The sequence below is a fragment of the Hyaena hyaena genome, unplaced genomic scaffold, assembly GCF_003009895.1.
Source record: "Hyaena hyaena isolate Hyena2069 unplaced genomic scaffold, ASM300989v1 scaffold_763, whole genome shotgun sequence".
Lineage (NCBI taxonomy): Eukaryota > Metazoa > Chordata > Mammalia > Carnivora > Hyaenidae > Hyaena > Hyaena hyaena.
In genome coordinates, this window is record NW_024081394.1 from 470,243 (window position 1) to 542,331 (window position 72,089).

At 34.4% G+C, this 72,089-nt stretch overlaps 1 long non-coding RNA gene and 1 pseudogene across 1 annotated transcript; one reads left to right on the forward strand and one right to left on the reverse strand.

The window, feature by feature from the left end:
• The first annotated feature begins 6,240 nt into the window (after window positions 1-6,240).
• LOC120221170 lies at window positions 6,241-59,514 on the forward strand. The gene is made up of 6 exons (XR_005525749.1): window positions 6,241-6,399; window positions 11,298-11,427; window positions 47,241-47,322; window positions 50,683-50,874; window positions 54,337-54,520; window positions 59,300-59,514. It is a non-coding gene; the product is annotated as an uncharacterized LOC120221170 (long non-coding RNA).
• On the reverse strand, window positions 30,429-30,618 carry LOC120221169 (annotated as a pseudogene).
• Window positions 59,515-72,089: the final 12,575 nt, after the last annotated feature.

A 72,089-nucleotide genomic window follows, 5' to 3' on the forward strand; every position in this document is an offset into this window, starting at 1 on the left:
CTCTGTGTTTGAGAAAGAAAAGTCTGCCACTTCATGGGTAATAATAATTGGGAAGCAAAAGTGGAGTTGTTTGGCTGAGTCTGCCCTGCAGATGAGTCATATAAATACAGATCTTTGTTGGTAGAATGACCATGGTTTGACTGGTTAGAAAGCATTCAAGTTAGCAAGTTCTCAAATCAAACTCAAATGCATCATCTTTTCCAATTTAACAATTTGGTTACCCAAATCTGAGGCAGAGTTAAATCAACCATATTTCATAATTCTTAGCAAAGCACTTGTCACCTTTTAATTTTTTTTTTAGTTGCAGCAGATGAAATGATTATTTATCTCATTCAAATAAATGCATTATGCCTATTTTCAGTGAGGTTTCTAGTAGCCCTTACGGAAGGATATTATCTTTGATTGATACTCCTATGGGTATTCTCACATACATCTTCTTCCTAGAAGACCCAGACATGAATTTGCCCTTATCCAGTAGATTAATATGCAACTACTTTGTCAAATAGCTTTACAAATATGGCTATTCTCAGGTGCTAATACTATTTTTTCTAATGATCTACAAGTAATCACATTAAAACAGATATTGAAGATTTTGCTTATTTTGTTGCCTTCAATGTTTAGTGACTGTATCATCTAATTTATACATGTCACTTAACTTTCCTAAATGGTTTCTCTCACCTCAAAAAGCCTTTGAAATACTTCTTCTAAAACCAAGCCTACTTAATGCCCGTGCCTTCAAATTGGATCCACAAACCAGGCTTTTAAAAGAAAAGCAGCTTTAAAAAATTATTTGGCTTTATATACTGAAGAAAATCCTCAAAAGGAGCTGTTATGATCCAAGCAATAGTATTTAGTCCCCAAGAACACATGTACACTATTTGATGATGTGCTATTTTGCAAAGAAATAGAACACTTTAGTTGTCTGGAAAAAAATAACTTCGTGTGTTATTTGAAGTGATGGAAGTCATCTGAATGAGAACTTACATTTAAAGGAAAAATTTGCTAAATCGTGCAGCTGAAGAGGAGAATAATTTGGAATGAAACAGAAAACTATTAGGGGAGGCACAGGAATTTAAGAGCTAGTTATTGCTAGAAAGAATGGTAATAGACAGGGTTACTAGCACAAGAAAGAGGGGGGTTGAAATATTATGGCCTAGAAAACATGAACCTCCCATGTAAAACAAAATAAAACAAACAAAAAAAATGTTTGAGATTATGCCAATTGTGGCGCTAATCTGTGAGAAAGTGGATGATACATACATGACAAAGTCATTTCCCAAGTTTCCCTAATATATACCCAACTACCCATTTATTTTGTGAATATTGCAATCTTCCTCGAGGAAGTTGATAGCCTTGTTGAGAACATATACTGGGACTCCACGAAGCTGCTGGAGGACCCTTTAGAAGACCATACAAAGAGTGTGAATCAAAATTTTACAAACTCTGCATGGGGGGCGGGGGGTATAACAAAGAAATGATCAGAGTGCTTCCTTGAATAAAAGCTTCATAAGAGGCAAAATGAGTCAACAGAGGTGCTCAGATATTGGCGATCAAATACTGGGGGCTAATAAAATGAGACTGTTAGAAATGTCTATTTTCCAAAGTATTTCTTTCCGGGAAAATATTTCCACTGGAGTTAAAATTTGTGGACTGTGCTAGCGGGAGGATTCTTAAGCATTGGCAGTCAAGTGAACAGACGGGACACAACTTTAATCAGGTTATGTAGAAGAAATGTTTTAAAGATGCAGCGAAGCACAAATTCAAATGACACAGCACAACTGTGTGCTATAGGGCAGCAACAGCTGCAGCCAGACCTCCTGGCAGTTACTTATGGTTCCTGTCAAGCAGTTGCTATCAGACAAATTTGATTTGTTGCAGTTAAATGATGGTGTCAAAAAGAAAGCAAAGGTGGCTGGGGAGCTAACAAGGCTAAAGGCAAAGTTCATTCAGAAGCAAAGCTGTTTTTTTTTTCCCTTTACATACGCATACCCTTTATATAAACTTCCTTAAATTTTTGACCTGTGTTACACCTACATCTTTTCTCTACTGAGATTTCTTTCGTGAAGTAAAATGACTTAATTTATTATTAATGAGCAGCACTAATTATTGCTGCCTCACTTTTTCAACTGATCTACCTTGAACATTGTTTTTGAAATGGCTCATCTACTGTTTCAATTCTCCTGTGCTCTCATTAGTCCACCACATTTTTGGAGGTAAGAATTGAAGTGTCCTCTCTCATAGTGAAATCAAATATTCCCTTTTACACTTTAAGAAATCTATAATAGCCACTGATATTTTTTCTAAATAAACATTTGGAAATACATTATCTTAAGGATTCCACAAGCAACATGTTAAAATATAAAGAGATGTAATATCTACACATTTATAGTGCATAATTTACACAAATCATATTTATTCCAGTGAAAGAGATGCATTTGTGGGTGACGTCTTAACAGTTCACATTCTTACATAAGCCAAGGATTTATTTCTGATAGTCTAGGCCAGTGTTTGACCATTAAAAACTCTCAAGATGTTGCTATGTTTGATTTATGGTTGCTCTGTCTCTAAAAAGGTCTTAATAAATTCTAGACAAAGCACTCAGAGTGATCATTTCAATACTTAAGTCAAAAGATTCTATTCCTCTACTCAGAATCTCAGAACCAATGGCTTCCATCTCATTCCATTATGAGGCTTCATCCAATCTTGTCTCCAGTTAATTGCCTAAGTCCAACTCTTGCCATTCTTTCCTTCCATTGTAGCTATACTGGCTTTCTCAGTGTTATGGCAGTGTACTACATATATCCCTGCCATGGGACATTTGAGTTCTTCTCCCCTCCACTAGCATACTTCATTACAGACATTTTGCATGCCTTGCTTCCTTCCTTTAACTTCAAGTTTGTCCTCAAGTGGCACCTTCACAGTTCAGCCTTCTCTAACTACACTGTTTAAAATTACAGCCTTCACCCCCACCCCACACTTCTTCATTCTATCTTCATATTATTTTCCCCCATTAATTTTAACAACTTCTGGTATATGATAATTCATAGTTAATGCTCTTCATGTATATTGGCTATCAATATTGGATAGGTATGGCTACGGGAATGTCTATAGAGATTTTGTTGGCATTTTTAGCCACAGGCTAGACAATTACATGATTAGAGAGATTTATGTTGCTAAATTCTAAAATCTTTCAAAAGAAAGAAACCTGGTAAAGTATCCAATTTAATCCCTTTATTTGACATCTAAACCTAAACCGAATAGGTGAAATGACTAGCCAAGGTAGCTATAGATGGATCTATTAGAAATAGCACCAAAAGTTGAGAGAGTTTTGGTTATAATATTGCTGATAAAGAAATTCTAACCAGTATAATTATGTCATAATGGTACTTCCTCTGAGGATATGCAGTCACGAGAATAAAACTCAGTATTAAAGCAAGGATAATTCTTTATATAAGTTTTGTCTAAAAGACCAATAATACTGCAGACGTATGTTTTATCATCTCTACAAATAAAAAAAAGTAAAGCTTTCAACAACATAATTTTATTCCAAGGACAATGAGACATGCAATTTCTTCTCAGGTTATATAGCTAAATGTGACATGATTGGAAACATAATTTTTATTATTAGACAGTATTTTAAAAGTTTTAAGAATTTGGAGAGATTGTTATTTATTCACCTTTTAGTATAACAAACATGTCAGATAAATATGAGACTTGCAGATTAAGTTTCCAAAATTAACTGATACCAGGGGAAGTTAATGAGTATTTTACAAGTCATGTTCACTGTACTACTTGGTTGATAAAGGATGTTCCTTAGAAGCCAAACTAGAATCCGAGAGATTGGCTATTTTACGACTTATACATCTAACTATAGATTTTCAGCTCAGTGCTTCAGTGCCCTTGATGGAGGGGCAAAGTACTACCACATGTACAGTTCTATTTAAATGGACCTTGAAAGGTAACCCCCACTGACATTAGCTCTTTTAATCTTCTTTGACCTAGGCAAATGTTGCACAAAGCAGCAATTCTATAAACAGGGATTCCCATCATGATTCCAGTGAATACTACTTTGATCAGAACATGTGGCTTAAGAGATATATGCCCTCAAGTCAGAATTCATACTGTCAGCAAGAAACACACCACATGGGGTTTCAATTACTCTATTACCTTATTGAGCTCAACTAGTTGTTGTTGAATATAACATGGAAATGTCTTGAATCAACTATGGGTAAAATTCTGGAAGAAAATCTTAAGTTTAAAGACATAGAAATATTCTAAAGATTTTCTATTAGAGTCAGCTGAAGTGCAACTGATATACTTTCTGTTACACACAGTATATCAGATAACAGACATTCCAGCTCTTTCAGCAACTATAAAAGACCCAATGACACATAAAATCCTAGATTGCAATGCCACTGATTCCTACTATTTACAAAGTGCAGCTTAGATGTTGAGAATCAACAAGAATGATGTGTCTCATCTCTAGGACACACAGATTTACTGTATTTTATATTCCATAGTAGGAAGCACATATTCTTAAGCTACAACATATATTTGACTTTTATGTACATATATTTAATATATAATACAGGAGACCATTTGTAATCCCATGTTTCAATGTCAAATAGTTTGCTTTTTATATTGCAAAAATATTAAAGTAAACTTATTTATGAGGGCACATTGAAATGATAGGGCTCTAAAGATGGTATGAAGTAGACACATAAATCGTTCAGTCCCTATAAAATACCTACTTTGCTCTGTAAAGTATAGATATAAGAGGAAATGTGGTAAAAAAAAAAAAAAAAAGAATGTCTTGGACATTGAATCAGACAAGTATGGGATCATAATCTCCATTTGGATCTTTGTGACCTTAGGTGAGTTCCTTAACTTGTCCATATGTGTCATCAATCAGTCATTGTTTGTGGGTTCCAAAGTGGGTATACTTGCAGATGAGGCAGCTCCCTTCAGATATGGGCAATTTCTGAGGAAGGAGGTGACACTAGTCTGTAGCAGGCAGCACTCAGTGTGGACAGTAGAGTGAGTACCTATATTCTGAAACAAGATCTAAGCAAAGCACCACAGCATCAGGATTGTCAATGAATTCTCTCTTTCAAATATTTTAGCTTAATTCAAATATTTTTGCCCAAAATTATCAGCTTTCTTCTCTAAATCTTACAGATCACATCTGCACAAAAATTGTCCTCCTTTATTGTGATTATTTTACACTGCTTTCTAATCATTGTCTTCTTGCAGAGGACAATATAGTAAAATAGAAAAACAATGGCTGAGCAGTTAAGAGTGTGGGATTTGGGTCTAAACCATCTGGATTCATGCCTTAGTTCCCCCAATTACCAGCCATAAGAAATTAGTGACAGTGTATCCCTCTGGCCTTGGTTTCCTAATCCACAAAGTGGTGATAATACTAGCACTTCATAGGTGGTGAGGTTCAGATGAGTTGAATAACATGTGGAAAGCTCTTATCAGCACTTGGCATAAAATAACCATTATGTGTAAGCTTTTATTACTATTTTATTTATTTATATGTCTCAGTATTTATCACCAAAGTTTGCATGTTTTATTGTAATAGAAGAAAATGAATTCAAACTTCACTATTGTCACTGAGTTTTATAACTTTCTTTGTTTCTTTTTTTAATTCCTTTTTTTTAAATGTTTTCATTTATTTCTGAGAGAGAGAGGCAGCGTGAGTAGGGGAGGGTCAGAGAGAGAGGGAGACAGAATCTGAAGCAGGCTCCAGGCTCTAAGTGGTCATCACAGAGCCCGACGTGGGGCTCAAACCCATGAACCATGAGATCATGAACTGAGCCGAAGTCAGATGCTTAACCGACTTAGCCACCCAGGCACCCCTATAACTTTCAAATCCCTCCCGGAGTTATTTTATTACATGAAAAATGTGGGAAGTGGAGAACACCTGTGAGACCTAAATCTAACTGACTCCATTTTAGGAAAAGCCTCCACCTTGAGGGCGAACCAGGCTCGAACCCAGTCCCAGTAAAAACAGCAGGAAGTACTTAGGTAGCCTGCCCTTAGTTACTTCCCTAGCAACAGCAACAGCCAATCAGTTTAAAAGAGGCACCTATGTCCCAAGATGTTCCTGTTGGCAGTTTGCGGTCAGGCCATATGGGACGAGCCAATCGGGTACTGACAAGACAGCCTATACTAAAAATCAACCTATCCGGGACTGCCACGCTGGAAAGCCCCCGAATCCCACCGTAACCGCAGTAAGAAGCCCTGCAACCCTGAGTTCAGGGCTCCATCGCTGGGGTGCATTAGAGTGCCTGCTGGAGCTTGAAAAAAGACCCTCCTGTGTTTGCATCGGAATTGGTTCCTTGGTGTTCTTTGGGGTCTCGCGACCCGGGCATAACACACTCTTTCTGCCTGGTGAGTTTATTTTGAAAAACACATAAGATGATATATGTGAAAACATCCCAACCTGCAGCCAAGAAATTTAAATGTTCCTAATATGCCCTGCTTTCTCATGTCACAGATCTTTGGCATGAAAGCCAGTCTGCCTAGAGTTTTACCTTGTCTCTCTTTTTGACATGTACTTGCCCATCAGGTTTCTGGTTCCTCCTTTCCTATCAAAGTTTTTTATGGCTCCTGATAAACACCCACCCACCCCCGCGTTCCCCTGACACAGGTAGCTAACAACAGCATCGCTTTCATCCCACTTTTTTTGTAATGTTCTGCTTTGTTAGGAGCTTTTATTGTTTTTTAGCTGCCTTGGCAAGATCGTTCTTCTAAATGAAGATTTTATTCATTGTTCTGGTATTTCCAAGCATAGCCCAGCATTTGGATCACTTATTAATGAGTAGAGCAGGACAGGGTGGGACAGAATGGAATGGGAGGGGCTTATGGACTGAACTGAATCTTCCACAAACAGTTGGATCTCAGGAAAAGATTTTAGGTAACTAGCAAAATATTCATTTCAACTTTACAAGTAGAAATTGATCTCACTTTTCCGCCAAAATTACCACAACTAATTTTTCCTAGATTGAATTTTTCAACCCTACTTCAAAATTATTTCTATTGTTTGGCTCGGTAGCTCAACACAGATTGAGGCAAATTCCCCTTTGTATCTCTAACGATCTTCTTTCAAAATATCTTCACGGTGCAGGTGATTTTTTGAATGTTTCTTATTAAACATGACAAGAAAATACTTAAAGGTAAGAAGAAGACCACCTGAAGTGACTTAGTGTTTTCTATAATTTACGTCTTCTTAGCTGGAAATGCACACAGACATATCTCACAGGTGATAATATCAATGGTGATTAAAGTTCTTATTTTTATGTGTTGTTGTGAGAGTGACTGAAAAATTCTGGCAGATCTGTTCTTTCTTACATTGTATTCATGTTTATAGATGAAACTGTGGAATTTGGTTCACCTCATTTCCTGAGGACGGCACCAGAGTGAAAATCGGAGAGTAGGACACAAAAGTGTTAAAGATGATAGATGTCTCAGCATTAAGGAACCAGAGTCATACTTAGAAATAACTATATTAGTCAATCAGTATTTGTTTGCAGTGGGGGGAAAAAAAGACTGTTTTGGAAGTAGGCTCTGCTTGTATTATAATAGCTATGTCTCATCCTTTCAGGGTTTCCCTCCTAACTTTATGGTGATCATTTTTGGGTTATATGGCTACTACAGTAATTTTTAATTAATAATGCCTTTGACATTACATCTATTGTAAAAAAGATTGAAATATGATAATATGAAGTGCAAGAAAAAATAAAACCCACTAATGGACCAATTAATGGATAGTAATGCATTCTTTCCCTTCCTTTTACCTTTCCTGGACTTCGCAGAATGTAGAACAGTGCTTCTGGGTCAAGTAAAGTTTCACATGCAAGGTTGGGCAAGTTTCATTCCCATTTAAACCTTCATTAAACCCCCAAAGTTAGCTATGCTCTTCTAGATTCCAGTGGTCTATGCTTTAATAAGTAAGGGTAGCAATACTGCTTAGTGACCCACACATGTTTTCACAGAAATATAGGGATAATGATGTTGCCCCTTACTTTCAGTGATACGGAGTTCACTGTCAATTATCTAGGACTGATTGTCCATTTTGCTCATTATTTCTAACCTTTACTTCTTCTTTTTCCCCTGCTCTAATATTTTTGGACTTTGCATTGTGCCAGCAGAAAATGAAGAGAAAAAAGGATGAAATCCAGAATACAAATGAATATTGTGTTGTCATTAAAAAAAAAAAAGTAATTACATCAATTTTTGATCAGTTGGCTTGCTTTTGTGGACTTTTCCTTGCATTGTCACCAAAAGAAATATCTGAGTAAATTAACAGGAAGAAGATTCCAAAGGAAACAATTAAACATACGTAGTAGGAGAAACATAATAATTTTAGCACATCAATTATTTATATTATTTTTATGAAACAATAGATTTCTAATAATTACAAATTAGATATGTATCAATTAAATCATTCCCTACAGAGTGTCTTTGTGAAATCATTTATTAGACAAATTTAAGTTACTACATAAAGCTAGAATCAATTAAATTTATGTAACTTACAATTATGAAATTTCCTATTTTATATTTGAATTCATCTCCAATTATTTTGAATTTATGATTTTTTCCAATGCAGTTTAAGCATATTAACCATTCAGTTACTATCCTTTATCCATATGCAGCATAATGACAATTTCTTTGTCCCTCCTACACCAAAATAAATTGCATACTGATGCAAAGCCAAATTCCCTCAAAAGTGTTCTTTCAAAGAAAAGTCATACGTAGTCACTATGTTTTATGACTGAAACTAATTTAACATTGTGCATCCATTTTACTCAAAAAATAATGGAAAAAATGTCATATGCATTTCAATCTCAGATCAGTAGAATGTGGTCCTGACATCTCTGTCAAACCATGCTTCCCACTCTTGTCCGATCTCTATATCCTGTACTATTTAAAAAAAATAATGTTTGTTTATTTTTGAGAAACAGACCACAGGCAGGGGAGGAATAGAGAGACACAGAATCTGACATAGGCCCCAACCTCTAAGCTGTCAGCACAGAGCCTGACATGGGGTTTGAACTCACAAACCATGAGATCATGACCTGAGCTAAAGACACTTAACCAACTGAGCCACTCAGGTACCCTTATATTCTGTACTATTTAGACCACTTTCCTCACTTTCTTACAAATATACCATGAAGTTTTAAAATCCATATTCTGACATAGTTTTCATCATCAGTAATAGACTTGCTTCAGTTCTGTGTCTTTCTTCCAAAAGTACATAATTATGAAGCCAGATAGACATGGTTGCCTATAATAAAAAGTCATTGTGATAAAAAACTATGATATCAATAGAAAGTAAACACATATAGTAATTACAGCAAATAGTGTTTTTTGTACATTGTCTCATTTAGCTCCTCACCACAACCCTATTGTGAAGTACATATTACTATTATTATATAGATTTAATTCCCAGGATGTTAATTAAGGTCTAGTGGTTGACAGCCTTGCCCAAGGTCACAAATCTAGTAGCTGAAGGATGTTGGAATCTTTTTTTAATTTTTTGTAATGTTTATTTATTTTTGAGAGAGAGGAGAGAAAGAGCATCATTGTTGGAGGGGCAGAGAGAAAGGGAGACACAGAATCCAAAACATTTCCAGGGTCTAGCTACTAGCACAGAGCCAGACACAGGGCTTGAACTACAGACTGCAAGATTATGACCTGAATTGAAGTTGGACACTTAACTGACTGACCCATCCAGGTGCCCCAAGATATTGGGATCTTAACCCAAACAGCCTGATGTAATGTTTCTCTTTGAACCAGAAATCTGTGCTCTTGACACTTATTTGCTTGTGACTTTGTGTAAGTAATAAAACCTCTCTGATCCTTTATTTTTTCCTTTTAAAAATGAATCTGTATTTGTGTGCATATTTCATATCAATCATTCTCCAAGGAACACTAGAAAACGGTATATTAGAAAACAAGATTTGTGGGCTAGGTAGGTTCAATGTATCAGTATTTCTTCACTTCCAAGTGCTCTAGGCAGATAGAGCTAGAAAACGTACACACAAACATCTAATCTGCTTCTATATCTATATCTAGCAATTCTATTACAGCCTACAAGTTTGTGCAGATCCCTTCAATGTGTATCACACACTGGACTATATTCTAGTTCTCTCCCTTTCCATATTTGTAACTACTTTCTCCAATGTTTGTGAATTCCAATTTAAGTGTATGTCAGCCTATTATTAGTTGTGAAGACTGATATATAATTAACTTCTATTCAAGTAGCAATGAGATTACTATCTGTTTTGACCTGGTATGATTAACGTCACATTTTGGGAAAGGTATTTTGAATATTTTGAATATTCAATATTTTTAACTTTTTCAAATATATTCAGCTTTTGAATATTTACTGTTGAATTTTAGATTTGTGCTTGTTTTTGGTCAACATGACCACATGAGAATTTCATTATTATTAGATTTAAATTAAAGTTGAGAATGCAAGAATAATCTACACAAAGCAACAAGTTGAGTGCATGTTAAATATTTGAGCTTAATTCTGGAATTTTACTTGGGTAGTGGAAGAAGAGATTCAGCATTTTAGACAAATGTATTTTCCATCTTATTTTAAAATTTAAATTCCAGTTAGTTAACAAACAGTGTAATATTACTTTCAGATATAACATTTAGGGATTCAAATTTTTTTTTTTTCCATTATGTGTTTAAAAACATTATTCCTAATCCTAAGACTTACTTAGGATCATATAAATATCTGGTAGGTTTATCAGATCTAGGGCCTACATATTGCATTTTAGAGTCACCATAGAGCACACATGTGTGATTCATGTTTAAGAAATGAGAAAATACCAATTAGGCCCATCAAATAGACAAGCACTATTCCCATGTCTATGTACCTTTGTTAACAGTGTGACCCAAGGTTTTTCAAATTCAGTCTAGTATTCAAAGGTCTTAAATGCAGAGGTTATTAAATTTACACAACCTCAGATACAGCCCAACCTTAACTAATGGGATTTAACAAATATTTTCAGGGCTGGGGACACAAGAAGAGCAGATTTATAGCTGGAATGGTAAAGGTCTATCTTTATATCTAGAGATGCCTAGCTTTTTGACCCTTGTCTCAGATAAAGGGAATAGGTTTTATGATGTGCTGTATAAAGCCCAAAATTGTCCTAGTGATCTTGTCCTATACATGATTAGCTTCTTTACAGAGCGCTCAACTGGTTCAAACAGTTTGAGGAGGCTGGCTCCACCATGTGAGGAACTACCTAAAATTTTTTTTTTTTCCCTAGGCTGCTCCTTTGAAGCTAAGATGCCTCATACAAACTTGGCAGTGTAGCCAGAGACTCTGAATCTCAAGTGCACAAAGACTGTCTCTCAGAACTCTGATGGTTGCCTGAATTCTACTTCTATTGATGTTCCGTATGTTTTACATTTAAATGAAATCTATGCATGAATATACTCTAGAGGGTCTGTTAGGACTATTAAATATCCAAAGGGGGTAATACAACACAGCACCACACTTGACTTCTCCAAATAATATTGGAATATTATTTCAGGCAATCCTAATATGGATTGAAGCTGTGAAAAAGTTGGTAAGCAGCTCCAACCTGGTTGAATGAAACTCCAAAAAGTAAGATCCAACATTGGATAAGTAACTCAGAACAAACCAAACACATGGCTCTTTTCCTCCCTGAAGGTAAAAGTCTTTGCAAGATTCAGAGAGCTTTTCTGATTCAGCTGAAGGAAAACCTGGTGTGATCCTCATTCTGTTTTAGTTGGGAAAAGTTATATGGTCCCCATGATGCCTGATGCTGCTTCTTTTCCTGAAGGAAAGTTAATCCCTGTAGGGAATATTTGTTTCAAAACTGATTCTGGTAACTGGAATAATAATGTGATCTCTGTATTTTCACTTACTTGTTGCTTCTCACCAATGTGCTAATTGTAGTAGGTCCAGGAACATTTGTAGAGAGGGGATGATTCAGGGCTCAACTTCCATCTCTAACAGTAGCTAAATGATCTTTTGTTATATTATAGTCCTTACCTATAAAATGTAAGGCATTAATACAGTGATGGCTTATAGTACTGGCTTACAGTGCTGGTGTTAATAATTGTAAGCTTATTCAATATATCTAGTCACACACCTCGACAATCTAAATCTTCCCCACAAAGTTTGGCTAAACAGACAAAAGTTAGCACTAAGTTAATGTTAAGAATACCTAGTCCATGTGCTCAGACTATCTAGTCCATAAGTCATAGTTAATGAACTAAATTTAACATATGTAGTACCATCAAATTCCAGGTAGGTCTAAAACGACTGATGCTTGCATTAAACATCAGTAGGACCCAGGCCAACTGTGTACCTGGTGTCAGAAAATGTCTTTATGACCATCCAGCTTCCTTTTTTTTTTTTTTTTTTTTAAGAAGGAATTCTCCAGCAAAATGGTATTCCCAGTCCCATGCAGACATTACTGGCTGCTCTTTCTGAACTGTAGAATGTAGTGTTTGTGTATGTACTCTTTGCAATATTTGAGCTAAAATTATTGTAATTCAAATTTTAAAGGGATTCTTTTCTCCTAAGGTGAACACTTGAATAATGCTTTGCATTTTATATGTTGTCACTCCATACCTCTTGAAGATTTCTGGGGAAAGGAAATAAAAATAAAACTACTTATAGAATTAATAACAAATATAGAGGTTCTAATCTGAAATGTTCACTAAGTTTCCATTTGACTTTGAAATCAGACATCAGAACACTACAAATACTCAGTTGCTATAACAAAATAAATAAAATGGCTACATTTGCTTTAGAGTTAGAAAACATAACTGTACAGCAAAAGATTTAAGTATGCCTGACCTGTGTTGTTCATTTTAAAATACTTCTTTGTGTTAAAAAAGGAGGGCATTCCACATGATTATTAGCTTCAGAGCCATTTAAAGTACTTGAAAAGAATTGCATTATTTGAGAATAGGACATAAAAAAAGACTGTCAGGACGGTGAAATTTTATTAATGAATCAGGTGATTTAATAAAACATTCTACCTACTGAAAGCTCAGATGTTTGGTAAGAATGATATTTTAAATTGACAATTAAATATTTCTCAGGTGATTTTGCCTTTTGAAAGAAATAGTGAGTAGAAGAAACTCTACCTCCTTTTCAACATTAAATTAATGTCACCAAAGTCACTAGTACCTTCAGTTTCTTTGCAGAAAATCCAAATAATTGGAATTGTAAGAACTTTGTAAATTAAAATAAATAAATAAATAATGGAATTTATGTGTGAGATATAAAATTTGAGAGAAATCTGACAATCACAAAAATGTAGTAGGGCAGGCATAATTTAAAATGAATAGCTATTTTTTTAAACCTAAGTGGAATAAAAACTTGGTTTCATCTCCTATATAATCTATAATAATGATAAAGTTTTATGAAAAGTGAGGTAGGAAGGATTCTAAAATTATTTTTTAATGTTTATTTTTGAGAGACAGAAAGACAAAGCATGAGTGGGATGGGGGCAGGGGGACAGAGAGAGAGGGAGGCCCAGAATCCGAAGAAGGATCCAGGCTCAGAGCTGTCAGCACAGAGCCCGATGCGGGACTTGAACTCATGAGCTCTGAGAGCATGACCTGAGCAGAAGTTGGTCACTTAACCAACTGAGCCACCCTCCCCCCCACAAGGAAAGATTCTAACATGGTTGCCACGATTCCCACCCTCCTGGTGAATGGATCCCATATAATCCCTTCCTGTTGAATATGGGCAGAGCAGTAATCTTGATAAGATATAACTCTTATGATTTTGTTCCAATCATTTGCTCATAAGACATGCCGGTTTTTTTCTCTCTTACTTCTCTTCTTTAAAATATGGACATTGTAGTGATCCATTCTTGACTAAGACTGCTGACTAAATGAAGGATTAACATAGGACAAATTTTATTCCTTTCAATATCTTGCAATCTGCTGCTAAGAACAAAACAAACAATTCAAGCCAGCATGTAATCAAAGTTGTGTAGACATGAATATACTGAATGACAGAACATTACCAATAAATTCATCAGAAAGGTACTATTAGCTCCATAATACATGTACACTAGAATATCCAAATGAACTGTATGTATTTTAGAAATATTCTATTAAGAATACCAAAGCAATGAGTTGTTTAGTTAACTTCAGTTTACCAGACAATTAGTAGAACATTTTGATTAATTATGGGTTTGTAACAGTATTTTTATTTCGTCCACATGTTCAAAGGCATTAGTTGACTGATGTCTCACAACCAGTCAATTCATTTCAATTCGGAGTCATGTATTAGGTAGCCACTCAGTGTAGGATTATACCAGAATAAATAAGGAATCATCCCCATCTACATGAAGTCTATATATTAGAGACACTTAGGATGAATTTAACATAATGTGGCAAAGGAGAATAGAGAAAAGACACTTGACTCAGGCTAAGCAGTGAAGTAAAGATCCTGGATGTGACATCTGACAATTGAGGCAGAAAATTAACTGAAAAGCAAAAGACATTCCAGTGGGATCAAAATGGATCAGCAAACAGGAAATATGATGGAAATCTTGGGAAAACATATGCAGTTTAGTCATATTTAGATTCTAATAAAAGGCAGAAGTTGGCAAAGATAAGAGAGAAAGGAAGATAAAGTCCAGACAATGAATGGCTTTATATGTCACATGACAAGGTAAGATTTTTATGCTGCAATAAACGGGAATCATCACAAGAACATAAAAGTCAAATGTGGGGAGGGGGGCGGAGTAGTGATTAATCTTCCTTAACTGTGGTCTTGTTTACACTTTATATTAACAAATATGAGAGCAGTGTACACTTTGATACTAAAATGTAGTTTTGGTAAACTGTGAGCCTTGTGATAAGAATGAGAATCAATAGACACTGTATTAGAAGAGAAGAAATTCTGAAAATTTAGGCTATGCTATTTAAATGCATATTCACGATCATAAAAATGAAGTTAATAGCATCAGTGAAAAATACATATAAGTATTAAATCATAAGTTACTTTAATCTTGCAAATCTAGAAGATTTAGGCTATAAAATGTTCAGATAGTATCTAAAGCATCCACAAAAGCAGATCCTTAACAGAGCTGTGAATGTTCCAGCAAACACAAGTTATGAGCTGCCCTAGATTATCCAACGAACAAGAATGACAAATCCAGGATGAAGGGCAGAGCAGCTTCAAATTTAATACACGATTCTGTATAGTGAATCATGCACTTTCGCAGAAGCTCACTAATTCTGTGGGAGCTTCTGTTATGTGAACTTATGTAATTGCATAAAAGACAAAAATACTGATGGCTCAGCACTCTACAGATCTGTGGCCATTGTATCCCCCTGGATAATTGCATGAGCAAAGAAAAAAAGACATAGCTAAGACATAGCTTCCTCCTCAGGCTCTCCTTAAACACCAAAAACAAAGAAAAAAAAGAACACACAAAAGAATTACAATCTTTTGACAAATAAAACTAAAGGCCAGCATTTTTCAAGTATACTTTTATACATTAATCTTATAACTGGAGTTACACGTTAAAACAAACACATCATTAAATTATTGCACTTAAAAACTTGCAAGCTAATTCCGTTTAAGTTATTAAATATATTCAGCTCCTAGAAGAAAACACCCAGATACACACACACAAACTTTGGAACTTATTTTATATGTTTTTATTGTGATTTGCATTCAAGTGCTTCTGACCCCTAAAGTATACTAAGCATAGTGTTTGGAAGCAAAATGTTGATAGATACCATATCTGTTTATATTTGTACATACAGTATTTGTGTAATGCGCTCCAGTTTAAGGAGTTAAAGATATTTATAAGCAGAGATGGAAATCTGAAATTTGTGATATGTATAAAAAGGTACATTAAAAAGTATGGAATTGTAGATGAAATGCATGTAACTAAAAATAATTTATGGATTTTTAGAAAACAAATGTAAATGATCCTGAGACTCAACAGAACTAGAAATGTCAAAAGGAATCATTACTACATAAAATCACATCAAATTTACAGAAGGCTGAGATTCATTATCTATCACACAATCATTTATAGGGAAATAAGAAAACCAAAGGGCAGAGTAGGAATTTCATCTGTCTCAGAATTTTACAAGCAAAGAACCCAATGATTCACTTAAACAATTTGATTTCCAAAAATATTAGTCATAATAATTAATCAACATGGCTCCTTACTAAACAAAAGTTGTGCTTGTCAATGTGAGTAGGCAATATATATATTTTTTCCAGTAGTTATATTTAGTGGATCATTTACAATAGCTATTTTGAGAAAAAAATTTCAAGAAACCTGAGATTCCTACTTAGCGCTGAAACATCAGTTGTTTTATGGAGGTAGACACATAAAACTAGTTATTTTGAAATTACAGCTTCATGACATATGTTTTTCAAATTATGTTTGTAAAGTGTCTTCAAGTGCTGCAGACTAATTGTACATAAGTTTAGATACTCCAAAAGAGTCTCTGGAATACTGTCAGGATTCAGATAGGTATATATTTAGCAATTCTTTGTAAATTTACATTGAATCATTCAGTAGGATTTAAAATTTTGAAGTACCATAACCAGTGTATTTTTAAGTAAGATTTTTTTTAGATTAATGATTTTTTGTGCCTGTGATGGACTACAGTTTCTTTTCTTTTTTTTTTTAATATTTTTATTTATTTTTTTTTATTTCTAGGAGAGAGAGAGACAGCACGAGCAGGGGAGGGTCAGAGAGAGAAGGAGTCACAGACTGAAACAGGCTCCAGGCTCTGAGCAGGCAGTCAGCACAGAGCCCGACGCGGGGCTCGAACCCAAGAACAGCGAGATCATGACCTAAGCAAAAGTCGGATGCTTAACCGACTAAGCCACCCAGGCGCCCCTACTATTTCTTTTCTAAGATAAGATCACCAAAGAGGATCTATACTCACCACAAGAATGTTCAAAACTCCAAGGAAAACAAAACAAAACAAAATAAAACAAAACTCCCAACCCACATTCCATTTGTCTTGGGCACAGGAGCCATCAAACATTCCAAGAATTTTCTTGCCTTGAGGCCTTCATACATATACTTTTGCCTGGTTAACACTACAGTCTAATCACCCAGGTCTTAATTTAGTCATTTACCCCAAATGAAGACCAGTGTAAATATCACATATGCTACACCCTATACTGTAACTTTACAGCAATTACTATTCTATTGTAATTATGTAATTTGATGGCATTATTTAATAATTTTCTCCCCATTATCGAGAAGATCCATAAAGGCAGTAATCTTGCCCATTTGCTCTTCATTGATTGTCTCAGAGTAAACCGTAAGTTTAGTAAACAGTAATCTACTAAATAATTATTTGTTACATGAATAAATAAATGTGGAAATTGTTCCAAATATAATTGTGTCAGAGTAAACTGCAGTTTAGTAAATAGTAATCTACAAAATAATTGTTACGTGAATAAATAAATGTGGAAATTCTTCCACATAAAATCAAATAAATCTACTTAACACAATGGGAACAGAAAACAAAATTTCTATTCTTACCTCCTATCTTATTAAAAATGCCTTATTTGTCTTTGTGCCCATATAACTACATCACATGTAGTAGGGTTTCATTGGGTAGAATTCATGAAGGCATCAGCGTGATGAGGGTGGAAAATAAGGTCAGAGATGATTTTTCAAAGTCTCTGTAACAGAGTCAGGGTTAGCACTGAGATTTTGATCAATGGTCATGTTTTCTGTCAATGGAAAGAAAAACCCACAGGATGAGCAAAAGACTCAAGAATGTTTTAAAATGAATTTCATGTTAGATTTCTTGGAAAAGATTGTGTCAAGTTCATAAGGCATCCTGTGAAAAAATTCTAACCTATAATCTGAAATGTGAAACTATAATTCATGGAATGAAAGAGTGAAAGTGAGAGGGAGGGAAAGAGAAGAGAGAGAGAGTGCGCTGATTTGCAAGAATTTGGTCAAAAGCAGAAAATAGTAGCATATATTCCTGTTGTGTTAGAATCATTCTCCCTGGTTACAAGAGCAGAAAGCTGTGGAGCCACTGTTTTCCTTTGCAAAGTCCCTGGAAGGTTGAATGGTTGGGCATTTTCAGAATAACAAAGTAATTCTAGTTTATCAACATTATATAAAATTGAAAACCCTGGTGGGGGAGGCAAACTTCTTGTGACTTGTCACCTGAATCTAGATCATAAGAACACATAAAGTCAGATGTTAAGAATGAAATTGAGCAGTTGAGAGACATGGATCAAGAAACTCTACCAAATAAGTGTCTTTTGTAAATACTGAAATGATAAAAAAGGAGAGAATGAATAAAATAAAAGCAGCATGAAGGCTTTAATAAAAGTCTAGTTTGATTTAGCATGCCATAAATGTCAAAAGGGACATCAGCCAAAGACATTTTATTACTAAGGCCCTAGAGCTCAAATAAAATCTGCTAACTATTGGCCTTTGAATAAGAGTAAAGAGAGAAAAGAATAATAAATACAATCCCAGCTATCCCAGAGCCATAGATTATAACACAACAGTTTTCCTTATCTATTATTTTGCAAGTGGAAGTATGGAAACAGAAAAGGTCTTTGTTATTTCTCTATGCTCTGAAGAAAGCCACCATCTGCAATATGTTATAGCTTTTTGTTTGTATGTATAGTTCAATACCTATTGGGTGTAAACAATATATAATCATGAAAACAGCAAGGGAAAAAAGTCCTTTATCTATAAGGAAAGACAGATCAGGTTTGCAGCAGACCAATCCACAGAAACTTGGAAGGTCAGAAAGGAATGGCAGATTATATTCAGTTTGCTGAACTGGAAAAATATGCAGCCAGGAATTCTTTATCCAGCAATGCTGTCATTCAAAATAGAAAGAGAGAGAAACAGTTTCCTAGACAAACAAAAGTTAAAGGACTTCATGACCACTAAACCAGCCCTGCAAGAAATTTTAAGGAAGATTCTCTGAGGGGAGAAAAGTAAAAAAAAAAAAAGAAAAAAGAAAAAAAAAAAAGACAAAAAGCAACAAAGACTAGAAAGGTCCAGAGAACACACTCAAAAACTCCAACTCTATAGACAACATAATAGCAATATCGTATCTTTCAGTACTCAGTATAAATGTCAATGGACTAAACATTCCAATCAAAAGTCATAAAGTAACAGAATGAATAAGAAAACAAGATCCATCTATATGCTATTTAAAAAAGACCCATTTTAAACCTAAAGACGCCTTCAGATTGAAAATAAGGAGATGGAGGGGCTCCTGGGTGGCTTAGTCGGTTAAGCGTCCGACTTTCGCTTAGGTCATGATCTCGCGGTTCATGGGTTAGAGCCCCGCGTCGGGCTCTGTGCTGACTGCCAGCTCAGAGCCTGGAGCCTATTTCAGAGTCTGTGTCTCCCTCTCTCTCTGACCCTCCCCTGCTCACGCTGTCTCTCTCTCTCCTAGAAATAAATAAAAATATTAAAAAAAAAAAAGAAAATAAGGAGATGGAGAACTATCTATCATGCTAATGGTCACCAAAAGAAAGGCAGAGTAGCCATACTTATACCAGCCAATCTAGATTTTAAAATGTAGACTATAATAAGAGATGAAGAATGCATTATATCATAATTAAACGTCTATCCATGAAGAAGATTTACCAATTGAAAGCATTTATGCTCCATACTTGGAACACCCAAATGTATAAATCAATCACAAACATAAGGAAACTCATTGATAATAATACCATAATAGTGGAGGGACTTCAACATCCCACTTAGAGTAACGGACAGATCATCTAAAGAGAAAATCAATAAGGAAACAATGGCTTTGAATGACACACTGGACTGGATGGACTTAATAGATATATTCAGAACATTCAGCAGAATACACATGCTTCTCAAGTGCACATGGAAGATTCTCTAGAATAGACCAGATACTGGGACACAAATCAGCCCTCAGCAAATACAAAAGATTGAGCTCATACTGTGCATATTTTCAGACCACAACGTTATGTAACTTGAAATCAACCACAAGAAAAACTTTGTAAAGATAACAAATACTTGGAGACTAAAGAAGATCTGTTAAAGAATGAATGGGCTAACCAAGAAGTTAAAGAAGAAGTTAAAAAGTACATGGAAGCTCATGAAAATGATAACACACAGCCCAAAACCTCTGAGATGCAGCAAAGGCAGTCATAAGAAGGAAACACATAGCAATCCAGGCCTTCCTAAAGAAGGAAGAAAGGTCTCAGGTGCACAGCCTAACTTTCCACTTTAAGGAGCTGGAAAAAGAACAGCAAATAAAACCTGAAACCAGCAGAAGACAGGAAATAATAAATATTAGAGCAGAAATCAATGCTACCAAAACCAAACCAAACCAAACCAAACCAAACAACAACAACAAACAGTAGAACAAATCAATGAAACCAGGATCTGGTTCTTTGAAAGAATTAACAAAATTGATAAACCCCTAGCCAGTTTGGTCAAAATGAAAAAGGAAAGAACCCAAATAAATAAAATCTAGAATGAAAGTTAACACCTAGTTTTTTGAAGCTGTTCCAAAAAATAGAAATGGAAGCCAGCATTACCTTGATTCGAAAGCCAGACAAAGACCCCAGTAAAAGGAGAACTACAGACCAATTTCTCTGATGAACATGGATGCAAAAATCCTCAGCAACATAGTAGCCAACCAGATCCAACAATACATTAAAAAGAATTATTCACCATGACCAAATGGGATTTATACCTGGGATGCAGGGCTGGTTCAATATCCGCAAAACAATCAATGCAATACATCACATCAATAAAAAAATAGGACAAGAACATGATCCTCTCCATAGATGCAGAGTAAGCATTTCACAAAACACAGCATCCTTTTGTCTGATAAAAACCCTCAACAAAGTAGGGATAGAAAGATCATACCTCAAGATCATAAAAGCTATCTATGAAAAACCCACTGCTAATATCATCCTCAATGGGGGAAAAACTGAGAGCTTTCCCCCTAAGGTCAGGACCAAGACAGTGATGTCCACTTTCACCACTGTTATTCAACATAGTTATTAGAAGTCTTAACCTCAGAAATCAGACAACATAAATGAATAAAAGGCATCCAAATTAGCCAAAAAAAAAGTCAAAGTTTCCCTCTTCGGAAATGACATGATACTCTATATGGGAAAAACAAAAAATTCCACCAAAATGCTTCTAGAACTGATACATGAATTCAGCAAAGTCACAGGATAGAAAATCAATGCACAGACATTGGTTTCACTCCTATACACCAGTAATGAAGTAACAGAAAGAGAATTGAAAGAATTGATCCCACTTACAATTGGACCAAAAACGATAAAATACCTAGGAATAATCAAAGAGGTGAAAAATCTATATATACACTGAAGACTCTAAAAAGCTTATGAAAGAAATTGAAGAAGACACACACACACAAAAATGGAAAAATATTCCATACTCCTGGATTGGAAAAACAAACATTGTTAAAATATCAATACTACCCAAAGCAGTCTACATATTCAATACAATCCCTATCAAAATAACACTAGCATTCTTCACAGAGGTAGAACAAACAATTCTAAAATTTATATGGAATCAGAAAAGACCTTGATAAGTCAGGCATTCTTGAAAAAGAAAACCGAAGCTGGAGGCATCACAATCCCAGACTTCAAGTTGTATTACAAAACTGTAATCATCAAGACAGTATGGTGCTGGCACAAAACCAGACACTCAGATCACTGAAACAGAGAAAGAGCCCAGAATTGGACCCACAAACATATTCCCAACTCATCTTTGACAAAGTAGTAAAGAATATATCCAGTGGAAGAAAGAGAGCCTCTTCAGTAAGTGGTGCTGGCGAAATTGGAGAGTGACATGCAAAATAATGAAATTGGACCACTTTCTTACACCATACATAAATATAAGCTCAAAATGGATGAAAAACCTAAATGTAAGATAAGAGGCCATCAAAATCCTCAAGGAGAAAGGAGGTAAAAACCTCTTTGGCCTTGGCCACAGCAACTTCTTACTCAATATATCTCTTGAGACAAGGGAAACAAAAGCAGAAATGAACTATTGGGACCTTATCAGAATAAAAAGCTTCTGCACAGCGAAAGAAACAGCAAAACTGAAAGTCAACCGATGGAATGGGAGAAGATATTTGCAATTGACATATCAGATAAAGGGTTAGTATCCAAAATCTATAAACTCAACATCCCAAAACAATCCAGTGAAGAAATGGGCAAAAATAGACACGTCTCCAAAGAAGACACCCAAATGGCTAACAAACACATGTAAAAAGCCTCAATGTTACTCATCATCAGGGAAATACAAATCAAAACCATAGTGAGATACCACCTCACACTCGTCAAACTGGTTAACATTAACAACAACAGATGTTGGCAAGGATGTGGGGAAAGAGGATCACTTTTGCACTGCTGGTGGAAATGCAAACTGGTGTAGCCTTTCTGGAAAACAGTATGGTGGTTCTTCAAAAAGTTAAAAATAGAACTAACCTAAGACTCAGAAATTGCACTGCTAGGTACTTACCCAAAGGACATAAGTGTGCTGTTTCTAAGGGGACATGCATCCCAATGTTTATAGCAGCACTATCAACAATATCCAAATTATGGAAAGATCCCAAATGTCCATCGATGGATGAATGGATAAAGATGTGCTATATACATACATACACACACACACACACACACACACACACACATATATGCGCGCACACACACACAATGGAGTATTATTTGGCAATCAAAAAGAATAAAATCTTGCCATTTGCAAACTATGTGGATGGACCTGGAGGGTATTATGCTAAGTGAAATTAGTCAGAGAGACACAAATATCATATGACTTCACTCATAAGAGGAATTTAAGATACAACACAGATGAACATAAGGGAAAGGAATCAAAAGAAATATAAAAACAGGGAGGGGGCAAAACATAAGAGACTCTTAAATATAGAGGACAGAGGGTTGCTGTGGGAGGGTGGATTGGCTAATTGGGTAAGGGGCATTATGGAATCTACTCCTGAAACCATTGTCACATTATATGCTAAGTAACTTGTATGTAAATTTAAAAATAAATTAAGTAATTAAAAAACAAACAAACATAAAAGATACCAGATTTGAGGTAGGCAGGAGGATGGATTAAATCAGTAGTGGGGATTAGGAGTGCACTTGTGATGAGCACCGGATGTTGTAATGTTTTATGGAAGTGTTGAATCACTATATTGTACACCAGAAACTAGTATTATAGTGTATCTTAAAACTAGAATTTAAATAAAAACTTCTAAAGCCAGAAAACAAATAAACATAAAGTAACTAATCAATAATAATATTATAAAAGTAGGGAACTTTAACACCCCACTTACAGCAATGGACAGATCATCTAAACAGAAAATCAACAAGAAAACAATGGCTTTGAATGACACACTGGAACAAATGGATTTAACAGATATATGCAGAACATTCCATCCTAAAGGAGCAGACTACACATTCTTTTCAAGTGTACAAGGAACATTCTCTAGAATAGATTAGGACCTGAAATAGGCCTCAACAAATTTTAAAAAGGTTGAAGTTATACCATGGATATTTTCTGACCACAATGCTATTAAACTAGAAATTAGCTACAAGAAAAAATCTAGAAATGCTATAAATATATGGAGGTTAAATAACATACAACTAAACAGTGAATGAGTCAAACAGGAAATCAAAGAAAAAATTAAAAGGTACATGGAAACAAATGAAAATGAAAATACAATGATTAAAACTCTTTGGTGTGCAGCAAAAACTGTTCTAAGAGGGAAGTTTATAGCAATATAGTCCTATATCAAGAAGCAAGAAAAATCTCAAACTAAGCTTAGTTAAAGGAGCTAAAAAAGGAATAGCAAACAAAATCTAACACCAGCAGAAGGAAGGAAACAAATATTAGAGTAGAAATAAATGACATAGAAACTAATAACAAAAGAAAACAATGGATTAATAAAATAAGAGCTTGTTCTTTGAAAACAACAAAAGTGATAAATCTCTAGCCAGACTCATCAAGAAAAAAAGAGAAAGTACTCAAATAAATAAAATCACAAATAAGAGAGGAGAAATAACAAAAGCACATGGAAATTTAAACGATTATAAAAGAATATTATTAAAAACAATATGCCGAAAATATTGAACAACATAGAAGAAATGAATAAATTCCTAGAAACATGTAACCCATCGAAACTGAAACAGGAAGAAATAGAACATTTCAAGAGACTGATTAACAGCAAAGAAATTGAATCAGTAGTCAAAAAATCTCCCAATGAACAAAAGTCCAGTACCAGTGGCTTCACAGGAAAATTCTATGAAACATGTAAGGAAGAGTTAATACCTATTCTTCTCAAATTATTCCAAAAAATAGAAAAGGAATGAAATCTTCCAAATTCATTTTGTGAAGCTAGTATCATCCTGATACCAAAACCAGATAAAGACATTAACAATATTAGAGAAATATAAGCCAATATTTCTGATGAACATATATGCAAAAATCTTCAACAAGTATTTCAATAACAACATGAATCCAAATGTACATGATAAAGTGGGATTTATTCCTGGGTTACAAGGGTGGTTCAGTGTTCACAAGCCAATCAACTTGATACATCACATCAATAAGAGAAAGGGTAAGAGCCATATGATCATTTAAATAGATGCAGAAAAAGCATTTGACAGAGTACAACATCCATTCATGAGAAAAACCCTCAATGAAGTAGGTATAGAGGGAACATACCTCAACATAATAAAGGCCATATGTGAGAAACATGCAGCTAATATTATCCTCAATGGGGAAAAAACTGAGATCCTTTCACCTAAGTTCAGGAATAAGACAAGGATATCCACTGTCACCAGTTTCATTCAACATGGTAAAGGAAGTGTTAGTCATAGCAATTGGACAACAAAAAGAAATAATAGGCTCCAGATTGGTAAGGAAGAAGTAAAACTTTCAGTGTTTGCAGATGATATAATACTATATATGGTGTAACTACATACTGAAAACCTGAAAGTCTCCACCAAAAAACTCCAAAAAATGATTTAAAAAATTCAGTAAAGTCAAGGGATACAAAATGAATCTACAGATATCTGTTGCATTTTTGTACACCAATAATGAAACAAGAAAAAGAATTTTTTTTAAAATCCCATTTTTTTTGCACCCAAAGTATGATACCTAGAAATAAACCTAACCAAAGAGGTGAAAGACCTGTACTCTGAAAACTGTAAACACTGATGAAAGCAATTGAACATGACACAAAGAAATGGAAAGACATTCCACGCTCATGGAAGAACAAACATTGTTCAAACGTCTATACTACCAGTACATCATGCCTGGATGGCTGTCGGTTGAGTGTCTGACTCTTGATTTCAGCTCAGTTCATGATTCCAGAGTCGTGGGATTGAGACCCACATCAAGCACTGTGCAAAGCATGGAGCCTGCTTAAGATGTTCTCCCTCCCTCTCTCTCTCTCTCTCTTTCTCTCTCTCTCTCTGTCTCCTTCTTCCTCTGCCCCTCTCCCCTGCTCTCTTGTCCTCTCTCTCTCTCAAATAAAACAATTAAAAAATATATTTATTTTTAGCAAATCTCCACATATAATGCAACCCTTTTCAAAATATCAATAGAATTTCTCAGAACTACAACAATCCTAAAATTTGCAAAGAACCACAAAGACCCTGAATACCCAAAGCAATCTTGACAAAGAAAAGGAAAGCTGAGGGCATCACAATTCTGGATTTAAAGTTATATTACAAAGCTATAGTAATCAAAACAGGAATGACACTAACACAAAAATAGACCCATAGATCAATAGAACACAATAAAAAACACAGAAATCATCCCATAACTATATGGTCAATTAATCTCTGACAAAAAATAAAAGAATATCCAGTGGGAAAAATCCAGTCTTTTCAACAAATGATGTTGGGAAAGCTGTACAGTAACATGCAAAAGAATGAAACTGGATGACTTTCTTACACCACATATAAAAATAAACTCAAAATGAATTAAAGTCCTAAATTTAAGACCTTAAAACATAAAAACCCTAGAAAAGAACACGGGCAGTAATTTCTCTGACATCACCAGTAGCAACTTTTTTCTAGATAAGTCCCCTCAGGCAAGGAAAACAAAAGCAAAATTGAAGTATTGAGACTTTATCAAAATAAAAAGCTTCTGCACAGGCAGGAAACAATCAACAAAACTGAAAGGCAACATATGGAATGGGAAATGATATTTGGCAATGACATGTCCAATAAAGGGTTAGTGTCCAAAATATATAAAGAACTTATCAATCTCAACACCCAAAAAGTTAATAATCTAATTAAAAATGGTCAGAAGACATGAAAAGACATTTTTCCAGAGAAGACATTCAGATGGTCAACAGACATATGAACAGATGCCCATCATAACTTATCATCAGAAAAATACAAATCAAAATTACAATGAGATATCACTTCACACCTGTCAGAAATGGCTAAAATCAGCAATACAAGAAACAGCAAGTGTTGACAAGGATGTGGAGAGATAGGAACACTCTTGCACTATTGGTGAAAATGCAAACTGGCCGAGCCACTCTGGAAAACAGTATGCAGTTTCCTCAGAAAGTTAAAAATAGAACTACTCTATGATCCAGCAATCACACTAATGTGTGTTTACCAAAAAAAAAAAAAAACTAATTCAAAGAGCTACATGAACCCTGATGTTTATAACAGCATTATTCATAATAGCTAAGATATGGAAGCAGCCCAAGTGTCCATTGATTGGTGAATGGATGAAGAAGATGTGGTATATATATAATGGAATATTATTCAGCCACAGAAAAAAGAATGAAATCTTGCCATTGCCAACAACATGGATGGGGGTTAGGGAGTATAATTCTAAGTAAATAAGTCAGTTAGAGAAAGAGCAATATTATGATTTTACTCATATGTGGAATTTAAGAAACAAAACAAAGGAGCAAAGGGGAAATGAGACTCAGAGAGAGAGAGAGAGATAAATCAAGAAATAGACTTGATTAAGGAATGCAGTTACACTATATGATTAAAGTTAAAAACTTAAAAAAAGTTTCAATGTATTCTATAGCTTGGAATGTGTTTTATCTTGGTGTACGTTGCATATAAGGTTGAGAAGATGGTATATTCTGCCTTTTTTGAGTTACATGCTTTATAAATGTCTGATCTAAATAATTAAAACTGTTGATAAGGGAAAGATAAGATAAAACTGATTCTTATGGGAGTACACATTAAAAATGCAAATACTACTATTCAAGTAAACATGAATTGAATATTAAGTAAATGGATGGTATGATGGGATCCAGGCTTCTTACTGTTGGAATGGAAATTTATAGCTGTGCAAGAGGAGGCTAAATGATGCAGTTGATAATGGATTAGAATTACAGACATTAGTTAAGAACTTACATTTAATATGGATATAGATGTATTTATAGATAAATAATTATAGATAGGTGTATTAACACATATTAATGTAATTACATATAATTCTTGGCTTTGTCAGTTGAGAGTGCCTAAAAGAAATGACACTGGAGTAACAGCTATGGACACATTTAGCACTCTGATTGTGGTTTCAATTTTCCAGTTTAAAAAAAAAAAAAACAGTATTCCTTGGGAAATCATTGATTCTATGCCAGGGGCAGGGAATATACAACAGGAGCTTGAGGCATTTTGTAATGTCAGAAAGAAAGGCATTTTCTCTGGAGCATCTGGGAGGCTGATTCAGTTAAGCATCAGACTCTTGATTTTGGCTCAGGTCATGATCTTATAGTCCTGAGTTCCAGCCCCATGTTGAGCTCCCTGCTGAGCATGGAACTGGCTTAAGATTCTCCCCCTCCCTTGGAAAGCCTGAGTGGCTCAGTCGATTAAGCATTTGACTTCAGCTTGGTTCATGACCTCACAGCTTGTGAGTTCCACATTGGGCTCTCTGCTGACAACTTAGAGCCTGGAGTCTCCTTTGGATTCTGTGTCTCCCTCTCTCTCTCTGCCCCTCCCCTGATCACACTCTGTCTTTCTCTATATATCTCAAAAATAAATATTAAAAAAAACAGATTCTCTCCTTCCCTATCCTTCTGCCCCTCCACTACTTGAATGCAAGCTCTCCTCAAAATAAATAAATAGAGAGAGAGAGAAGTTAAAAAATAAATAATTTTTTTCAGGGTTATGTCAAAGGAGCACAGGAGAAAAATGAAAGAACTCCCAATGGCCAAGGCCAAACCAGAACTATTAAGGCAATCACATAAATATCATGAATCCACATTTGCACAAATGAATGAATGAGTAAATAAAAAATAAATGGAGGAAAAAACATGAATGTCTTGTGCAGACAAATTCCAAATAAATTACGTAGATATTTTATTCTATCAAAGGAGGAGCATAACATCTACTCCTCAAACTTGGGCTCTGAATACCAATTTCCTTACAAAGAGTCTGGAAAGAGGGAATAAAGAGAAACTATACAGTGGAAAAACCTGACAAACTCTGCCTCAGTCACAGTGATCAGGGTCAACTTTATCAGTAACAAGTCAATTTGATCGTATATACCCTTGATATAATGTCACAAAAATAGCACTGTACCTCTGTGTTTTTTCCTCATAACTCTAGTCTGATACCTCTGTGTTTTTTCCCTCATAACTCCAGTCTGATAGTGAGAAAAACATCAACCAAATTTCAATAGGGGCTATCCTATAATATACCTATCTAATAGTACTCAAAACTTTTAAAGTCATCAACAACAAGGAAAGTCTGAGAAACTGCCACAGGTCAGAGGAGACTAACAAGACTTTACAACTGAATGGAACATGGTAGCATGGATGGGTTCCCAGAGCAAAAAAAGGCATTAGATAAAACCTAAGGGACTCTGAATAGACTACATATTTTTGTTAATAATATATCAACATTGGTTCATTAATTGTCACAATTATGCCATATTAATATAATGATAGTAGAAATTATTCTGGGGGTGGTGCGGAGTTATATGGGCACCCTTTATTATCTGCTCAGTTTTCCTGTAATTCTAAAACTTAAAAATAAACTTTATTCATAAAAACACATCACTAAATCCTATAATACTAAAAATTATATTATAAGTACCTAAAGAAACTAAACTGAGGAATGTCCCAGTTTAGTTACTAACATTAAAAAGAAAATTACTTGAAATTTTCAGAAGGTTGCTATGGGGTTTGCTGTTAACAATTCCAAACTGATCTTTCTTTTTAATTATTTACTGTAAATAAAATTAAGAAAACTTACTATTATTGCAACCATGATTTACATTCTGTTAGTAGATATCTCCTAGTAGACCCAATGAAAATTTCCTACATAGCTGATAATTTAACATGTCCATAAGAAGAATCCCAAGAATTATTTGTTTTCAACACCTGGTATAACAAGGAAATGAACACTTACAATCTTTTATCATCTCCTTCACTCTATAATTTTAAGCTCTAGGTATGCACTTAATATTGCCCAACATATTTTGGGGTTTGGAAAGAGAATAAAGGAATATAATGCCTATTTTCCTTCCATCCAACTAACTTATAATAAAAAAGTAGAGACTTCCACAATAAATTGCAAATTACTTACATCGAATCTAATGTATTGATGAGCTTACATAACAACAAGGCTAAATACAGTCTAATAAAATTTTTATGTAAACATTTATTTTAGACTTTTTCCTTGACATCTCTGGAAAATAATTATGTCATGTGAGTAGCTGATAGGCCTCCTAATGTTATATAAACCTATATATATAAATATATAATTTTCATCTTGACTTGTATACCAGCAAGCTTAGAATAAACCTTTTACCTCAGTTTCCTATGCTCTCCTCCAGACTGTTTTTTTGTAAAGTTGTTTGTAAAGCTTATGTTGCCTCAAATAATTTTTAGAAATAAATAGATAAGTTAGAAATAAATGTACAAGCAAAATGAATAAAGAAAACAATTATCAAACAGGATTACTAGAAAACCATGTATTACATTCACTTCTGATTCTGGCATAACACTTTAGGTCAGACAGTTATCTGTGATTAGAAAAGTGTCCAAAAAAATACTTAAGTTAAAAAACAAGTCTCTGGTTCTCTTGAAATTTCCTGCTACCACTGGTAACCATGCAACAAGAGATTTCAGTATTAAAAGGACCTAAGATTTGATCCAACAGTTTAAACAGGGCTTCTAGAAGCAAACTGCCCAGGCTATTGACTACAATTTTGACTTGATTCCTCTTTTTTTTTTTTTTTTTAACCACATCCTGGGTACATTTATCCATGTCAGAAAGGAAACAATACATCTACAAGTGCACAGCAATGTTCCATTTTCCTATCTAACAGAGCTTGCTGAGATTGGCAGCCAGACTGACATTCCATCTGATGCGTACTCTGAAGTAAAACCGGTTAATGATGACCATTAGCAGGTGCAGGACTCAAAGCTTTCAGAGCTTTACTTCTTTTATCATCATTTCAGGTTTTATAAATGATGAAGCTCATCAACCCAATTCCTACCCAAATCTCCTGGTAAATCTGAGTATAGTCAGACTTTATGAGGTCCCAAACATTTTTAACAAGGCTTTGAAGCATCTCAGCACAGGACTTCCAGATCAGGATGCCCCATCAGGTCAGCCAACAACTAAGAAAGGTCACTGAGTCATATGATTCCTCTTGAGAATGTAAAATTGCAATGTCTTGTTTAGCTTCATTGTCTTAGCCAGTATCTAAGAAAATGTCCACATATCTTTCTGAATCTTTGCGACAGACAGATAACAACAATTGATTATTCTGTCTTAAATGTATTTTATTTACAGAACCTAATTGACTCTTTTATTAGTCAACTTGATTTGACAGTTCAAGGTTTATTAGAATTTGTAGGAACCTGGAATGTTTCTGACAAAAAAAGTTACCCATCCAGACGTAAACTTACTCAGACCTTTACAAAAGTTTGAATGTTTTTCCATCAAATTGGTAACAGAGTTCTGAAGCTTTTTAAGTTTAATTTATATAATCTCAAAAAACTTTTATTTTGAACACTATTTTTCCCAAAATTAGTCAGAAATATACAATCAAAATCTTCTCATGTTAGAAGAATTGAAGTCAAAATGTCTTAAAATCCAGGCAGGATACATCTATATGAATTTTCCTATATTTCTTTGTGTCAAATATTGCTGAGTAAATCTATTCATTCTGACAGATCTAGCCAAATGAGTTGCACCAAATCAATATGCTGGTAGTAATCCCTAAGTTTCCAAAGATTTCTCAGAACATCTGGTAGAGTTGAAAGCACGTATATGCCAATTTCAGCTCATGTACATCCTGGATTAATTTCTAAATCTGGGAATTGGTAAATACCTAATCCTCAAATTTAACTGTGTAAAGTCTTTAATGATTAGGGCTTAGCAAACCATTTAACAACAGTTACCCTGAAAATACAAAGAGAAGGAAAAAAATGAACTTTTCCAAAATTCTAAGACTAGTGTCTATTCTTTTCAGAATCCATTTGATTCTGAAGTGACAAAATAATGAAGTCAAATGTATCTATATCACCTTTCCCACTTTGTAGAGAAAAAATCCTTTGTGTGAATGGAAAGCCCACTTATCTTGGATGCTTGATAGTTTTAGCATCATCCATTACACAAAGACACAAGATAAAATGTCTTTAGGTCTGATAGCACTTTGAAATAAAGTCACTTGAAAGCACATAAAAATCAAAAATTTTATGAAAACCAATGGGTGGAAAAGAATTCAAGAAACCCGAAGAATGAATATTTCACCCTCACCCTTGAAATGTGGATAAGTGGGCAAAGAAACAAGAGACAAGGGCTGTTGACTTCAATTTATTGATAGTTTACATGTTTAGCTAAACTTAGTTTTCTTCTTTTTTATATTTGTGCATTTATGATCCTGTGTTCTGTCCTGTGAGAAGGAGGATTTTTGTGTTTCATGTATGTGATTATGGAAAATGTCTAAAAGACCTCCAAAGTAGAGGAAATGTATACTTCATTTCATCCCTGCCCTTAATTTATATACATGATGCCCAGAGGTGCATGGCAAGTGCAAATGAACAAGGTTCTAATTGATGTATTGATTGATTAATTCATTCATTCATTCAATCATTCATTCATTTATTCATTCAGTCAGGTGTTCCAAAAACACATGTTTTTCACCTCCTATGCACATGAACTAGAAATAAAATGGTGAATTAAAATGACATGTTTCTCACTTTGGTAGAATTTAATGGATAAGGTAATTATAATAAAGCAGCCATATGGGTATGGAAGATTTAGCATTTCAATCTGTGCTCATTGCTACAAAGAGAATACAGACAGTGAGTTTATCAATATACCTGATTTAGGCCAGGGGGCAGTGGGCAACAGAGGCTTATGCCGAGAAATGAAGTTTCAGCTGACATTTCTGTTCTGTTGTTTCTAAAATAGATAAAAGTTGAACATGCAAAGTTTAATGCCAGGATTTATTTTCAGAAGCAGGAGAAATTCAGATAAATTTATTCCACTGCGATATGGGAAATCTACAGCACTTGTGCACAGAATACATGCAGGGTAAATTGCTTTGGGCAAACTGCAATAAGTCCATTAAAGAAGATTTATCTTTCCTTCTTTGCTTCTCCTTTTCTCTTCTGTGGTTCTCCTTACAGGGAGAAGCTTTGGTACTTAAGGCTTTTACCTAATTTCCCAGCTTCAGCTATTATCCCTACATGGCTCATTCTTAAATCTATAATTTCGGCCCAGACCCATCTTTCTGATTTCAAAACTTCCTGATGGATGTTTTTATTTGAATATCTTTCTCTTTCTTTAAATATTATACATCTTATGAAAACTTCTCATTTTTCCCTCCATCCCTATCACAGATGGTTGTTTGAAAGTACTGAGTCTGGAAAATTTAAGATAATATGGACCCTTCTCATTTTCATTCATTCATTCTCTGCCCCCACCCTCTGTGTGTGCGTATGTGTGTATGTGTATACGTATCTAGGTATGTAATTTCCTTGACCTTCATTATGAGTTTCTTAATGTACCAATCCAATCAAAATAATACAATTTTGGTTCTTAGATTTGAGTTTTGGTTGACTTTTACATAATTGGAATTATTATCAAGTGTACTCATTTAATATTTATCCAGTGTGTTGGGAATAGTTCTAATTTTTCATTTTTTTGTGGTATAGAATTGCATGCCTATATCATAACTGTCTTATTCATTCTAAAATTTTGGACCTTTCAGTTATTTCTAGTTTATGGGTATCATAAATAATATTGTAAAGGTTATTTTTATGTCTCTTAGTAATATGAATGATGAAAATGTTCTAGTCCTTGTCTGTGCAGTCCAAAATGGTAGCCATTAGTCACATGTCATATATGAACATATAATACTTGAAATGTGGTTTTAGTATGATTTTATTTAAATTGAAATTGAAATCACCACATATGGCTACTGAACATTGTATTGGACAGTGCAGCTCTATGGCATATACCTAGGAATGGAATTTCTGGGCTGTGTATTATGTTCATTGTCAAATTTTTCTAGGTAATGCCGCATGAATTTCCAAAATCATTGGGGAAATTTTCACAATAATGTAGCAAATTCCCTGTTAACATCTTTGCCAGAATTTGGCTTTGTCAGGCTTTTACATTCTTCTCAATCTGATCAGTGTAAAATGGTATTTCACCGATATTTAGTTTACATTTTGAATTACTAAGAACTGATATGTCTTTAATTGTTATTTACTTTCTTAAGTGTGTGTGCACATGTGTGCATGCTCATGTGTGCATGTTAAGTGTTTTTTTATCCCCTTTCTTTTTGGTTGTTTAACATTTCTTTTTTCCATAAAGGAGATATTCTGATATATTTTAGGTATTAATTCTTTCTTTCCTTCTCCTTTTCTTTTTCTTCTTTCTTTCTTTCCTTCTTTTTGATAACATATGCTACAAATAACCATCTTATTCCTCTCTTTGGATTCTCTTTCCACTCTTCACATGTATATTTAATGAGTGAAAGTTATTTTTAACATAAACAAGTATATAAATAAGTTCCTATTAAGTAGATATACATTTTTGTTGAGTTTCTTCAGATCTTTAAACACTGTTAATTTGCAAAGGTTCCTATAAACTTAGTCAGTGTCATCTCAACCCAGCCTCATTTCTCATTTAAACTATTTTCTCTTAATTGTATATCCTCATTACTCTCTCCCACTCTCCCACTCAGGCTATATCCTCCTTGTCTGCAGAGTATGCTCTGTTAAGCTAACTGAAGCCCATGAGTAAAATTTAAGACCCACAGAGCTAGACTATTATCATACTCAAAATATGGTATGGTCTCCATGGATCTGGGATTTTGTAGAACTAAGAAATCCAAGAATTAACTAGTCTTGAGTGCATTCATTTGTTAATATTATCAGTGAGTCTTCTATTGCTTCTATTTACAACTCTTTTTCAAGTTTACGATTCAGACTAACTCCATCTATTGCCTTCTGAGAGATGGGTTCCTCTCATCAGAAAGTTCATTCAATCTGAAAAAAAAATCATGATCTTAGAATCCTTGAAATTTAGTTTGTAGTCTGAGTGATACTATTATTGTCTCAGAGCAGTTTGGACTATTTGTAAATAATTCATTTGTTTCCATCTCCCACTCAGAGTACAGACTGTATCCCTGTCATGTTGATATTAGGCTTGGATATTTGACTTGCTTTGATTAATGCAATGTTACTACAGGTTTTCAAACAAAGTCCTTGAGTCAGTTTGTGATCTTGTTTTCCTCTAGGAGAAGCACATACTTAAGAGAGCCACATCTCAGTCTAGAGCCCAGAGCAAAAGCAGTTGCATCCCTACTGCAAGACAATGGATCTACAGTCTAAAGCAGCATTACCCAGTCAATCCAATCCTAGGTCAGCTGAACCACAATCCAGGGGCAGAGTGAAGGATTAAGTTGTAAACCATTGAGATATGGAATAGCTTGTTATACACCATTACTACAGCAACAACTGATTAACACTAATAATATTAATAAATACTAGTTAATATTATGTATTGACTTGACTAAACATGAGGTACTCAGATCGAACATTTCTGAGTGGGTTTGTGATGATATTTCTGGATATTAGCATTTGAATTGGTGACTAAGTAATATAGATGGCCCTCTCCATTCTTCAGAAAGGCTGCATAGAACAAAAAGCAGAGGAAACTTCCTGCCCTCCTGCTTGAGTCTGTACTTTCATCTCACCTTCTCAGCCCTTAGACTGAGATTTAAACCACTGGTTCCCCTGGTCTTCAAGGCTTTGGACTTGGACTGAATTATATCACTAGCTTTCCTGGGTCTCTAGCTTGCTCAGCAGGCTGTGGGACTTCTCAGTCTCCATAATTGCATGAGCTAATTTGTCATAATAAATCTCCTTTAATTTATAAATAAAATGTTAATTATATTTTAATACAAATACACATGTATTATATATACATACCTACTGATATACCTACTGATTCTATTTCTTTTGGGAACATCTGTACAGATGTAGGATAGTTATATCTGATAGTTTTGGGGCCTCTATTATCTATATTCTTTTATCAGATTCATTTGCTCTACTCTTCCTCTTTGAGTACTGCCCTCTCTTCTCCCTTAAACCCACTTTAATCTATGTATTTGTTCATTATACAAAACTCCTAAAAAAGAAAAACACTAGCGTTGATAACACATTAAGTCAAAAATTGCCTAGTAAATTCTTCAGTAGCATAAAATATGAAATCAAAGCAGCACAAAATGTCTGTTAGTCAGACAAATCCTAATGTTATAACCTGTCTTTGCTGTATATGTCTACAGTGGGAACACTTAAGTCAATCTAAATTTTAACTTAGTTTTGGAACTTGTTATATGGTTGCCTGTTCACCTTGTGCTTTTTAAATCTGAGTTTCTGTCAACAACTTCTGTATTTACTGATTGTTGCCTGAGAGAGGCTAACCGAAATTCCCAGTCTTCCCTCCACAGATCCATTCAGATATGATATAAATATCAAATGTAGCTATCCCAGTCATGTCAGAAAATTTCTTTAGTTGCTTCTCTGCTATTGACTTCCTATCTTAACTTTAAGAAAAAGTCTCTCAATAACACTTTGGAGAGGATTTCCCTCTAGGGAAACATTTTTGTTTACCCTCTGAGATCTTCCTTTTCCCCTCTGTTAGTTTTCTCTGAGCCCAAGAAATCCTCACTGATTTTGTCATGAATAAAATATCTTCCTCTTTCCTTGTTCTGCATTTGAAAGCTGTTAGTTCCAGATACATTATTCTGGTTCCATTTCTGTTTCCTTTCACGTAAGACTAGTTCGGCCTTCAAGTTCTCCAAGTAGTTTCCTGGTTTTCTTCATTCCTGATACTTTCTGGTTTTCTCACTGACATTTCTAAAGCTAAGATTATCTATTGTGCTACAGTTTTCTGTTCATGAGAGTGTTTAAAGAATCATTTCCTACAATAGAACCTTTGGTATCAGAACATATGCGAAGTAATATCTATGCAATGTTTGGCAATTTATTTAGTAATCTATGTCTCCAATGACTTATCTGTTAGATGGAGATAATAATAGTATGCACTTACTTCATAGGGTTCTTCTGGGAAGTAAATGTGATAGTTTATTTATATCACTTGGAATAGTCAGGGCATTTGAAACATTCACTAAAATGCCGCTGCTAATATTATTATCCTTATTCAGGTGCTCTGAGGAGTAAATGAGATATTCCATGTAAAGCATTTAGCATAAAACCTGGCCCATTATAAGTATTCTATGAATATTAATTCTTATTATCATTAAAATTAAAAATACCTTGCCTGCCATTCAAGGTCTGTAACCATTTACAGGTACTTCTGGCTCTCAAAGCTGAGATTCTTCTGTAAAAAAACCCTCCTTATTTAAAATAACAGACACACACATTCAAATGTTACCCTTACCCTCTCAGGTTTGTCCCATAGTATTTTGTAATTTGAGATATAAATCACTCCTGCTCTTTTCTTTTATTTTGGAGACATAACTGACCTATAACATTTTATTAACTTCAGATACAGAACATAATTCAATATTTTTATATGTCACAAAATGATCATCACAATAAGCCTAGTTAACATCCATTACCACACATTTTTTCCTTGTGAGTCATGCTTTCTTCTAACTAATAAAATATAAAGAGGAAAAAAAGATGAAATCCAATAATCCAAACTATTGCCTCTGTTATTCTACAAGCAAATTTCCAATAACCCTTAACCTACAACGGTTCTTAATAAAACAGGTCAAACACCATGGCATGTTAAAACCTCTTTCTCTATGCCTAAAAAGTAGACCATAAAAAGTAGAGCAAAGTCAATCTGCATGGTAGATTCAGTCCAGTTAGCTACTATTCAGTGCCTTGGAGCATTGAGCATTTGATTAGCATCCAGTTTCTGGTAGAAGAGTTAATATAATAGAACCCATGACCTTACAAGTCAGTGATCCTATCTCCTGATAAACACATGTCCCAGTGAACACCCTAGATTTTAACCATTCAGATTAGCATTGCTCCTATTTTGTGGAAGAGTGAGGGGTGAAAAGACTATGATTATGTTCATTTCAAAACTCTCTTTGTTCAGAGTAAAGTAGATTACATTCCTTTCATTTTTATTGTTTATTTAGTTTTATTTTTAGAGAGAGAGAGTGCAAGTCGGGGAGAGAGGCAGAGGAAGAAAGAGAGAGAACCCTAAGCAGGCTTGACACTCAACACAGAGCCCAACCCCGAAGCTCAGTCCCATGACCTTCAGATCATAACCTGAGTTCAAATCAAGAGTTGGATGCTCAATTGACTGAACCACCCAAATGCCCCTCCTTTTATAATAGAAGGAAAGGAAGCATTCTATTCAATATTTACCAGGGTACATTATAATCCTTTATTTATATAACATATCTCACTATATGCTTTATTCTTGTGTCTTAGTAATTACTAAAGTATCTGGCATACAGTAGAGAATCAATAATTGTTGAGGAATAAATAAATATATTGATGTTAAAATAGTCACAGTTTGCTGAACCCCTCTGTATAAATTGATCAGGTTTTATCTTTTCAATTTCTTTTGTACAAAAATTATTTTGCATTTTAAAATCTGTGGTCATTAACAAAGTCCATTGTGTGGCTCACTGAAATTCTTTTAACTTTTAATCTGCTCATAAGTGAAAGGAGTGACTTGTAATATCCTTTAAGAATACTGTAAATTCACATAATTAATACCAAAAAGAGACAGCAAGATATTAGATAGTTCTTAAAGCAATATGTATATAAGCATAGGCTTTCTGACAAAGCCTTTTTAATTTGGCTATGCAAACAACTTAATAAGAATTTCTGAAACTGAAAGGAGAATGCTGAAAACATTAGGAGGAGTGTTATATCTATAAAACTGGGTGCAGATTCATACACACAAACACATACAATTATGCTTGACTCCTTATGTTCCATTTAAAGAAACTTCCTTGGACTCAAACTCTGTGGGACTGAGCATGGTCAGATCAATCAGCTCCACTCTCATTTTATTTAAGAAAGTCTATTCTCATTTATTGTAATACACAGCCTGATCTTCTGTCCACCATTTTTTAATGGGTTAGAAAATTTATTTAGTGTACATCCGAGTAGTGTATTTCAATCTAACATGTATCACTATTAAAGATGATAATCTCTACTCCTCTCATGCTTTGTATCTATTAATTAATTCCAAAACTATGTGGAGAAAATTCATGCTCTTTGAAACTCTTAAAATTTTAAACACATACATATGTACACACACACACACACATTCATGTATATAATATTTTGTGTATTATGGTTGTGTGGTGTGAATGTGTGTGCCTTGCACAAAAATAATTATATTGAATTGATTTTGTTATTTATTAATTATTAAATATATTCTTCAGAAAACTAAAATGTTTTTTTGGGTTTTTAAAAATTTTTTAATGTTTTATTTATATTTGAGAGAGAGATAGAGACAGCGTGAGCAGGGGAGGATCAGAGAGAGGGGGAGACATAGAATCTGAACCAGGCTCCAGCTCCAGGCTCTGAGCTAACTGTTAGCACAGAGCTCCTCGTGGGGCTTGAACCCACCAACCGTGTGAGCCAAAGTCAGATGCTTAACCGACTGAGCCACCCAGTTGCTCCTAAAATGTTTTCTTTTTTTCTGGGGGGGGGGTTACAATTTATACTGAGAACTTGAAGCTTCAAAGCTTGCCATCCTGTGTGTGTGTGTGTGTGTGTAAGCACGTGTATTTTAAATTCTAGATTATTTTATGCTGAATTCTACTATGATTTCAATAAGTTATTTATTTCACAGTTTCTCATAAATACTGTATAACCTAATTTTCCAAAAAAGCAGAAACCAAAGCAAAACCTAGGGTCCTAGAGGCATGTTGGTGTTTGATCTGGTAGGTTGCCCATTTTTGTTTTTCTTCCTGAGTGCTCTCCCAGATCTGTACTATTCCCTTTGATTGGCCCTGGATGAGCTTTCAAGTTCTCCTTCTATGGTCTGTTCTTCTTGAGCAGATTCCCCTTTATTTGTTCTTTCTGGGTGTATCTCTTGGTTTTTGGCACAGTATTATTATTAATATTCCATTAAAAAATTCATTGTTCTATACAGTAGGTTAGACCTACCAACTAAGATTTTGTCCCAGAGGGACAGAAAGTGTAGCAAAATCAGTTTCTTGGGAGAACGAAATATTGAGCAAAGTAGTATTAGTACAGATACACTGTCTAAGTAAGTAACATAAAGTTGTATCCTGAGCTAAAAGCACTTTCTGTTTTTTTAGTTAAAATATCAAATTCCTTAAAAATAATTAAAATAAAATAAAATAAAATAAAAATAAAATATTTTTATGTATGGTGTGAGAAAATGATCTAGTTTCATGACCTGAAAGAAGTTTTTTAACCTTGCTGCATATGTCCAAAATAGAAATAATAATAATATTAGCATTCAATTAAAAATGCATGCCTGGCTATAAGCAATAAAGAAACTTATATTAAGCCATCAGGGGGTGCAAAATATAATTTTACCACAGCTTTTAAAAAGCTCTGTGTAGGGCACTTCAGTGGTTCAGTCAGTTAAGCATCTGACTCTTGGTTTCAGCTCAGATCATGATCTTGCAGTTGGTGAGTTCAAGTCCCACACTGGGCTCTGTGCTGGCAGTGTGGAGCCTACTTGGGATACCTCTCTGTACCCCTCCAACCACAAAATAAATAAACAAACATCTAAAAAGCTCTTGTTGATCTTAGGGAAAAAATATGTAACTTATAGGAGGACACACAACACTATAGAGAAACCAGATACTAATATATTCTAAGTGATGTGAGTGTTTTAACCTCATGCATTGATTTATGAACATGTAATGATGGCAAAGGAGTAGATCATATGTTGGGTTACTTGAAAAGATAAAGTATGGGGGCATCTGGATGGCTTAGTTAGTTGAACTCTGACTTGGACTCAAGTCATCATCTCACATTTCGTGAGTTTGAGCCCTATGGCAGGCTCTGTGCTGACAGCTCAGAGCCTGGAGCCTGCTTTGGATTCTGTGTGTGTGTGTCTCTCTCTTCCCCTCCACTGCTCTCTCTCTGTCTCTCTGTCTCTCTCAAAAATATGTAAACAGTAAAAGAAAATTAAAAAATGAAAAAGATAAATTATGGATTGTTCATGGGATCAACACCTGTAGAAAAGAGAAGAGGCATAATTTGTTCAGATGGAGAAACTGAACAACAAAGAGGTCCAATGACAGAGCCAGCCAACCCCTAGGAGAGCTCTATAGTTAGAATGGCTCTTCAGAATTTTCCTGAGTAGAAGCAAGAGGGACAGTCTTTATTTTTTCATGTTTATTAGTTATGGATCCCCCAGGAAGGCAGTTTGCCATTGACTAAGGTGGCTCTCCTCACTGAGGCAATTCTTGAAATAGCTGACAGCTGAGGGTGGTTCTCCAAGAGCATGCCCAGCAGATAGAGAAGAGTTCTTATAAATAGGAATCTTGGTTTGCTGTACAATTTCATGGCAGGTTGGACATAAGATGCTAATTCTTTTGTTTTTTCAATGTTTGTTTAGTTTTGAGAGAGTGACAGAGTACAAACGGAGGAAGGGCAGAGAGAGACACAGAATCTGAAGCAGGCTCCAGGCTCTGAGCTGTGAGCACAGAACCCAACTCTGGAGCTGGAACTCACAATGGTGAGATCATTACCTGACCCAAAATCATACACTTAACCAACTAAGCCACCCAGGTGCCCCAAGATGCTAGCTCTTTATGAAAATTGTATGAAGTGGAATTTCCCATAGTACAAATTAAAATATTCTTGGGAAATCATAGGAAGAGTATGACTTTGTGTATGACAACAATGACTTTTTTTAAGTGAAGGTGCCAATTAGCCTAAAGGACCACAAATAAACAATGAGTCTCATTTTGTCTATAACTCCACGTGAAATATTTCAATATAAAGGGAATATGTTTATATGCCCAGTATTCATATAAATATGAAGATATAAATAATAATAAATGGGTATAGCTACAAATCATTGCCATACTGGTCTGATCTGATATTTAAAAAATTTTTAATGTTTTATTTATTTCTGAGAGAGAGGGGGAGAGAGAGAAAGAGAGAGAGACAGTGTGAGCAGGAGAGGATTAGAGAGAGAGGGAGACACAGAATCTGAAGGAAGCTCCAGGCTCTGAGCTGTCAGCACAGAGCCCGACATGGTACTCAACCCCACAAACCGTGAGATCATGACCTAAGCCTGTCGGACGCTTAACCGACTAAGCCACCCAGGCAGCCTTGATCTGGCATTTTAAAAGACCTAGTTACAAATTCTACTTAAGATATAAATACTAGAACTCTCTTTATAAACAGTCAACATTAAAGAGGTTGTAAATTAACACAGTGATAATTAGAAATGATTCTTTTTTCTAAAATAAGCAGTAGTAAAATTACTCAGATAAGGGAGAAATACTAGCAGAAATTTCCATTCTGATAAGTGAAAGAATGTAATGTATCTCAGAGTACACTTCAGAATGGAGTCCAAGGCTTCTGACCCCATCCCTCCTTTGTTCAAATAATAGAAAATTCTTCCCTCTGATCCTCTCCAAAAGATAACTAAGTCCTGAAAAGAGACTTTCCAGGCAAGGCACTTAGCTGATTGATTAAAACACAGAGAATAGACACTTCACCAGATTTGTAGAAAAGGTTGTATGGGTGTGTGCAGGTCTTCATGTATGCACACATGCTTGCTTGCTTCAAAGTCTGACAAAATTTGATTTGAGACATTGTATTAGAGCATACCTTGTGGTAGTAAGTTTCTTTGAAGAGAAAACATTCAGCTCCAACTTATTGGAAGCTACCGAAGGTTACTCAATCAATCTCATACATCTGAAAAGCAAATTCAGTTAGGTCAATTTGGAGTACAAACTAACAAAAAATCAGATCATTAACAGATTGAGTTAATATTTGAATACTAAAATGTAGGGGTTTTTTAGGTGTAAGAATTGATATGAGAACTTCCATTATACATACTGACAAAAATCACAAAGTTAGGTATTGCTGCCTTCCAATAAAGATTTAAGGGACAGTTACAGCAAAGTTAAGCAAAACACAGACACACACTGTTTAGCGAAAAATTAGTGAAACAATCTGAATTCAAATTATAGCTGAAGGCTGATGTCATTTTTTTATAAAACATAAGGGGAAAGTCCTCATGGGTTTCTACTGAATAGAAATATCTTTGGAGAAGCAAACATCAGAATATTTGGAGGTCATATTTTAGGGATAGGATTACAACTGTTTTTTATTCTTGTCTTCACACTTTTTACTTACGAGTTTTCTTAGAGGAGTAAGTATGACTTGTGTATTTTGTAAAAGTGATTGAATTTGAATGAAATAATGTATTTGAATTTGTTTTATTGATTAAACCTTTGCCATCTCTAGATCACTCCCACTGACCTCACTAACATTCTTACAGTGCTTATAGACTTTTTCTCAAATTCTTCAACTGTGTTCTAAAAGCTAACTACATTCATCGTCCAAACTTCACATCCACTTTAATTAATCATCTTCTACTCCTTCATATGAACCCCTTATCAAAGCTGATCAATGCCTTTTATTTCTTTACCCACCCCTGCCTCTAATCCACGTAAATCTGTAATTCTATAAAGCACACCAGTGAGGTTTCTTCCATTATTCACGGGGTACAAGAAACTACACATCAAATCATTCATGGTAAATTTTGAGAGTATTTACTCCTGCAGCTTTCACTATTATTTTTATCTTCTGGAAAAGGAAGTTGGAAAGTTTCTGTGTCCTTTATTTCAGGGAAAGTGAGAGTATCATTTAAAACTACATGGTGGACTTTTTTTTTACAAAAGAATAAACTGAATAAACGTAGTGCTGGCCAAAAGCAGATTTTCTATTTAAAGTATTTATTGCCAATATTAAGATATACATTTTCATCTGATACCATGAATATAAGATGTTACAAGATAGTAAATCTAGAGATTAACAACATACAAGTGTTTAATTTTTTCAGGGCCAAACTATGAAATGTTAATTAGCAAAACAAATATTGAAAGTCATGTCCATTTCTATACCATTTTTGGCCATAATGGGTTTATTTAATTTCAGAGAGCACGTCTTGTTCCTCTTTTGTACCTAATTAACACAATACCTAATATAATGTTTTTAAATAAAATATCAGGGAAATAATGAAATACTGGGTAAATGAAAAAATTAATGAATGAATGGATATTCAAAACTATGTGTTATACCATATATTCAGGTGTGTCTTTGATATCTATCACTCTATCTTTTTTAAAAAATGTTAATGTTTATTTATTTTTGAGAGAGAGGGAAGGAGGAGTGGAGAGAAAGAAAGAGAGACAGAGGATCTGAAGCAGGATTTGGGCTGACAGCAGAGAGCCCGACACAGGGCTTGAACTCACGAACCATGAGATCACAATTTGAGTCGAAGATGGATGTTTAACCAACTGACTGAGTCAACGAGGTGCCCCTGATTTCCATAAGTCTATCATTTAGGTGTTATGCTGACATCAAATTTCAAGGCATTTCTAAAATTAAGTTACGTCACAGAATTCTAAAGACATTTATATTTGGTCTAAGAAAAAGAAAGTTAAATGAATAATAAGGATCACTTTTTCATCTTTCTTCCTATGTCTTGAACACAGCTGTTACTGTGTTTAATTATATATCTGTTTAGGATTCCTTATTCAGTAGTCTGAACATCGAATGCATGTGTGATTCCAATGCATGCTTTATTTCTCATGACATCCACCTTTGATTAGAATCCCTAAGAGTAATTACGACAAAGAGCATAACATTGTTTGAAAGAAGAAATTTTATCTAAGACAAAATGACAACTGGAATGCATTTCCAAATGGGAAAAAATAATTGAAATAATAATGGTTCATAGAACATATAGAACACATTTGAAGTTGTGTTATATGTTCATAATGATAAACAACCATTTTCCTTGTTTTACAATATCCTACTTGCTAACCTGTTGATGTGAGTTGAAAGATAAATACAAAGCATCAATGGAGAGATGCTTTATAATATTAAAACAAAATTATATTTTAGAATTTAGAAAAGCTCACCCACATAAATATTGGTTAAATATGTTAATCACTGCAAACAATATGTGGTACAAAATATGTGAAGCAGTAAGTATCCCATGTAGACACAGTGAGCTAATTGATGCCAATCAAGATATTTTTAATAATTCTAAAAAAATGCAGGCAACTTTTATTCCCTCCATTTCTACAAACCACATTTTCCCCCTGTATTTCGAGGATATCCAAGATACTGTAAGATTTAGTAATTGTATTATCAATGCATAGTAATCTATTTTTTTACCAAAATACTTACATCACTTTAAGTATTTATGAGGAAAATTATTTTATTTTTATAGTTATTATGTGAAACACCTCAAAGTTACAGACCATACAAATCGTACTTATGTGAATAAACTAGTAAATTCAGCATGTTTAGCTACGTTATTATTAAAGCATTCCTAATTCTTCTTAAGTTATTATTAGGTGTTATTTATTTTAGCATCATTTAGAAGTGAAATGCGTCATTTTAGAAAGTAGAATAGAAGGACACTGAAGGGAAAAAAGTCATTCCAAATACCTATACAAATCATGGTAATATGTAATTTCATTCTGTTTTACTTGTTTTATTATCTTTGCCTTCAGACTTTCAGTGGCTATGTATACAACAGAAGGCTGCTTCAAATTGTGGTTGATTATAATAGTCAACTATCTTCTCTATCTACAGTAATGTTCCTCTAGAGGGCAGCAGTAAAGATCACATCCCTCTTGTTACACATATCACCACTGACTGTGCTACAATTCCCATTTCTAATCAGTTAAGTGCATTGCACAGAACACCATGGCTTCAGATATTCTACGGCATTCAGCCTAGGGTTCTTTATACATTGGAGCTCAGAAAATATTCATCGAATACGTGATTGACAAAATTAAGTAATTTGCCATATTTTCATTGAGTTGTTGTTTTTATTTATTTAGCCATGTAGTTGTCCTTGCAGAGAGGGAGACACAATACTGTAAACTCTAAAAAGAAACTCTTTCTCTTTTTTATCACAAATTTATCCTTCAGTCCTTTTGGAGGATTTATGCACTGGAACACATCAAGTTATCACTTAGCCAGCATACTGTGTGAATTTATATTGTAACCTCTGTATTTATTCCTCAGAGGGCATACTATTAATTACATAAAAGATCCTATAACCCTCCCCAACACTATTGATGTACCAGATCATTCACTACCAAGGAGAGAAGACCACACTGAGAGATACTGAAGCTTCAGGCTAATAAGGATTAGTTCTAGCCGAGACTTTTTATTGTCCTATTGCTTTAAAATACCCTCAAATTCAAGCAGTGGAAAAGCACAAAGGGCAGAAACATTCAGAATAATGAATGATGGTCAATCCACTAAAAAGGGAATATTTTGAGTCTAAGCTGGTGAAAGTGGATTATGTCCAGAAATGTAAACTAAGTAGAAACTGGATATAAACTAAAGTACTTCTTTTGAATCAGAGAGATAGACCAGCCTCAATTTTCCACCTTGATGGGGCGCCTGGGTGGCACAGTTGGTTAACTGTCCAACTTCAGCTCAGGTCATGAGCTCACAGTCCATGGGCTGGAGCCCTGCATCAGGCTCTGTGCTGACAGCTCAGAGCCTGGAGCCTGTTTCAGATTCTGTTTCTCCCTCTCTCTCTACCCCTCCCCAGCTCATGCTCTGTCTCTCTCTGTCTCAAAAATAAATAAATGTTACAGAAAATTAAAAAATATATATTTAAAAAAATTCCCACCTTGTTAAACTCTGTTACTAAGGGTAATTTATTTATATTCATTGAAACTCCATTTCTTCTGTAAAATGGGATAAATGATAGTAGTTGCTTCTTAGAGTATCTTGTTTGTTTTTATTTTCTTTATAGAATTGCATGAAGGAATGCATTATAACATAGCACTCATTACCAACATAGTGTTTATTAAATAAAATCATTAGAATTATTCAGTAAGTCTCAGTAGGCCGAATTTTAAATAAAATACAAACATAAGCCTTGAGAACATTGTTTGAAGATTTCTATCATCAGGCAGAAATGGCTGAATCTATGCCATGGTGAGAAAAATATGGGAACTGAAATAAAAACTGAAATGGGAATAAAAAAAATCATGTTGTGGTCCTAGAGCTGATTATAACTCACTTTGTGACCTTGAGCTAGCTACTGAATATTTCTGGGCTTCATGTTTCCCAATGTAAAAATGAGAAGATTGGCCAAGATGGTTTCTGAGGACATAAATACTTTCCAAATGCTAGGCTTTATAAACATTGTTCTCGGATGATTTTCCAATGATGTCACTTGATACAATCACAGGATTGTGCTGGTCCCACAAATCCAAGAGGAGTGTACATAGTCTGTAAGCTTGTGAGTAGGTTAGAACACAAGCAGATGGTAAGTGTCCTGCAAACTCATCAGAGTACTCATAACTCTGAATTCCCTGGGTCAGTTGACATTGGTAAGTTTCGTTCTGCTCTTTGCTTTCACATGGCTTTTAACTTCCTTCATCAAAGTAACTATTTTTCCTTACCATGAAGAAGAGATGAAGTTCAATAATATTCCGTTACAATGGCTTTCCTTTCTCCCACAGAAAAAGCCCTAAAATTTCAGCAAGAACAGAAGGTTCTAGAAGATGTGTGGAATGGATTGATATAGAGTTCTACATTGTTTCTGTAAATATACTTATCTGGGGGAGAGAAAATTAATTGTTCCCCTTTCCTTTGTAAGAAACGTTAAAAATTGTGGCCTTTGTAACTTTTCAAAACAGCCTTAATATTGTTTCCAGAAACAGAAAGAATAGGTAACATAACATAGATATTCTATAATCATTTTAAGATGAAAAAAGGATATAAATTGCTTAATAATTTTTACATACATATATGCATTTTAATGTTTTATTTTAAAGTATGTGTTTTCAATTTGTGTAAATTTAACTCTGATAGTAAGCAACAGGAATATGTTTAGCTTACTTCTGTTGGTATGGGCTTTTTATTTTAAATCCATGCAGGAAAGAAAAAAAATGAAAGAAAATTTTTCCAAGAATAAAATAAAAGCATCAAGATGAAGTGAGAAGACATTTATGATACTATATCAGGTCTAAAAGCACCAAAATCTCTAAAGACTCAACTTATGCTAGATGGCTGCTATGGTATCTACTGCAGGTTCCTCATGTTCCTACTTTGGTTTTGGTTTTGTTTTCACCTTATCTCCTTTCCCCTCACACTTCTCTTTATTCTTGATGTCTACTGTGAAATGGCTTGTCCTGAATACTTTCTCCATGTATCACTTAGAGTTGCGGATGTGTAATACAACTTTCTGTAAAAATTTCTTGTATGTCTTATGTTAATCAACCACAAAAGGGAGATTTGATCCGGTAGGTTAACAGAGTTCCCAAATTAGTCTTTCTCATAAAGCCACTGGTCTTCCTTTTATTTAATGTACGTTTTTGTCAGACAACAATCAAGTCTGAGGAAATTCTTCAGAAATCAAACCCAAGGCATGGCAACCCACATGTAAGGAATTGCATCTGAGCACTTGACCCAAAAAGCAGCTGCAGATGCAACAAGGATGTAGAAGGCCATTCACTATACAGTACTCACACAGAATCTATTTTTAGTAGGAAAAATACTAATAATTACCTTTAAAATATCTTTGTGAACATGCATACAACATACATGCAAACATATATACTATGAACATTTATTTATATATTTAATGTGATAACAACTGTTGATGACATCTATTTGCACTTGATCCATTGATAATACTGTTATTTTATAAATAAACAGAAAGTTGGACAGATAGAATGAACAAGGAGTAAAGTAAGGATAACAGTATTCCTAAAAGTCTCCAATGTTACTTAGTTTTCTATATACACATACATCTAATTATCTTCAACAGATAATTTTTGGAAAGTTAAACTTGAGGTATTTGTTTTCCCTAGGGTGTGACTTTAATTTCATTTAGTCACTAACTTGTTTCAAAAGTCATCACCACGTTGATCAGTCACTATGGTGACTGATGTGCCAACGGGTAATATATCATTTTTTAAATTAAAGCATACATTTATATGAGTACCTAAAAATACGCCCACAAATACACTTTAAATTAAAGCGTACATTTATATGAGTACCTAAAAATACGCCCACAAATACACTTTAAATTAAAGCGTACATTTATATGAGTACCTAAAAATACGCCCACAAATACACTATCTGGGGCAAAATAAATTCTTAGCAATGGCTTATTAAATAAGTGTTGTCTATCTTACTCATCTTCAATAAAGAATATGCCCCTTCTGTCTACCGGCCTCATAACATTTTTTTAGAGCAAGATTAATCAACACAATTTAGGAAATTGAACAAATCAGCAATGATATTAATCCAACCTTTCAAGAATATTGCCTAAACTACTGAATCATCCAGAATGCATTTAAGACCTCCCAGCCATTGGTTAGTAAACAGCTTACCAGTCCCAACTTTGGTGTCTCCTCTCTGGTTGCCATGATAGTAGCTGTAGAATTGCTACTTGCTCTGTTTGCTTTATTTGTAAATACTTAGAAGCACCAAAGATCCCTATATTTGCTGTTATTTCCATAAACCAAATGTTAAGACAGCTTAATACACTAAGAATGGCTTCTATTCAAAGCATAACCACTTAACTCAGTGTTGTTTTTAATTATGTTGAATAAATAAACTTTTAAAATATATTTATTTCCATGATTAAGACTTATGTAAATGATATATTTAGTTAATGTGATTAACAAATGAAATTGGTAAACTCCTAGAAGTTGGGCTTACTCTTGGTTTCACCTACTCAACAAAAAAGTATGTGTCTTTGGACAATTTGCTTTATGTTTTGGGTGCCTCTGTATCCTCATAAGTTAATGTGGATAATGATAATATTCATTGTGGTAATGTATGCAGCATGCTTTATGTAATTCTTGGTAGTTCCTTAATTAATGTGAGCTTTTGCAGTATCAGAGAGATCAGACAAAAGGAATTACATTTACTTTTCATGCCCATTTCCCAGGCCTCATCTTTGGTGACCTTTTACTCTGACCCACTTCAAGTATTCTCCTCTACTGCTAAGAAAAAAGTACAGAGAGTACAAAGCTAAAAAAGTAGGGTAATCATACAAGTGTCACCTTTAAACAGGAAGAGGAGGCAATAAAACCTATATTTTTAAACAAATGTTTTAGTGTTCAGGGCAGACTCTCTTCCAGGCCATTTTTATTCTAAAGGAAAGAACTTAGGTACTCAGTTACATGGAGGAGTTCAAAAGTGCCTGTAGCATGGCTTTATAGCTTGTTAATATTTTCCAACATGAGTGGTCAATTGAGGAAAGTGCAAATTAATGTGTTGCATTTAAGTTTAATATGAATGCTGTGATGGGATGCAGGAGTTTGCGCAAACCAGCTTGTAGTAGCTTGTGAGGGCCATTTGTAAATATTCTGAAAATGTAGAGACCAGTTTTTAGATATAGTTATGTTTAAAAATTTAAGTATGTATCACAGTTCTATAAATGATATTTTGAAGTGATTTAAATACTTGAAACACATGATGTCCCAATTATTTTATATTTTTCTCTTGTGCTCTTGTATTTATATCTCTTGCGTTTCTGTAATTGTGGCTGCTGCCCATCACTTTTCAGCTCTGTGGTAGGCCACATTTTGCTGGAAGCTTAAAATTGGCAATAATAGAAATATATATACCAAGAAAATCTACAAACATTACAAATCAGGAATTGTGACTGGTTTTTTTAATTGTATAGACTTAAAAACGAAGAGTGTTAATAATGGAGAGTAAACTTGAGTATTGCATTTTTGATCATTAACATTATGAATACATTCCCCCCACGATCACTGGTCAATTCAGAATCCTATAAAACTTGGCATCAAGCCTTTATTTGCATGTAAGGTCTGAAAGGTCATTCTTGTTCCACAGCTACTTATAACATTAGCTAAAATTTCTGTTGCAAAAGCATCACAGTTCTACTTGTCCTGTCAATATCCGCTTCTCTCATTCTTTCAGGGACATTGTTCCCACGAGTATTTCCAAATAAATTTACTGTATACAAATCTCTAAGCATCTGTTTCCTGAGAAACTCATACCAAGACAGTTGGTATCTGGAGTGATTTGAAGAAACAAGTTACAATATGGGATTTTGCAGCAAGTTGACAATGAGGACACATGTGATGGCATGTGGAATGTGGATAACTCCAGGTATGTGGTCAAGGTCCAGATGACAACTGGGATTAAATAGAGTGAGACATCAATATAAGTGTATGAATTGTCATGTGTAGTATCTCAGGACGTTGAAAAGTACAAGAGAACTAGTGATTGTAAAGACTATGTAATGATATGGCTGTTGTTAGATTCATTCAAGAAAATTAAAGATTGAAGGTAACTAATCACCAGTTCATGGAAAATTTGAAAAACAGAGGGACTAACTGGTAGCATATATAGATATAATCCTCCCCTTCAGCAAGAGGGCAGAACAAAAATAAGAAGCAGTCCTAGGATTTAGTTAAAAGGGTACCAAGTGTCAAAGCAGTTTAAAATCTCAAATATAGCAAATCTGTTTAAGCCATGATTAATGTTTTATAAGGAAAAGTGGAAACTGTCCAAGTAGGAATAGGGGCATGTGGATTGATGCTCTGAAAAATCATGAATCCTTTGATTCTTTGGAAATACTTTGGGTCTACCAAAGTGGCTGAGTCCTCTATATTAGTGTGCCACACCTACCCCACTCCCAAAATTTAAAGACAATACAAAATCTCTGTTTTAAAATAAAACTGCACCTCTCCACTCCCACCTGCCCTCTTGGCCACCAAAGAAGGAACTGGGATGAAGACACTATAGAATCTGGCTGAGAAAGTGCTCAGTTTGATAAAAGAAGAAAAGGGCTATACACTGAAGAAGTGGCAGGACGTAGCCAAAATGCTCTGGCAAAAGTGAGGGGACCATATAACAGATTGGATCTCGAGGATGCTGGGAAATAGTATAAAATTGGATAAAGTCTATATATGGTAGCACTCTCCTATCACACAGGATTTAACACCCCAACAAAGATTTGGGGAGATATGCTAACATCCTGCTAGGAGGACTTTTGAAATCTTGGAGAAACAATATTCCACAGTAAAACTGATAAGCCAGAAATTCATGGCAGATGGTAGAAGAATGAATCAGATAAGATTCAGACAAGTAGAGTTAGTTATTAGAATAAATACACCAACAGAACCCATCCACCTACTCTCTTTGATGGGAAGACACAGAGGGTACTCTGTTCACTAAAACTATAGGGATGCAGTGTTGAAAAGAGAGCTAGCCTCTCTTATATGTTTGTTACCTTTTTTGAAATTGTTCCATAGTTCCTGGATATTCCTTTTAGTATTATTTTTATTTTTCTTTCTTTGCATTTTAGTTTGAGGAGTTTCTATTGATTTATCTTTAGGCTCATTGATTCTTTCCTATGTCTAGGCTACTGATATATATATGATAAACATTCTTCATTTCTGTTAAGATACTTTTCACAGTTATCTCATTTTCTTTTAAATTTTTACTCAAAATCTCTAGCTCTTTGCTTGTATTTCCAGTTTATTGTTGTATGTTGCTATTTTTCCCCATTCGATTGATAAGCATGGGTCATAATTGTTTTAACATCCTGTCTGATAATTCCAAAATCTATCATATGTTAATCCAATTCTGCTACTTACTTTACTTCTTCAAACTGTATTTTTCTTCCTTGCCTTTTGGCATTACTTGCAATTTTTTGTTGAAAATCACTCATGGTGTATCGAATAATGGGAATGGAGGACTAAAGGAAAACTGTGTTCCTCTGTATCTCCCTTACTTTTGGTCCTATTGTACCACACTTATGACACCAGATGTGCACGTTTTCCAAACACCAAATAATTCTGCAGCACCAGAGGGATGTCCCCCAATTTAACCTAATTATGGCAGTATCTGGAATAGTGTCAGTCCCACAGCACTCCCGGTAGCCAACCCCACACTACAGATGCCAATCACGAATACAGAATACAGTTATCTGTGTTTCAGACTGACCAGAGTTTCCCACAACCCCCTTTTTGGGCTTGATTAATTTGTACAGTGGCTAGTAGAACTCAGGAAAGCAATTTACTTATTGGATCCCTGACATATTACAAAAGATTTTAGATGGTTCAAGAGTAGCCATATTAAGAGACATAGGGCAAGTTATGGGGTAAGAAGAGTTCAACTTCCATGCCCTTTCCTGGCATACCACCCTCTCCTCATTTCATGTTCATCAACCCATAAGCTCTCTGGACCTATTCTTTTGGGATTCTTAAGGAGGGCTCATTGCTAAGCATACTTGATTAATTAATTGGTGGGTGGTGATTGAGTCAACCTCTAACCATTCTCCCCTCCACTGAGGCCACGGGGTGGACTAGATTGAATCCTGGGGGTACCAGCCCCAGAGCTATTTGAGGAAGAGATGATGTGTTTGTGTGTGTGTGCGTGTGCATGTGTGTGTGTGTGTGTGTATGTGTGTGTGTAAAGAAAACGATGTCCTCCAATTGTTTTTATTACTTGGAAAATTCCAAGTGTTTTAGGAGCTCTGTGCCAGAAATGAAGGCAATGATGAAATATAACCAAATATATATACTTCTTATTATAAGTTGCAATATCACTGGAGATAAATAAGTATTTGCTGTGGTTTCATATTAATATTAATAGGAGTTCCACTGTGTTTACTGTTTGTTGTAGCTATAGGTGACAAGTTTCAATTTCTTCTAGTGTCCTTGTTTATGTTGAGTTCATGCTTCCCTATGTACTTCTCCACTGAGAGATTTTTGCATCTTGCAACATTTTCTGTTGTAATTTGCTGTTATTATACCAGAGCATTGTTGTTTTATTGTGAAAGTTTGAAGAAATTGAAACCTTCTCTAATCTTATGACTAAATGTGAGTACGTATTTTAGTCAGTGAGTCTGGGTCCCTGAGATGTGAACTGCACAATGGTATCCTAGCTTCCTTTCTCCCCCTCAACCACTTAGATGAGGTAGAAAGACTAGATAGGGCTACAGTATGAAAATGCCCTTCCCTCAGGTAGGATAAACTCCAGTAACATATTTCTGGAGAGTGAGCCTTTGCTTGTTTGTTTGTTTTTTAATTTTTTTTAAATGTTCATCTATTTTATGAAGGAGAGAGAGAGAGACAGAGTGAAAGTGGAGAAGGGGCAGAGAGAGGGAGACACAGAATCCAAAGCAGCCTTCAGGCTCTGTGCTGTCAGCACAAAGCCTAAGCGGGGGTCTCTAACTCATGAACTGAGAGATCATGACCTGTGCCAGTCAGACACTCAACTGACTGAGCCACCCAAGCATGAGAGTGGGTCTTTGTTATGGAAAGTGTTCTGAATTTATTTCACAGCTATTACTCTGCCCTTCCCCTGTAATCCCAAGACTTGATCTTTCTTGGCTCTTCACTCTCAGGACGTGGTGGGGATTCTGGTTGTAAAACCCGCTGAAGTGTGGGAGGTCCTCTGACACTTGAGCACCAGAAATTTCTGTCTCCTGATGGTCCACATTCTGCCTCCAGCAATTCATCCAGATTGACATTTAATTGTCCATAGCAGTTTATGGCTCTAGAAGCTTCTTCCAGTAAGCAGATTTCATCTGTGACTCTCTGGATTCACTTCTCTCTACAGATTTCAAGGTGACATTTTGCCCTGTGACCTTTTCTCTTATGGCTTAGAGAAAGTCAATGACTTTGTTCATCATTTATTTGTTGTGAAGATAAGACTGATGACTATTAAACATTCTACACTTTGGAGCTGAAACCAGAAGTCTTTTCATACCCTTTTAATAACACTCTAGTTAAGAGCTGAAGTGGTAAGTCTTTCCTTTTTTCTTAATTATGCTCATCTTCTCTGTACTCATCAGTGTCCCATTATGTAACATCCTTGTGTGCTACCTAGGTATAACTTTTCACATATGGTGTCCTTCTAGGCCAAATTTCTCAAAAGGAAGATAGTATTTCCTTTCCCCAGTTAGTCTTGTCACAGGCATATGTTCTAGTTGTGACTAATAAGATGCTGCTGTTAGGTATTATGAATCTTGAGGCAGTGATTCAAATGTCCAAGAACAGCAGAGAAATCACATGGCTATTGTAAAGCATTTTGTTTGGAATGAAGTGGAGAAAAATTAATATCAGTGCTATAGGCAGAGGCCTAAGCAGGAACTTTGACTTGACCTCTTTTTCTATTGCAACCTACTTTCCCTTAGCTCTTGACTATTTTCTAAGTTTGTGAATTTTCAAACTAGCTTTTGTCTTTCCAGTGAATTCATTCTCTTCTCAAGCTAATCAGGGTTAATTTTTCTTACATACAACCATGAAAATGGACTGATATAGTAAACCTGTATTCAGAACATTAGAAGTATTTATTTAATTTGCCTATTAAAAACGTAAATGCCATGATAATAATATCTTCATTATGACATCATAGTGTTTTTTTTTCTTTTTACCTTTTACTTTTCTGATAGGAATAATACAAGTAAAATACCTAAAATCTAGTATTTACTGAGTGCAAAAAACTATAACAGTGAAAGTTAATTTACAAGTTAGGTAATTCATTATTCACCTTGTCTCTAATAAGAGAGTATTTTACTACTAAAAATAAGTACTGGAAGTTATAACTACAATTAGTTATTAAAATATTCACTAACATAATATATCCATCAGTGAAATATGATCTTATAAAATATAGTAAATTGATATTCATTTCAAGGCAAAGCTATTTCTTGTGAGGTTAATTTCATATATACACCATAGACACACAAAGTTTAACTGTTCTATATACATATTATACAAATCTAAAATCCCTAATTGATATGTTGGGAGAGAGCAGAAATGAATGAAAGGAGAAAGCATCTTGAATAAAAATCCCTGCACTTTTGTTAAAATACATTTATTCTATTAAAGTTTTACATTATTTCTACTGTTTTTTTTTTCAGTCTGAGTGAACACTTAGTGATATTTAGCATAAAATAAGGAAATGGAAGTCATGAAGTAATGTCAAAGGGCAATGATTTTTAAAATAAAATATCCATGAGCACTATTTTATAAATCACAATTTAATAATTACTAGGTTTTACATTCAGTTTAAAGTTCCTTGTGAGCTGAATTAATTCACAGCAACTGAGATTACCTAAAAAGATCTACAGAGACAGTGAGAAACTAACTAGGGCTACATGGAAAAAAGGTACTTTGTCATAGGTATTCTATTAAAGTGAAACATTCAAATACATGCTAAGTGATGAGTGATTTTTTTCTGTTTCTTAAGGCACTCCTTACTATGCCATCTTACTTTGATTTTAAGTACAAACATACCCACATACATGTGCAATATAATTGTATGCTTAAATCCATATATATATGTACATATATATATGAATACTTGGAATTTATATACTATATAGTTATATAAATACATATGTGTATATATATCCCATCTATGTATTCATTTTTAAATTTCTTATATAATTTGACCACAAAGAGATTATCAAATGAAGTTAGCAATGGCGATTGGGAAACATACATTCAATAGATAGTGAGAAATGACATCATATGTCACTAATTCTTGATTTAAAAGGAATAAGATTTAGAGTCAACTGGAAATTAGGATAAAGTTAAACTAAACAGCAATAGTGCAACATGATGCAAGGTCATTTTGAAGACCAGGAAACTGGCTATAAATTAAAATTCACTGGCATGTCAAGCAGTTCTGCAAAGTTAGTTGAGCTGATTTCAGTGTTAAGAAATCTTCTTTAGAACATGTGAATCTTCACGCAGTGTTGCTATCAATGTTCTGATACAGGTAGTTCTTCAGTTGTTTTTGGTGGTGGTGGTGGTGACGGTGTATAAATAAGTAGGGAGACTTTACAGAGAAAGTTAAGTTATTGGAAAAATAGTTACTGGTTTTTGTATATTCAAATTCATGACATATGAAAGATCATAAATGTTATACTATTTTTCTATGTTTTTGTTAATCACAAAATCATAATCTTTAGTCAAAACAATTTATTTCAAGTAATTAAGGTTTGCATTTTTAAATTTAAGCCAATGCCATACCTAATTTAATATTTAATTTCATTGAATTTGTCTTGTTTTCCAACCCATATCTTTCCACTTTCTAACTTTCACTTTCTAAATTTTCACACCTTCCTCATGTCTCACAGACAACATTACAGCAGCCAGTATATCTTAAAGTCAATGCCCACCTCACCAATTAAATTACTCTGAATCTGGGTGTCTGGGTGGCTCAGTTGGTTAAGCATCCGACTTCCACTCAGGTCATGATCTTATGGCTAGTGAGTTCAAGCTCCATGTGGGACTCTCTGCTCTCATTCAGTGCAGAGCCCTTTGAATCCTCATCTCCCTCTCTTTCTGTCTCTCCTCACTCCTCTCAAAAATAAATAAACATTTATTTGTTTATTTATTTATAATTTTTTATGTTGATTTTTGAAAGAGAGGGAGAGACAGAGACAGAGCATGAGTGAGGGAGGGGCAGAGAGGGAGGGAGACAAAGAATCTGAAACAGACTCCAGGCTCCAAACTGTCAGCACAGAGCCCGTGGAGGGGCTCCAACTCATTAACTAGAAAATCATGACCTGAGACAAAGTCTGACCTGAGATGAAGTCTGACATATAACTGACGGAGCCACCCAGGTGCTCCATAAATAAACATTTAAAAAATGTTCTCCGAATGTTAGCAAAATTTCATTCAAGTGATTTCCTCTCTCGCATTTTCTAGCTCTTGTAATAGATCCACATACTGCATCCACATAAATTTTCTCAATTTTTTTTTTTTTTTTTTTTTTTTTTTTTTTTTTTTTTTTTTTTTTTTTTTTTTTTTTTTTTTTTTTTTTTTTTTTTTTTAGTTCAATGCTCTTGTTAAGCCTTTCCAATGGGCTTCATTACTAGGAAAAAAGTTTTTCACAACTTTACATCCAACTATCTTTTTCATTCTAAAATGAATTAAAAAGTTATTACTTATAATCCTGGAATCCAGTTGCTGTTTTCTTTTCTTTTGTGCCTTTTACTATTCCCTTATTCCTAGGATAAGCTGTCCCCTCACCCAATATATGTTTATTAACATAGAAATTTAACTCAGAGTGATCTAATAGCATTTTTCTGTTTCTACTTTAAATTTTGGTATGTTTGCCTTGATTAGGAATTCTGGATCTTCTCCCCTTCTATAAAAATCCCTTTAGATCTCTGAAAGTATGTTTTTGTAGATCATACATAACAAAAGTAATATGATATTTTCTTACAATAGTAGCCAATTATATATTTAATGAATAATTAGTGAATAAAGGAAAAAAGAGAAATAACAGAAAAATATGAATTAGGTTAGTAAGGCAATTAAATGAATCCTGCAAGTTGAAATAAAACTCTTTTTTCTTTCCTATGTTCCATTAGCATTATCCCCTTCTATCTTCAAAAGTGACTTTCTTTGATTTCTCTTTAGAGACAAATTTTTTTAATTTTTTAACATTTATTTATTATTGAGAGACAGAGAGAGACAGAGTGTGAGCAGGGAAGGGGCAGAGAGGGAGACACGGAATCCGAAGCAGAGAACCAGTGTTTTTTGAACCCTCCAAAGTTAAGGCATCTATCTCTACCTCCTCTATCCTCAGTCTTTATAGTAAGACTATTACTATACGAACTCTGGGCCTCCCATGGCAAACTTCCTTAAAAATTGGAACTTTGTAGAACTTTGAAAATACAATGCATTATTGACCTGATTGTTGAATACCCAACAGATTACTTTTTCTAGGGCTTAGTTCCCACATTATCTTTTGATGTTCCTGCGGAAGAGGTGAGTACTTGCAACACCAGCAGCCTAATTAGGAACACAGTTGCCACTAGGGGATATCTTAAACCTTCTTCAAGCTCAATCATCATGTCCTGAAATATACAGGGTGGGGTAATGCATCTTATAAATGCCAATTTATTTAGGTTCTAATCACAGATCCTTCATCAACTGACAAAACAAAAACCTCAGTAGGTACACCACTTCAAAATCTGGGACAACTTACATGTAATTTCAGGAATCAGCAGGGACACACAGCTGGAGAAAAATAAAAAGCTTGCTGTAATTGAAAATTGCCTTGCAGCTTGCTTGTGATTAAAATGAAGTTCAGTTCCTTGAAATCTTGTTTAGCAATTAAATCTGTTTTACTTAGGCATTGAAATATTGTCTATTGTCCTGGAATGATCAAACTGGTATGGACATGTTTGAGCACTGAATGTTACATGAAAATGTGATTTAAAAAAAAATGTAGCTGAGTTGATCACCCCAAGCAGAAGACTGTCTTTTAGAGAAATGAGAGGAATAACCAGCTCAGTTAAATTATCCATCTAACTTGATGATTCAGAATTAAATTGGATCATTATATTAGCAAGAAAGTTAATAATGACAAAGCTAAGTATCATACCTAGAAATGAACTATCTCAAGGCCAAATGCTCTATACACACACTTCTTTTGTTAAAGCTTTTCTAGTTCACTAATTTCCCTTGCAGGTCTGTTATGCTAGTATATGCAAATAAACTTGTTAATAACATCGATTATCTTCAACTAAGCTCCAGATTTCATTGTTTCTCAACAGCTGCTTCAAATAAATAAAAAGGAAGGTAACATTTACAAGGGGAAGGAAATATTTCCTGCTCTTCTAGAAGGACTTCATTCTCAGCATCTAAATAACAAAATGAAATTTATTTGATTTACTTTGCAGCTCTGGGAACCTGAAATCATCCTCCAAGTTCTTAGGAATATGGCTTTTGACAGCTTTGTTTTTTAGTTAATATTTTTCACTGTTGAAAGGCTTAGGTACATTTTCCTCTACTTTAATCTGTTTTCCCATAAAGAATGTAATAAATCCTTCTGCAAATATTTGCATGTCTGTGTATCTCTCCTGGTATGCTGTTTACATTAAGGCTCTCATATAAGTTAGATGAGTTCGCCTTCGTAGCTACAGCTTCATTATTAACACAGCCTGAGTGGCATAGTTCAAGATCTTTTAAAAATAAATTTTATATAATCACTGTTATTCTAAGCTCACATCACTGAATGAATGCTGTCAATGTATTTCAGAAAGAAATAGAAGAGTTAATTTAGACTGAGTCTATTAATAGGTGGATTGGTCTGGTTTTGCTTCACAAAAACTTTTTGAATCATTCTCCCTTTCTCTCAAAGGAAGGGTTCTGTCTGATGTTTGATTATTCTTGATACACTTGATTGTAAATCACAAGTGGGCCTGCCTTACCTTCTGAACTACAACTGTCTGCCTGTGCTCACTGGGGATGCTCACCTCAAAAGCTAGTTTTAATCTTTTTGTTAAGGAAAAAACATGAATATATAAAACATAAAGATACCCAGAAAATGAATATATTTCACTGCGGTTCCTAAACTTGAAAAGGATCACATGCCTTGAGAGAGACAAAACAGAGTCTCAGGGTTCAAATGTTTGCTGTATGTCTGTCTCTTCTTTTCAATGTAAAATATATTATGTTTGCATCCATTCCATTTCTGCTTAACACAGTAGCAGTTTCATTAATATGAGAAGAAGCTGGATGTCATGGTTCTCAAGTATTTGTGTGTTTGTGCCCTTTGAAATAACTGAGAAAATATACAATCATAGCACATTCTAAATGGGAATCTAAAGTTTTATCATAAATTTAGATATTTGCAAAAAGCATAATGTACAATTTTATGTGCTTTAAGTATATTTTTATCACATCTCAGGACTACAAATTTAGCTGATTCTTTTTATGGACAGTGACCACTAACCTAATTAGAAAAATCAATTCGTAAGGTCAATCAGAAAAGAAGAAAAAAAATGGCTAACTTTATTTTTTATTTCTAAAGAACCTATTAATGCATGCTCCCGTGACAGACAACCATCTCACATCTTTTGAATGAATTTTTATCATAGAATATTAGATAGATCGAATGGAGAAATTTGCTGAGTTTATTTTTTGGGTGAAATAAGGCACTGACCCCTGCAATATGTCTTGTTTGCTCTTACTAGACCCTCAATCATATGCAAGCTGCTCTCAGATCGTGCTTTTTTTCTTTATTCCTCAAAGTTTTTCCATCACTAGGATGGCTTTGTAATGGGATTCAAGATGGAAAATTTGCCTTAACGTTGTGAAATGAGAGCAGACCAGTGATTGTAAAAAGAAATATTGAAAGAGAGAGCCAAGAGACCCAAGGTTTTTTGAGGTAGAAAGTTGGTATCTGAAAAATGATTTCCTAAAAATTATATATGCTTGTATATCTCCTAGAGAGATTTTAAGTACTCATAGGAGTATATATCCCCCAATTTGACTTTGAAGACTTGCTTGGGACAGTATATAATTAGAAGCCTCTATTTTTAGGTAGGAAATAAGGCTGAATATCAATGAATTACCTGCACCAAAAATTGTGTCCTTTTACAGCCTGCAAAACTGGTCCTTGTGTTGTTTTCTTCTTGAAATCCTTCTCATCTGACTTTATCATATGCATATAGCTTGTTTTCTATAGAACCATTATTTCCTTTTTCAAATATCCAGTGAGCCATTGTAATTACAAACTGAGAAAGAGATGCCAGGACTTGTATGCTCTCAAACCTAGGTTTTGAAAGTTTGCCTTGTATCATTCATGATGGTAGAAGAAGGTCTAAGAACATGAGGTCTTCAGGCACCTTGGAACATATTCAAAGTATATCGTTGCTTTCTAGTTCACTCTGTCTAGAGTTAACACTGAACAAATTGTCCATTTTGGGTATATTTTGTAATATATATATATATATATAACTATATTTAGATTTCTTTAAGTGGAGGATTAGTTATTTTTCCCTCTGATTATTCACAAATAGCTTAGTATATTGGTTTTCCAATAATAGACATTTAATAAATATTGAATAAAGTGTTTTACCAATCTTGATTTTAAAGTTATAGGCTGAAAGATAATTGTTAGTAGGAAAATTTTGCTCCAAGCTAGTTAGTAAAAATGATGATTACAATCCATGTAAACAAAGCATATGGTTAAAATTAAATAGGAGGTGGATATCACAAAACAAAAACAAACTATGTCGGCATGCATTTTTCTCATTTATAAGTGTTTTTCCTTGAAATTAAGCAGAGAATCCTAGGAACTACAACCAGTTGCATAAATATGAGCAAATTCTTTAAGGTTTCTCTTTTAAATTTCAACATTGATTAAATTTTTGAAATTTGACCTGTCTGACAGACAAAATTATTTCTCTTTGTATGTCTCATGATTTTCTGAGGTTTGATACAAAAGATCTGCCTATCTCCATGTTTTACTAAAGCCTGTTTTCACTTTTCTACAATTTATTTTAATACTTTTCCAACAACAATTACTACTTTTTAACATTTTTGTTGTCTGTCATATCCCTGGCTCTGTGACTATCATTTATTCAAATAATCATTCAAAAAACAAGATTGAGTGACATCCATGTACCAGGCACTGGGGGTAACTCACTTGCTCAGACAGACCTAATTCCTGATGTTTACGAAGGCATGTTCTATCCTGGGTAAACAAACAAATACAGCGTTGCAATAAAATGTGATAGATATTCATAGAACTGAATAAGTAAGCGCTGAATAAAAACACCTGTTGTTTTTTTTAAGTCACTGCCATCTGTGATCTATTCTCCATGTCCTTATTACTGTCCACAGATTAGAGCACTTATAATTCACTTCATCAATCATGACTTTCCACTCAGTGGCTAGGTACACCAGTATCAAAGACTAACATCTTCATCCGTGTTCTAATCAGTTCTCTGACAAACTAACATATATAAGGCCTTACAAACTCTTGGATTTGTTTTAATATTAAGATTTCAATTATAAATTGCTTTCTATTTGCCAGGTATTCTGCTTTGCATTTTATGTATACTAATTCATGTAATCCTTACAACAAACCTACGAGGTTGTTTTGGGTTGAATTATGTTCCCTCCAAAAGATATGTTGAAATCCCTAGCCCCAACGCTTCCAAGTATACTTTTGTTTGATAATAAGGTCTTTATAGAACCTACTAAGATAAAATGAGGTCATTAAGTGGGCCTTAATCCAATATGCCTGGTGTCCTTATACAGAGGAAATTTGGACACAGAGACATGCACAGAGGGAAGATAAAATGAGACACAGGGGGAACATGGTGATCTACAAACCAGAGAGTGCCTGAGGCTACTAGAATCTAGGAAAGAAGCATGGAACCAATTCTCCCATAGTGTCTTCAGAGGGAGCATGGCCCTGCCAACATCATGATCTCAGACTCCAGAACTATCCTCCATAACTATATGAAAATAAAGTTCTGTTGTTCTAAGCCATCCAATTTACAGTGCCACTTTGTTATGATAACCCTAAGAAGCTAATAAAGGTGATGTGTAGTAAAGAAGTAACCTTGTCCAAGGAAAGGTCTGTCTTTTTCTCTCAACTCCTGGAAGGTGATCTCCAAACTCCTGAAATATCTTACCTGGTAAAAAGTATCTTTATTTACTTAGGGGACTTGGCTCATGGGCAGATATCCAATGTCAACAATGTGATTTATTTGAGGATCATAATATCAGCTCAAACTCTGGAAGGCTTAGAAACTAAAGTCAGCTATGTGACCAGTCAACCATGTCTATGTTAACTTATCCCCAGTAAAAAACTCTGGGCATCAGGGTACCTGGGTGGCTCAGTTGGTTAAGCTTCCGACCTCAGCTCAGGTCATGATCTCACGGTTTGTGAGTTCAAGTCCTGTGTAGGGCTCTGTGCTGACAGCTCAGAGCCTGGAGCCTGCTTCAGATTCTGTCTGTCTGTCTGTCTATCTCTCTCTCTCTCTCTGTCCCTCAATTGCTCATGCTCTGGTTCTCTCTCTCTCTTTCAAAAATAAATAAGCATTAAAATATTAAAACAAAACAAAACAAAAACCCTCTGGGTATCAAGACTCAGATGAGCTTGCCTCAGAGTATTGATGATACCCTATGCATATTATCACACATCAGGTCTGGGAAGAGTTAGTGCTGTCTATGATTCTACTGGGAATAACAGGAAGTTTTAGACTTGGACCTTTTCTGGACTCTGCCACATGTGTCTCTTCCATTAGTTTATATAAGTCTATATCCTTTTGCTGTAAAAAACATGTAAATGTGAGTATATTAGCTTCTAGTGAGTTCTGTTTATCCTATTAGTGAGCTTTTGAACCAGAAGGTGGTCTTGGGATTCCCCCAAACTTGTAGAAGTGAGGGTGGTCTTGGGGATTTCCTGAAATATAGGGACAGACAGTGTGTTGACCTTTCTGTAGCATTTGGTGAAGAAAAATTCCAGGGGATTATCTCATTGTACTAAATCATGTATCATCAGATTACAGCCTACAGGACAAATTTTTGTTAATCGATTTTATTGACACAAACCACACCCATTAATTTACCTATTGACTACAGTTGTTTTGCACTATTATAAGAGTAGTAACTTAGGGCATTTGTGGTTCTCAAAGCTTAAGATACACACTATTTGACCCTTTATATATAAAAGCCTGCCAACCACTTTAATAAGTCATGATATTGAGTTTGGTTGTGTTCAGGTCTATGAAAGATTTGCCTGCCATATTTGTACAGAAAATTAGGACAACATCCCTTAGTACCATAACCAATTTTCTGAGGCTATTATAATTTCCAGTGGTATCTGTCCTTATATTTATTTGTTAATCTTATCTGCTTTGGTCCAGAGAAAGTACATAATAAATATTACATTGATTTCAAGAAAATCTTATTAGGCTTATTTTTATCTACAGAATTAAGTTCAAAATTATTTCCATGTCATACAAAGCTTTCCATGATTTGGGCCCAGACTTCTTTTCCAATATCATCTACAGCTACTTTCATTCATATAGCCTCTGATTCCATCACACTGAACACGGCTTGAACTTTCAAGGCTCATCTTTCAAGGCTGAGCTGAAATGCCCTAGTTCTTGAATTTTTTACATCTCTTCCAGTGTAAATAATTCACTACTTCCTTCAAACTTTTACAACTTATATATCAACAAAACCCATCACAGTATTTTTTAGTAGTATTACAGATGCTTAAAATGCATAACAAGTGGATGAATAACACACAAGGAAGATTTCCTGAAAGATATACAAGTAACTACTCATCTAAGTCTCACATATTGTGAGTTAAAAGTTTAATGGAAGGTTAAAATTTATTCCTTTCAGCTCTGACTCCCAGTCATTAATATTACCTCTCTTCTAGTAAAAGCACTCCATGATTTCATGACCATGTCTTGTGATATATAATAAAATAAGACACGGTCATGTCTTATTTTATTACTTGATAACATTGTAGTTGCTTAAAACTCATGATGAGCAAATGAATAATCGTCATGATCACCTTGGTGTACTTGTATCTTTTCCTCTTTTATTTGTGATGAAGCCACTGACTATTATCCTTTATCGAATGCATCAAACTTCATTTTCTCCTTATTTCCTTCAGATTGATTTCACCATAAAATTCCAGATGTTATTCTTGTTTTATCTAGCACACCTAGTAGAAAGAGAAAGTTGGCATTTTTATGACCGACTAGTGTTCTTTAACTAGAAGAATGTTATGAATTGTATGCAGTGGATAGATCATGGGTACTTGGTATTTGTAACAGCTGGGACTTAAAAGTGCTTGGCATTTTTATACTTCTTTTATTAATGACCCTAATCTTTAATGCAGCTGTGACAAACTTTTCACATACAGAAGTAGCTCACCTTTTTCTCCTCACCCCACTATGTTCATAAGACTGATTCACCAACTATTTAAAATTGTTAGTCAATGAATTAATCTCCTTATCTGATTATTATCACAAGCTATTAGTCTTTGAGATTCAATATACAAATAAAGTTAATGTTATCATGTTACACATTAGAAAATTAACCAGGTAACTTTCCCTGTGGGGAAATAGAAATAGGACAAACCCTGTGTGTATTGTTTGCTCTTATTCTTCAAGTTTTCTTGAACAGACAAGTCCTACAAAAATTTTATATTAAATTCGAGCCATTTAAATAGTTTAATAATACTATGATGCAATGGTTAGAAACTTTAGGGCATAGATGCCTGACCCTACTTTAAAAATTCTATTGGACATGGTTTCAATACAAGATAGTACCTCATTATCCACCATTACATGAAAGAGAACTGAAGAAATTCATACAGACTTAAGGTTGCTCCCATATTATCAACAAAAAAAGAATTGAATTAAGAAACAAATTACTGTTTTATAAGAATGTTGATATAGCTAAGTAACTACAATTCTCTGCTGTTTTTTTCTCCTACAAAAGTCTGTAGGGTGATGCAACACCACCTATCATAAGTCTATCTAAGGCCATCTTAAGTTTATCCTCCTTAACCAGGTCATTGGGTAAGGGATTCTAATGACTTTATTTACTCAGTAAAATTTATTACATACATATTTATTACTATGTAAAATTTTCTTTTACTTAAAGGATTATAAAGTAAAATATGGGACTCATTCTCATGGCACAAAAAGACCAATGTCCTGTTTGGTGGTAATTGTATTTCTTCCACAATAGCTAGAACCTACCATAGTAAAACCTATATAAAAGTGGCTGAAAATGGCGATTTAATAAATAATTAACATAATACTGCAATGAGCAACAAAGCAAATAAACATAATTAAGAAAAGCACTGTAATCTAGAAATGAAAGAGACCTTAATTGTGATTTCTGGAACACAGTATCAAAGAAATTTCCTAGGAGGGATGGCACTTGATTTGACCATAAAAAGTGAAACAAGTTGTTTTTGAAAAGGTGGAAAAGGATTTTGTCTCACAATTTGAAACGAACCAGTATCTGTAATTTTAACTAAGTCTATACATGGAATAGAATATTTGAAAAGTAGCACATATCGGGGTTAAAACCCTGACCTATTAAATCCTGCCACATTTATGTATTTACTAGTTTGTGAATATGAACAAGTTATTTAAGCCTTACTTTTAAGCTTCAGTTTCCTCATCTGTAAAATGTAGATAATCATAGTATGCTGCCTTATCATATCTTTTTAGAACTCATATCTCTTTTTCCAGAGTTCATACCATATCTTTTCAAATTCACTGACATAGGAAAAGCACTTGCAGAAGGTTCTAGCTCATGGTTAGTGCTCAATATATGGAAGGTGTTCTTTGGAAAATTTTCTTCCCATGCATCATCGATGTGGTACAATCACATACTGAGAATCTGTAAAGTGTGTGCTATCATTCAGGTACCCTGGGAATGGCTCTTGGAATGGCTGTTCTGCTGTTAGTGTGCTTTTTTAATAACAAACAAACAAAACAAACAACACAGACAAAACAAATAGAACTGAAAAATCTGGGGGCACCTGGGTGGCTCAGTCAGTTAAACATCCAACTTCGGCTCAGGTCATGATCTCATGGTCTGTGAGTTCCAGACCCGTGTCAGGGCTCTGTGCTGACAGCTCAGAGCCTGGAGCTGCTTCAGATCCTATGTCTCCCTCCCTCTCTGCCCCTTCCCCACTCATGCTATTTCTCTCTGTCTCATTAATAAATAAAACATAAAAAATTTTAAAAAAGAATTGAAAAATCTGATATTTCAGGATTAATTCCTGAGATTAAAGTGTAAATGTTAATGGGGCTTCCGGTCTTGTACCTGCTGTTGATGCTTGCATTGTCCGTCTTCTGTGTTGTACTGATTCCAGGTCATACCTCATGACCCTTAGGACCACCTTTTCTCATGTTCTCTATTGATGAAAACAAAACTCTTGTTTTTCCAACATGAAAATCTCAAATTCTTTAATATGTCCAGATTCTTGCCCAGCTCGCCTCTCTAGCTTAATCTCTTGGCTTCTCTGTCCCTCTATGATCTAACAACATCCAGCTAACAACTATTTTTGACTCTTTAAGCCTGGGATATTCACTTCAGCTGAAAATCCTGGCTCACCCTGCATACATCAACCCCCCCAAATAATAATCCCCTTCAACACTGTGCTAAAGTATTATCATATTTTGAAAACTTCTTTGTCCATGTTTTGACCCATTCCTGTGTAGAATCAACATTTTTCTACACTTTTATTATGTCTAACCAGCTTTCATTTTAAACTTTGTTTCACTCTCCTGTCTTCATTAGTGACCTGAACTCCTGTGCTCAGCCAAATCTGGGCAAAATTAGGTGTTCTATAAATACTGGTTTATCAAAGTTGTTAAAGCCTTAAAGAATAGTAAAGAAGAATAATTTCACAGTATAAGATTTTTTTTTGGCAAACTACACTGACTATGCCTGTAAGTTAGATACAGGCAAAATATATTTAAAAAATTTATTCACAGATCATAAAGTTAGCAAAGGAATGCCTTGGATGCCTTTAAAGACAGAGGATGACATTAAATTAACACATTTGGTAGTGGAATTACTGAAGTGAATTTAGATCTAGTGAAGAATTAGAAGCTGATAACAGCTGCTAGTTCACAGAAACATAATGGTGACTGGATAGCTCAGGTGATTGCAGTGGGAGCACCAATAGGGAGGGACTTAGGTTTTCTACCAGTGAGATCTGCACACCTTCTCTCTGACCAGAAGCTGGCACCTTTGGCCGTGTACAATATTGCAAGAGAGTTGATGAGCAGATTAGGGAAAATATATCACTGATTCAAAAAAAACAAAAAAACAAAACAAAAAAAAACACCTTTTCTCTTTGGTTTAGTTTTACCTTATTCCCTAAGAACAATGACCTTGTAAGGATTTGAATGCTAAGTCCACATCAGAGAAGTGTTCTTTACAATTGCCACTATAGATCAGAGAGTGATTTTAAAAGGCTTATGAAGATAGAACAAATAGAGAAAAGTTTACAAACGAAAAAGTTAACTTGAAGTAGTATTTCTTCTACACAACGTTATGGGGGGGGAGAAAACAGACAGTGATCACCAATGTTGCTATCTTTCACATTTTATTGATAAACATGAATGTGCAATAGCTCCTTTTCATACATACATTCATGTCTAATGAAGATGTTTACAAGATGGTTAACAATTTTTTAACAATGAGTATTAAAACTGAAAAGAAAAACATTCACTGGTTAAAAAAATGCTACTATTCACAAAGCTTCAGAAACAAGTTGCATTGTTAAAATTCTAATATAAAGTTCTGCCTCTAAATTAACTTCAGAGGTAAAACCATTTCCATAAGGTGCTATGGGCTGCAGAGCCCATCTCTAGAAACTAAAGAGGCAAATGTGTTTATCAGTGTTGGTCATCAGAAGACATTTCAGCATGTCCTAACTAAGAAATAAAAACAAACATGATAGCACATCAGTGATTTTCATATTTTTTCAACTCCCCACATTTTAATGAGTACTTAAAGTAAGGCAGAAAGTTTAAATGTTTAAATTTCAAAGATATGTGTTAAATACCTTTTGAATATCAATTGATACATGCATATACAAATGCATTTTCCAATTCAGTACTTGAGAAGATCATCGCTGATGATATGCCTAAGACTTCTTAAAAACTTTACACCAATAATATCTACTCTGATAATTTAGAATGAAAAAAATCATGACATTTTTGTCCAAGGTAAACAAAAGTGTGAAAGAGAAATCAGTATTCATTCAGCTATTAGTCATTTATGTTAGTTATGATGATAAATATGACTAGTGTATAAAATTATTTTTACTGAAAGTCTTTGCATGATTCTTATTATATCCCCATAGTATGAAAGAGAAGGAGGTTGTGCTATATTTTACTTGGGAAAACACTGGATTGAACCAAATCGGTTCAAGGACTTCTCACAACACTAATATTTTAACGGTTATTGTGACTATTCCAGAGGGAGATATATTATGCAGCAATTTGACTTGTTTATTTTTTCACTAGGAACCTGACAGAAGAGAGCCTGGTGCAGGGGTCAAACTCATGAACTGGGAGATCATGAACTGAGCCCAAGTAAGATGCTTAACCATGTTTAAGCAGATCTCCCAGTTCATGAGTTTGACCCTTGCACCAGGCTCTGTCTGTCAGCACAGAGTCCTCATTGAATCCTGTCTTCTCTCTCTGCCCTATACTCTCTCTCTTTCTCAAAAATATATAAACTTTTTCTTAAAAAGGTTTAGTACCGCATGGTGTAAAACAATAAACTTTCTTGTCATATTGAACCTAGGTTTGAATTTTAACTGTGTGATTTTGGATAAATTATCTCTTCATCTACAAATTGGGGAAGTTAATAGCACCTAACTCCTAATGGTACTAAGCATATCAATTGCAATTGCTTATAAATATGCTTAATAACTGCTAGTAATTGTTTATCTTCTTGATTTAATAAAATAACAATAGATTTATTTCACATATATGTTATTAAACTTCAATTTATTTATATTATGATTATCTTCTGACGGCCAATGTGCTCTTTCCTAAAATGCTGATATAAATTATGTTAAACATATCTGAAAATAATATTAGTATGCACAGTCATGTATAAAATGAAAATATCAATCAGGAAAAACTCTTAACTTCTTAATTTTATAGTTGCTTTTAAATAAGTTTATAAAAAAGCTTTTTTCTTTGTTTAAGGGAGACCTATCCTTGAGATACCCACAAAATAAAGGTTATTGTTAATATAAAGATCATTGAGAGTCTATTTACTGAAATATAATTACAAAATGTAAACACTGTTTTATACTTTAATAGTTCATCTAGGCAATTCTATGTAAATTTTAGCATAAATGTGGGATATATCATCATTTCTGATTATTGATTTTTCCAAATTATTTGAACACTGGAAATGTAAATTTTCATTGTGTGCAAATAGGACATGGGTCTCCAATTACAATTATTGATAACAGGTTTCGCTGTACTCCCTGTATGTATGAAAATTTCCATGAAGTATCTGAAAGTATCCTATCAATTATTTTCACATATTGTTTTCTTGTTTCTTAAAGGGACAGCTAGGCAAAAAATAAAGTATACAAAGTCATAGAAATTTAATTCCTAATCATTGGATAGTTCATGAAAAAATATATACATATACATGTATATATATATATATACTGCAGGATATAAAGTCAACATACAGAAATCAGTTGCATTTCTATACACCAGCAATTCACACTAACAATTTGAAAAAGATACTAAGAAAACTAACCCATTTTCAATAGCACTGAAAACATGAAATATCTTGGAGTAAATTGAACTAAGAAAGTGTAAGATTTATATATAAAAAAACTGTAAGAATTTGTTGAAAGAAACATACAATTAGAAAAATGTCTGTGTCTATGGATAGATAGGAAAAATTGATGTTAAAGTAGGAAGAATTAATGTTAAAGTGTTCATACAACCCAAAGCCATCTACAGATTTAATACAGTCCCTATCAAAATTCCCTTGGCATTTTCCATAGAAACAAAACAAAACAAAAATCCTAAAATATGTATGGAGTACATATAAAGACCATAAGTAGCCAAAATAATCATAAGAAAGAAGAGCAAAAACTAAAAGCTTTACAATTCTTGATTTCAAACTATACTACAAAGTTATTGCAATCAAAACATTATGATCCTAGGATAAAAACAGACAACAGACAAATGAAATAGAATGCAGTTCCCAGAATTAATTTCCTGCTTATACAATCTACCAAGATTTGATGAGGAAGTCAAGAACACCCAAAGTGTTCTTTCCCAACAAATGGGAAAACTGAATAACAATATGAAAAAAGAAAGAAAGAAAGAAAGAAAGAAAGAAAGAAAGAAAGAGAAAGAAATTGGACCCTATTTTACACCTTCACATAAGTTAACTTAGAGTGTGTCAAAGACTTAAGCTTAAGATCTACATAAGACTCCTAGAACAAAACGGGGAAGAAGTTCCTCAACATTGGTTTAAACTATGATTTTTTGGATATGACATCAAAAACACAAACAAAACAACCCTCAAAAATTGGCAAATGAGACTACTTCAAACTTATAGCTTCTGTACAGCAAAATAATCAACAAAATGAAATGCCAACTATCTTGGGAGAAAATATTTGCAAATTATATAACTGATAAGGACTAAAATATCTAAAATATATTAAAAAACTCATAAAACTCAACAACAACAAAACTCCAATTACAAATGGCCAGAGGAACAAAATAACTTTTTCAAAGAAGACATTGAAATGGCCAACATGAAAATGGTCAGGTACATGAAAAGATGTTCAACATCATGAATCAGTACGGAAATACAAGCCAAAACCACAATATAATATCACCTCATATGTGTTAGAATGGCTACCATCAAGAAAAAAAGAGATAACAAGAGCAAGGATGTGACGAAAAAGAGACATTATACACTGTTGGTGGGAATGTAAATTGATGAAGCCACCATGCAAGACAGTATGGAAGTTCCTCAAAAAATTAAAAATAGAAC